General features: G+C 36.3%; 2 protein-coding genes and 2 long non-coding RNA genes across 6 annotated transcripts; 1 reads left to right on the forward strand and 3 right to left on the reverse strand.

The window, feature by feature from the left end:
- Positions 1-2420: 2420 nt before the first annotated feature.
- Positions 2421-6158, forward strand: LOC147486572 (protein NRT1/ PTR FAMILY 5.6-like). 2 transcript variants are annotated; one of them, XM_086572978.1, is made up of 5 exons: positions 2421-2704; positions 2848-3004; positions 3901-4118; positions 4281-4825; positions 5166-6158. In XM_086572978.1, the coding sequence occupies exons 2-5, from the start codon at positions 2857-2859 to the stop codon at positions 6046-6048; spliced, it is 1794 nt and encodes a 597-aa protein (XP_086429104.1). In that variant the 5' UTR covers positions 2421-2704; positions 2848-2856; the 3' UTR covers positions 6049-6158. The 2 variants fall into 2 exon arrangements, with proteins under 2 accessions (XP_086429104.1, XP_086429103.1); XM_086572977.1 differs by lacking the exon at positions 2421-2704 and having other exon boundaries at positions 2793-3004.
- Positions 6159-25293: 19135 nt separating this feature from the next.
- Positions 25294-28761, reverse strand: LOC147486573 (uncharacterized). 2 transcript variants are annotated; one of them, XR_015201755.1, is made up of 11 exons: positions 28612-28761; positions 28290-28445; positions 27762-28206; positions 27543-27670; positions 27390-27468; positions 27192-27309; positions 26944-27104; positions 26721-26841; positions 26490-26640; positions 26286-26395; positions 25294-26181 (listed from the first exon to the last, which is right to left on the reverse strand). It is a non-coding gene; the product is annotated as an uncharacterized LOC147486573 (long non-coding RNA). The 2 variants fall into 2 exon arrangements; XR_015201754.1 differs by having other exon boundaries at positions 26286-26640.
- A 14798-nt stretch (positions 28762-43559) lies between these two features.
- Positions 43560-43985, reverse strand: LOC147486574 (uncharacterized). Its single transcript, XM_086573776.1, has one exon. The coding sequence runs from the start codon at positions 43983-43985 to the stop codon at positions 43560-43562; it is 426 nt and encodes a 141-aa protein (XP_086429902.1).
- A 5461-nt stretch (positions 43986-49446) lies between these two features.
- LOC147486575 (uncharacterized) lies at positions 49447-50272 on the reverse strand. The gene is made up of 3 exons (XR_015202712.1): positions 50139-50272; positions 49705-49762; positions 49447-49597 (listed from the first exon to the last, which is right to left on the reverse strand). It is a non-coding gene; the product is annotated as an uncharacterized LOC147486575 (long non-coding RNA).
- Positions 50273-72089: the final 21817 nt, after the last annotated feature.

Below are 72089 nucleotides of genomic sequence, written 5' to 3' on the forward strand. Positions count from 1 at the left end.
TTTTCTTTTAAAGCCACTCTGGAGGGTCCCCACACATCCGTATGCACATAATCAAGGATGCCCGTTGTCTTATGCTTGCTCGAACTGAACTTGACTCTGCACTGCTTTCCACAGACACAATGCTCACAGAACCCCATATTTGGCTTATTCAAGTCCTTCAAGAACCCTCGCTTGCACAACTCAGACAAACCCTGTTCACTTATATGCCCTAAACACATATGCCACATCTTAGTGCACTCGAAATCATCACTACATGTAACAACTGCTACATTGTCTGTCACCGTACTACCCATCAAAGTATACAAAGTTTCATGTCTTTGGCCATTCATAACGACTAAAGAGTCACTAACAATCTTTAGGACTCCACCTTCTCCCACAAGCTTGTGGCCTTTGGAATCCAAGGTACCAAGAGAAATAAGGTTCTTCTTTAGCTCGGGAACATGTCTCACATCATTTAGAGTCTTTACAAAACCATCATGCATCTTGACCCGTATAGTTCTAATCCCAACTGTCTTACAAACAACGTCATTACCCATCAAAATGGAATCTCCACTCAAGTTCTTATAGGTAGCAAACCACTTCCTATTTGGACACATGTGGTAGGAACACCCGGAATCAAGAATCCACTTATCAGTCATGTGGTCTTCTTGTGTAGACACCGAAAGACTTACATCATCCCCATCGAAGCCGAAAGCAAGACTTGCTTTACTAACATCCTCATTCTCCAACTTACCGCTCATCTTGTTACTATTTTTCGGGCTAGGGCAATCACTTAGATAATGCCCCTTTTTCTTGCAATTGTAGTATCGTACATTTTTTAAAGGCTTCTTAAAACTACCCTTCCACTTGCTTATAGAAGTCTTCTCATACGACCTCACTCTTGCCGTTAATTCTCGTGCTTCTTTATCAAACTTTTCTTCTTCAAACCTTGTATTTAACATCTTGAGAGCCATTTCTATAAGTCACACAAAGTAACCCACAAGAAAACTCACTCGGAAATTTTATCGAACACCTTGTCTACACAAATTTCGAGCACTATGGTTCTTCACCAAAACTCAAAATTCTAGGTCGTAAACTTCACTCTGATACCAATTGTTGCGACTAACGTGGAAGCTATCAACAACAAACTAGTTTAACCCTTAAAGGTTTGAACTTTCTACCAACAAATTATTCAACAACTCTCCAAGCAACAACCTAACAACAATACAATATTAACATAAGCAAGCATAAATAGATTATATGTAAAGAACAAACATACACAAGACAATGATTCATCGTGGTTCGACAATATGCCTACATCCACACGGCAAGATCGATGATTCCACTAGATGAAGAAGAAAGTTACAAGAGAAGTTGTTTTGATTGTACACAACAATCAACTCTCAATCACTCACAAAGAATGCTCTCAACAAGTTTTCTCTCTTTCTCACTCTTTAGAAACACTAGAAAAAGTTCTCTCAACAATCCCACAAAGAAAAAGTTCTCCCTCAATAATCTCACCAAGAAATTGTTAGTTAGGTCAAAAACCCTAACTTTTTTTTTTTTTTATAGTGGGCCGAAATTTCAGTATAAAAAACAAAATCTCGATTTATTGGCGAAATCTCGGAACCTAGTGTCTAGAGGCTAGGGCACGTGTGCGCCTTGGGCTAGGCATATCTGAGCGCGCGCGCCCTCTTCTTGACCGACTTCCAGTACTGTTGTTTTGCGAAAATGGGAAAAAAAACTAACTTCTTTTCCACGGCATGGGCGCGTGCAGCTCTTGGGCTAGGTATATTTGAGCGCGCGCACGCACCCTCTTCTTTTCATACGAACAGTAATTTCACAGCCAAAACAACAGGTATAATGTGGGATGCCTGGGTATGGCGAAACAGAGAAAGATGACTACAGAAACAGAGACAGTTATGACATACAAACAGATATATATCTCTTTCATATTCACTACTTACATGGATACGTATTAGCTAAGTCTAGTTCTTTAAAACCGAGTTGTTAAAAAGAACTAACATGGAAGTTGTCTTTAAGAATCTCTGGCGTTGCCCACAATATTGTCAGAGGAGGAAAACAAAGAGGAGTAAAACAGAATCCTACCTAACTAGAAGGTTTAAGACAGAATATATTCACCAACTTTCATCGCAAAACGTTTCTAATGAACACGTGAATCCGCTAGCTTTATTACATTTAATGTATTTAGCAAAAAGGTGAAACTTGAGCAATATAATTATCCTGTATGAAGTAAGGTCACATGTTCCATGTGATTACTTACCTGGAAGATGAGAAGATCCTAATTACTTACGTAGAAGTTCATCGTTAATTTTATATACCATTGATGTATATCTGAAGAATGATATTATTGTTTTTGTGGTGACTCTCATTATCCCACTGATTGATAAAGATGACAGAATTGACATCACGCAACAAGAATGGCAATTTTAAGCATCAGTACCTATCTATCTGGATATCTAGCTTCTACTGATTACTTAGTCCAATACCAAGTACCAGTGACTCAAAGATATACATATCGATCAAAGATAATAAAAATACATTACTAGACGTCTAGACTAGAAATTTGAACTTTAGGTCGCTTTTTGACTTTGGTCGTGGAAGAAAGAACCTGTACGTTGACAAAGAATGCTATTCCATCTACGCTCAACAATGACAACTGAGTGGAACTAATGAATATTTTCGTTCATACAATCATAGCCAGGTCAGGATATGTTTCTTCAATCTAGACTAGAGTTCCATCCCAACAAAAAGTAGGTCTTATGTAACACAAGGAAGGTATACTCTCTATATAAGTAGTACGATAGCAAACATATCCTCAGTTAAGACTTTTTCCTCTCTTGTTAGTTTACGGAGATGAAGCCAGAACTGAACAAGAGAATGCCTAGAGAATCAGTAGAAATAAATGAGGAGAAGTGGGTGTATGATTCATCGATAGATCATCATGGAAGAATCCCTCTTCGAGCTTCAACTGGCGTTTGGAAAGCGTCCCTGTTCATTCTCGGTAAGGATCAGTAAAAAGGCACAAGTAAAAATAAAGAGACCTCGTTACTGTTATGAAATGTTTATCTAGTTATATTCTGTGCATATAATTGTAGTTAAGTTTACCAATTACCAAATTTCTTCACCAAGTTAGGATTGCTAAGTTGACGAAAAAACAAAGATTAAACCCCTGTAAATGCACAGTAACACCACTTGATAGCATTAAGTACAATTTTTTCGGTGTTCATCAAAACTAGTACTCTTCCTCCTCCCAATTATGAAGTGATTTTTCTTGAGCAAGGAATATCTGAAACTTTTAATACTTTCAGAGTCAAGTAAGATATATGTTCATATGTGTGCATTGGCCTGGATAATATTACTTGATAACTTTGAAAAAGTGAGTAACCCACCGACGAATCTTGCAATGGAGTAAGATAACACCATTAAGTATCTTAGAAGTGCAGTGTGCAGTGTGTGCCACACAGTAAGTGTGAAATGTGGCTTTGATTCTTGACTGGCTAGGAAGGTTATGGTAAGTACTCGACAAAGTGTGTACTGTCTAGTTTATTGTTTTTGGCTACTAAAAGCACTATAACATTGAAGCAGAGAAATAATGAATACTCATTGCGCTTTGCCAATGAGCTAGTTGAACTTTAGCTCTTCAACTTAAAGTATGACATAGAAACCTACCAGCTATGTGACATGGGAAGACTGAGGAGGACAATGAATGTAACTTGGAAATTGACTTATTGGCATGTCGACCTTGCGCAACTGATGGTTTGTGAAAATCTGGGATTCAAGTACCTAGACGGAATGAAGTCTAGCATTACGGAGTATCAAGACTTAACACTGGATAATGTTTATATTTACAATGTACCTAGATATATAGTTTTTTTCTAACATGTTTTTTTGTCACAGCGATTGAGTTCAGTGAAAGGTTGACTTATTTTGGGATTGCTACAAATCTTATTACCTACCTCACCAAAGTGATACATCAAGACCTCAAAACAGCAGCTAAAAGCGTAAATTATTGGTCAGGAGTGACAACCATGATGCCTCTTATTGGTGGTTTTCTTGCCGATGCCTACTTTGGGAGGTTCTTCATGGTCCTGATATCTTCGGTCATATATCTTTTGGTAATTCCTCTCTTAACTTATTCATTTCCTCAAATCTTTCCATGTGCTGCCTGATAATATTAGAATAAGGAATGTCACCCACTAACTTTCTTCGATCCACATGGAATGAAAAGTCTGTCTCTACTCAGCGTTATTGAGTCTTGTTTTCGGTTTTCTCCTCAGGGTTTGAGCCTCTTAGCAATGTCAGAGCTGATCCCAAGCTTGAAGCCATGTCACATATTCACTTGTGAGAAGCCCAAGAAGCTTCATGAAGTGTTCTTCTTCCTGGCTATCTATTTGATATCTGTAGGAACTGGAGGACACAAACCCTCTTTGGAAAGCTTTGGAGCTGATCAATTTGATGAAGATCACTCTGGAGAAAGGAAGAAAAAAATGTCATACTTCAACTGGTGGAACTTTGGACTTTGTTCCGGGCTGTTGCTTGGTGTAACTGTGGTTGTTTACGTTCAAGACGAAGTGGGTTGGGCTGCTGCAGATATCATTCTTACAGTGAGTATGGCAATGTCAGTCATAGTTTTCCTAGCAGGGAAGCGCTTTTACCGCTATAGGTTGCCTGCAGGGAGCCCCTTAACTCCAATGTTGCAAGTCCTGGTAGCAGCTATAATTAAGCGAAAACTTCCTCATCCCTCAAACCCAGCTCTACTGTATGAACTTCCCGAGTCACAAAAGGGCAATGGGAGGCTTCTATGCCACACAAATAAACTCAGGTAGTTATCCACTTGCTTGTGAATTCACTGATTGATAGATTGTATGGATAAACAACGAAATTTACATGAAAAATATGGGAATATGATTACTGTGGAATCAATGTCCAAAATTACGACATATGAGGTTGAGACAGTTAAATCCACTCAACTTGGTATGTTTCAGGTGGGGATCAACTAAAATGTGTGCCACACTCTGATATATAGACAATGTACATCACTAAACTATCTAAGATGTTTCTTATGATATAACGAGTACATCAGTGAATTTTGCTAACTGAAATATGAAGAAATAAACTTAGTGGAGTTAATTTTCTTATGTCCTTTTAAATATTATTTTCAGCTTTCTTGACAAAGCTGCAATCCTTGAGGACAAGGAGCCAGGATGTACAATGGAACAACAGCAAAGTCCTTGGAGACTAGCCACAGTGACCAGGGTTGAGGAATTGAAACTTCTTCTTAATATGCTCCCTATATGGTTCACCACATTGCCATTTGGGTTATGTGTAGCACAAGCCTCAACATTTTTCATCAAACAAGGTAGTACCATGAACCGAAAAATTGGTCATGGTTTAGAAATTCCCCCTGCCTCCATCTACTCCATTGCAGCAATTGGAATGATAATCACAGTGTGTATTTACGATAGGATTCTTGTACCCCTACTAAGAAAAACTACTGGTAATGAAAGAGGTATTAACATACTCCAAAGGATCGGTATTGGAATGGCCTTCTCGGTATTATCGATGGCTACTGCTGCCTTAGTTGAGAAAAGAAGACTAAGAGTTGTAGAAAAGGAGATTGTACAAGGTGGACACATTGGTCCTATCTCCATGAGTGTATTTTGGTTAGTTCCACAGTTCCTGATCATTGGTTTAGGAGATGGTTTTACACTGGTGGGCTTGCAAGAGTACTTCTATGATCAAGTACCTGATAAGATGAGAAGCTTGGGAATCGCATTTTATCTTAGTGTGATTGGTGCATCAAACTTCGCCAGTACTCTTTTAATAACAACCGTCGACCATTTGAGCTCGAAGGGTGGGAAGAATAGCTGGATTGGGAAAAACTTAAACCACAGCCGCATAGACAAGTTTTATTGGTTGCTAGCGGCTATTAATGGCGTGAATTTGGTTGCTTATGTTTTGATAGCTAGGAGATATTCCTACAAAAAAGTGCAGAAAAGGGTTGCAATTGCTGACTCTGATGACGGGGTCGAAGTGATGGCTTAAGTATCTAGTTCAAGCGTCTCAAGTCTCCTTTTATATACAACTTTTGCTAAGGGGTTCTTTATAAAACTGATTGTTACTAGACTGGTGTCTATAACCTCTTGTTTCTTTTATTGTTTTTTTTTTTTGAATAAGTTTTTGGGGTTGTCATTAAACTCTTATATAAACTTGACCTCTTTTATCCTCCTCCACAATATGTGGCATTTGTCTAGAGGAGGAACAAAAAGATAACCTCATTTACATTTGAAAGAAATGAGAAAGTCTGGCGCCTCTATTACATTCTCTATAGACATGTATGAACCTAATGAAAAGTTAGCGTAAACCGCCTTAATCTCTTTGACTAGATTGAGTTTATTTTCTCCTTACCCAAGAGAATCTTGATAGACCTAAGAGAGTCCGATGCTACCTCCACCTTTAATGTTAATACTTTGACAACCATAGAGACCTTGCAATATTGCCTTTAGTTCTTGAAATAAGACGGACTTCATCCCTCAGAAAAAGCACATTGTAATATTTCCCTCACAATCTCTTATTGTTCCTCCCTGTTCCACACCGATCATCGGATGAGATTCAATTTGAACATATCTTGTTACGGCTTTAACCATTTTGAGAACTTAAGGGGCATAGTTTCGTATCTCACCATTATACCAAGTCTGTCTAAGAACATTCTATCACTATAGATATTCTTGACTTCATCCAATTGACTTTGTACATACACTTTCATATCTTGAAGGAGCCTATTTGGTTGCCTTTTGTTTTGGAATCTTCTACGGTTTTCTCAATTGGAGTAGATCGTAGCCACGGATGTAGATTTTGGTGATCTCGCTTGTAAAGAATTAGTCTTACGATTACCTATAAGGTACCACCATTCTTCATTTGAGCTCAAAGCAGCGAGGTTGACATCCTAGTAGCAATTTTACTTCCTCCCAAATGGTTTTACTGTATACACATTCAAAGAACGGATGCTTTGAATTCTCCCTCGAATTGTTGCACAAACAACATGAAGAGTTATTCAACACCTTTTTCTTGACAAGTCTGCCTTGAGTCGGTAAATTACCAGCAAACAATTGCCATGCAAGAACGAAGTGCTTAGGCATAACCATTTTCCCCAAACCAGATTATACCATCTTACCCTCTCCCAGGGACTCTCAAAGCATTGTAGGCGGATATAGAATTTGTATGTACCTCTAGGAAGGCCCGGATAATTATATCGAAGTGAGGAATGTGTTGATCTCAATGTTTAAGATTCGTTTCTTTACCAGAATTTTGCAAATTATGCACAAGAGCATTCCATGTACCCGAAGTGATCAACTCACTTACCTTGGACTCCAAAGGCAGATGGATTTCATTCCCGGCATTTAGGTCTTCAATGAGAGGGCGTTGTAGAGCACCATAGGTCATATAGAGAAGTTTTTTACTGTTGAAATACTATACTTAATGAACTTTGAAGCCATGAGTAAGTTCCTCCACACCCAAGCCCTCCTTTGGGCACAAAGTTCTTACCCCTTAATGTGGTGACTCCAAGTCCATTTGACCCATAAACTTTCCTCTTTAGTAACTATCTTGAATATGAGCCCACAATAGACAGCTTTATTCCATAGTCCTAGATTCATGATTCCCAACCCACCTTCTTTCTTTGTTAGTGCCAAACATTCTTTTTACTTTGATGCATTTTTCTTTCCATATCCGGGCCACTCCAAAGAAACTTCAGACACATTTTTGAAACTTGAGATATAAGCGTCTCTGGCAAGAAAAAGTTCTTGCCCAATACACATGGAAAAGGAGACGAGTGAATCAATTGCAACCTTCCCGCATGAGATAAAGCTCTTGTTTTCCAACTTTTGATTCTTGTAGTTATTCTCTATAAAGAGGTCAGATCCTTAATCCCCAATCTTGAGGAAATGAGGGAGACCAAGATAAGTTATATGCTCTTGATGGCTGCACTCCCAAGTTTGATGACATGAATTGTTAAACCTATTTGATCAAGGAAGTCTTACGCAAGTTTACCATAAGGCGGTTCCTTACGAAAATTTCATGAGGATACCCTTTTACACGCCTAATGCAGATTCCATATCACCTTTAAAGAAAACTAACGGTCATCGCAAAACATAGGTTCCGACCTTGAGCTTTTACATTTGGGTGAGCTTTTATAGAAGAATTAGTTAATCCCTCCAATAAAAGTTTGCTCAATCCTTCCATGACTATAACAAACAAGTAAGGTGACAAGGGGTCTCGAAAAGGCCCCTCTTTCCTTTAAAGTAGCTCTCGGGCTTCCCATTAATGATGATAGAATAGAAAGGGGTGGAGTAGCATAACCTGTAGCCATAAAATGACTTGTTGGGGTATTCTCATCTTTTGAAGCATGACATGTAAAGCATCCCAATCGAGTCATATTTTACTAATATCCACCTTCAAAGCACATCTTGGTGATGTATATCTTCTCTTATAGTTTCTTAGCAACTCATGAGAGAGGAGGAGATTGTCTTGTATAGATCTTGAAGGTACAAAATCGACCGGGTTGAAACCAATAAGGTCGTAATATAGGCTTTTTTGACCGGGACCTTTGCCACACATTTATAGGTAACATTGCAACAGGCAATAGGCCTATAATCATTCACCTTTCCAGGGTTTGGTACTTTAGGAACCAGCGATATAAAAGTAGAGTTAAACCCACTCGGCATGGTGTGAGAGCTCAGTACAAACTTTACTGCATTCATAAGATCTGCCCCAACAATGGACCAACACTTCTTATAGAAGAAGGCATTATATCCATCTGGCCCTGGGGCCTTATAGTTGTCCATCGAGAAGAGTGCTTCTCTAATCTCTTCTTTTGTACTTCTAATTTATGGCTTGAGCTTCGATTCTTGTTGGCACATTTGTGATATCTTGAATAACTTCGAATATTGAGAAGTATCACCTAGTAGAGATTTATAGTGTTCGACTATTAAATCCACTACTTTATCATGTTTACGAGATCAATAGACCTTCACCATCGAAATTGTCCGGACTTTAAAGAATGTTATGAAACAAAGCGATTGCATCTGTCACCTTGAACCATCCACGCATAACCCGCTCTGTCTTAATTCCTCATACTCCATCTTCATGAGCTCTATATAAACCTCTCTTCTTCGCCCTTTCTTCTTGAATAAGAGAATTATTCGCTGGTGGGTTTGTAGTTTTTCTTGGACCGAACATCTTAATTCGGCTTCTTGATTTTCTTCCCCACATCTGAAAAGTTTTCTCTTGACCAACTCTTTAGGATCCCCTTGAGATTTTTTTGCTTTTGAGCTAAGATATAGGATGGATTACTGTCACTTGCATGTTCAGCCCTAAAAAGGTTTGCATAAAAGACTTGTGAAGCACCCAAGCATTGCGTAACCTAAAAGGGTAAATTTACCCAATTTAGTACCATTGAGTGATCGAAACTCCTTTGGGTAGAAAAAATTATTTGGGAAGGAGTTGTACCACTCTTGGTTTACTAGGCATCCGTCGATTTTGGAGCTCCTTCTTTCTCTTCCCTCTGAATTGTTAGTCCAGGTAAAGAAGCTTTCACGGTATCGCGTAGATCATGCACCTCAAGAGTGTTTACACATTCTAAGAAATCGTCGTCAACTTCTCTTGGGTGAACTAAATTTCCATATCTTTCGGATGAGGAAAGCACACTATTAAAATCACTTGATGATGCACCAAGGTTCATTAATAGTGTAACTACATGACTTGAGATGTTCCACAAAACATTTCTTTCTCTCCTTGAGTTGCTAGCATAACAATAGATAAAAAGAAACGTTGTTTTGATTGAAATTTGTTTTGCGGATGAACAACGGATACCAATGAGAACCATACTCTTCCGGTAAGATAAGCGATAGTTATCATAAAACGATAGTCATATCTGCCTTGCCTCACTTTGGTTTCTAGTAGTCCAAACATACATAATTTATTCTCTAATCTTACTTTATTCACTTCCTTAGCCTTATCACTACCCGTTTATCCCTCTTACATTCCATACTCCTAAACTACACATTTAAAGAACCAATGGAAGTTATATCTTACTTGAGCCTCTTGCTCTACCTCCCCTTCCGCCACCACCCCTTTCAGCGTGAGTTGGTACTTGTTGTTTATTTTTGTGGAATCGTGTGGCCTTTGCTTTGATCGGGGTATAAGTTCAAGACCGATTTCATCTTTTTACTCCTTGTTTTTGATTCTGAGGAGGTAGGAGCTGATTTTGCAATAGGAGTAATGACAAGTATCTCCTCATCTAGATGGTCCTCAAACACTTCCTTAGATGTGTCTTGTATAATGGCTCCTTTAACACCGAGTTAGTTAACAAGTCATGTTGCATTGCAAGGAAGTCCTGTTTCTCCGAGTTATTTTGGTATTATCAACACTAAAGTCTTGAGTGTCTACACCTTCAGAAAATTCTATATGTGGAAGGTTTTCTATATGCAGGGTGGCCACATCAGACAAGTTATATGTTATATATGTGGTTGAATTGAAAAAATTGCATCTAGCTTTTGTATTGACAATAAAGTATTTGGATTTAGCTTACATCAGTTCTCTACTTGGCAATGGACATATGCATCTCGAGTTTAAAAGGTGACACGACACAATGAACTAAGGGGGCTGACTTGCTCAGAAAATATCAGCTCTGTTACAAACACTAAACATATAGTCATATGCTCCTCAGTATTTATACAATTGCTTTTTGGATGATTGACCACGCGCACTATACGCCATTTAAGTTTTCAACTCTTCCTGAGAGGAGGAGGTTTGGAACTTTGGTGCATGGTTTACCATAGCAATGGACCAGAAAAGCTATATATATAAATAAGGACCTCACTAGGTGATACAAGTTTTTGAGGCCCATATGATGTTTCCATAATTTTTGTCTTTAATGGTGATGTTTTTTTATCGAGTAGACGAGTAGTAATGACAAAGAGCCGAAAGCAAACAAACATATAAACAAAATCCATTTCTGAAAGCAGAATATTAGAGCATAGTTAGTAAATTCGCGGATGGCAAAAATTCGATACATAAATTATTTGTCAAAAATTTGAAATTTTGAATAATAATACGTTTAAAAATTCGGCCAGAAAAACGAAAAAAGCTTCAAACATACAATTCGTCTGTTATACGGGTATAATATGGAAAAAATCGGATATATTTTGTTGCATTACAAATTTAAAATGTAATAATTTGTCAGAATTGCTCGTTAACTATACATATATAACTCAATTTTTCATTTATATTTACTTGCTAACACTTTAGTTCTTCGATATTCTTTAGGTATGGAATGTTCTAATTTAAGTGGATTTTCAAAACCTTCTATTTTGAAGTTGCATCATGCTTTTTATGGTACATTTTTTTTTTGTTTAAAAATACGGACCTTATTATTCGGCAATTATAAGCATGTATTATAGAATTCGTGTATTAATCCCTAGGTTTGAAACGTTCGCCTTATTATTCATATTATACGCAAAAATATATAAAACACGTATAAAACGAGTATTATACGCAAATTTACTAGCTATGTATTAGAGTATTAAACTAGCTTTCAAACCCGTCCTATGAACAGGTGCCGTTATATTAAATTATTCTAAAAAATATTAGTAACTATTTATAGCTATGAGATATGGAAATTATATTAATCACTTGTTCAAAATTTCTTGCACCACTCTCTATCAAAAGAAAGCACCAAACCTTGGTAAAACTCATCGATTTATTTTTGTTGTTATGTTTAATAATATAAATTTGATTGAAATTTTGTGAGAATGCCCAATGTGGCGAAGATGATATTGAAGCTACTTAAATAGCAATGCATTCCCAATTATAATAAAATAATTATAATAAACACTACTTAAAATGCAAAACTATACTTGTTGAGATATTATATTCTCCCTATATATAATACAACTATGTTTCGAGGTTAGTTTAATGTATTTGCATCAAGTTTCCGATTTTACGTTAATTATTTTTTGAGTCTAGTTCAATGTAGTTGGATCTAGTTTCCGATTTCCCATTAATTATTCTTTGAGGTTAATTCAATGTAGTTGTATCAAGTTTCTGATTTTCCGTTAATTATTATTTAAGGTTAGTTCAGTGCAGTTGCACCAAGTTTATGATTTTCCGTTAGTTATTCATTAAGGTTAATTCAGTATAGTTCCATCTAGTTTTAAATGTTTCGTTAATTACTCTTTGAGATTAGTTAATTGCATTTGCATTAAGGTTCTAATTTCCCGTTAATTATTCTTTGAGGTTAGTTTAATACATCTGCATCCAGTTCTTGATTTCCCGTTAATTATTTTTCGAAGTTAGTTCGCATCTAGCTTTAAATTTCCGGTTATTTATGCTTTGAGGGTAGTTCGATGTAGTTACATCTGGTTTCCGATTTCTAGTTAGCTATTCTTTGAGATTATTTCAATGCATTTGCATCCAGTTTCTGATTTTCCGTTAAATATTCATCAAGGATATTGCATCCAATTTCTGATTTCCCGGCTTGTTAGTTAATATATGATTTTAGTTTAATACAGTTGCATCCAGTTTCCGATTTTCCATTAATTATTCTTTGAGGTTAGTTCAATGCAGTTGCATCCAATTTTCGATTTCCGTTAATTGTTATTTGAGGTTAGTTGTTTAATGCATTTGCAGCAAGTTTTCAATTTTCCATTAATTTTTTTTTAGGTTTGTTCAATACAGTTGCATCAAATTTATAATATCCCGTTAATTATTCATTGAGGTTAGTTTAGTGCATTTGCATCCATTTTTTTGATGTTTATATATTTATTAATTAGTTTTTAGATTAGTTCATTGCATTTGCATCCAGCTTCCGATTTCTCATTAATAACTCTTTGAGGTTAGTTCGATGCAATTTCATCCGGTTTCTGATTTCCTATTAACTATTTTTGGAGATTATTTCAATGCATTTGCATATAGTTTCTGATTTCCCATCAATTATTCTATGAGGTTAGTTCAATGCAGTTGCATTTAGTTTTTTTATTTCCTGTTAATTATATTTTGAGGTTAGTTCAATGCATTTGCATTCAGTTTTTGATTCACCGTTAATTATTATTTGAGGTTTGTTTGATGTATTTTTGCATACCATTTCCGATTTCCCGTTAAATATTTTTCAAGAATTTGCATCCAATTTCTAATTTCCCATTAGTTATTCTTTAATGTTAGTTTAATGCAGTTGAATCAAATTTCCGATTTCTAATTAATTATTACTTTTTGAGTTTAGTTTATTGCATTTGTATAAAGTTTCTGATTTCCCATTAATTACTCTTTGAGCTCAGTTCAATGTATTTGAATCTAGTTTTCGATTTCCTTTTAATTATCCAATGTGGTGTGTAATACTAACTTTCTACCTATCTATCTGTAGTGTCCTTGCAAACATGACATAAAAATAAATCATGTTTGATATACTATATGGGATCATCAAAGATTATTCAGTTCCCAATTTCCCGTTAATTATTCTTTAAATTATATACCTAACTCACTATGTGGGATCTTCAAAGATTATCTACGAACGGGTCCTGTCATATTAATTATTCTGAAAAATATATGCATAACAATTATATACAAATATTATATTGATCACTCATCCAAATTTCTTATAACAAGAAAACCCCACGTACTCTCTATTAAAAAAAAACTCGCCATTGATAAAACCCTTCAACTTTATTTGTTGTTTAATAATAGAAGTTTGATTGAAGTTTTGTGAGATTATCTAATAAGACGAAGTTCATATTGAAGCTACTTGAATAGCAAGGTGTCCCCAATTATACGAAAAAAGATAAGATAAACACCGTTTTAAATACAAAACTATACTTATCGGGACATTCCCACAATATATAGCACAACTATATTTTGAGGTTAGTTCAATGCATTTGCATCCAATTTCTAATTTTCTGTTATTTATTTTTTAAGGTTAATTCAATGCAGTTGCATCCAGTTTCCGATTTCTTGTTAATTATTCTTTGCAATCAGTTTAATGCATTTGTATCTAATTTCCAATTTCCTGCTAATTATTCTTCGAGCTCATTTCAATGCATTTGCATCCAGTTTCCGATTTCCCGTTAATCATTTTATGAGATTAGTTTAATACATTTGCATCCAGTTTCTGATTTCTCGTTTATTATTCGATGAGGTTGCATTTGCATCTAGTTTCTGATTTCCCGTTAATTATTGTTTGAGGTTAGTTTAATGAATTTGTATCCAGTTTTCGATTTTTCGTTAATTATTTCTTGAGGTTAGTTCAGTGCATTTGCATCCAATTTATTTTTTGAAATTAGTTCAGTGTAGTTGCATCTAGTTTTCGATTTCCCATTAATTATTTTTAAAGATTAGTTTCACGCATTTGCATCATGTTTCCAATTTATAGTTATTTTTTTTAGGTTAGTTCAATACAGTTGCATCAAGTTTCCGATTTCCCGTTAATTTAATCTTTGAGGGTTAGTTCAATGTATTTGCATCCAATTTCTGATTTACCAACAATTATTTTTTTGTGTTAGTTTGATGTATTTGCATCCAAGTTTTGATTTTCCGTTAATTATTCTTTGAGGTTAGTTTAATGCTTGCATGTGCATCCAATTTCTGATTTCCCGTTAAATATTATTTGAAGTTAGTTCGATGCATTTGCATCTAGTTTTCTATTTCTCATCAATTGATCTTTGACATTAGTTTCAATATTATATATATTTTAAAATATTTGTCATTATTGGGTTTTTTTTTTTTTTTTTTTTCATTTGTTATTATATATTTTGTGATGTTATTTTTTGTATAATTTAATTTTCCACATGTAATTTGTTTTGTTTTGGTTTGATTTGGTTTAGTATATAATTTATTTAAGCCCAACGTCCACTTTAACTAAATCAATAGTTATATGATTTATTTAAGCCAACGTCCGTTTTAACTGAATCCGGTTATTCCGCTAAAATTGAAAATTATAAAATTCATAAATTTAATTAGAATATGTCGTAATTATTGTGGCCTATGGTTTTTGAAATCCTTAACTATGACTAAATGTTTAAATCCCACAGTGGATGACCTCAAATTGATCCAACTTTATTTGTTAGGGCAATATATATAGTGCATACAATACAATTTTATTGTTTTGGGTATACACTATTACTTATTTTGTGATTGTTTACTTTTTTTTTTTTTTTTTCCCAGTCACATGTGTGGTTAACAAATGCATAAAGTAAATGTTCAAGCAACTCAATTCATTTTTTCCTTTGTTCTTTCATAGTTTCATTATTATTTTCTAGAAAGAAACTTTGTTATGTTAAACTTCACCTGAGATTAGTGTGGAAACTATTCTTTTTGATGTAAGGATTTTAGAAAAATCATTTTTGGTTGAAAATAATGTTTTTTGCAATTTAGTATTTTTTTTCGTAATTAGCTATATTGTTTAGGAAAAGTTGGAGACTCTATGAAACTCTAGATAGGATTGTTTCTTTATTTATATCCTACTTTTTCATAATTAGTAATAGAGTTTAGAAAAAACTGGAGTCTCTGTGAGTGCTCCAAAAAATAGATTGATTGGTGAAGGTATAACTATAATATATATCTAAGGATTTTGAATTCCTTTTTTTTCGTAATTAGTATTAGAATTTACAAAAAGTTGGAGATTCTGTTAAGCCTTAAAAAATAGAGCTAAGAGGGTATAGCTATAATATATATCTAAGGATACTCCATACGACCATACCTTTCAACTTCGAAGCCCCACATTGGTAAAACCTTCAATATTTTAGATCTTTTACATATGCGACAGAGCCCACGCTTGGCCCAATATGGTACCTGTTTATTGCTCCAGACTCTCCAGAGTCAACCCCATCCTTCCTTGAAACCAACATAATCGAAAATCTAATAAGAAGTATTTCTTCGAAAAGAGAAGGACCTGGGCTGTGATGATAGAGCCTTCGTACATAAGTTCTCCTATAAGCCCATAAGTCCATAACAACTCCCGTGGTAAATAGTACTATTCTAAAAATTGGTCTAGGCGGCCGCCTATGTGCTAGGTAGTGCCCAACCGACTCGTCTAGGCCCAAGTCGTTTAAAAAATCGGTGGACCGACTAGGCGGGTCTAGGCGGACCGATTAGGTGGGGCTAGGTGGCCTCTAGGCGGTCCAGTCATTTTTTTTTTGAATGATTAAATGTCAAAAATTAAAGGCCCATGTAGGCTTAAAATTTGAATGAGTTTAAAAGCCTAAAGTATAATGTAAATTATATGTCACTATAACAAAGAGTATGTTTTTATATGAAGTCGATATTCTTCAACTATTACGCATTTTTGTAATAAGTATTTTTGTTTGTGTTTATTTTTTGAATTATAGTAAATGATTTTCTTCATTTCTTATAGTATAGGTGTGTATTACTATATATATTAGGAAAAAAAACCGCCTAGCGCCTAGCCCATCTAGGCACTGCCTAGAAGGTTTAGGCGCTAGGCGCTCTCCCACCGCACAACTACCGCCTAGCGTTTTTAGAACATTAGGTAAATAGCTTTGACAATCAAGGCTTGGACATTTTAACAGGCCGGTACTGTACTTTGTTATGGATTGGGCTCACTTGTGTACGAGGCCAAGAAATAAGAGCGTGAAAGAGCAAAAAGGCATGGAGAGAAGAACAAAGAACCTAGAGTGAAAAATACGTTATTATTATTACGATACAGTCATTCTCTAAAAAGTAATTATTTAAGTTAACTTAAAATAAGTATGTAAGTAAAACTTCACTTAAAAAATGAATTCAATCCTAATTTTTTGTGGATATGATATACTCAATATTAAGATCATCTTCACAAAAATTCAACTCATTTAGAAACCTCTAACATTGCCAAAAAAGGATTACAAAAACTTGATATTTCTGGACTGTTAGATTTTTTTTTAAAGATAATAACAATTTTTATTTATGTTAGAGGTTTTCAAATGAGTTAAAATTTTGTGGAAATGATCTTTATGGTGAGTGTTTCATAACCACAAAAAATTAGGTTTGAATTAATTTTTTAGGTGAAGTTTTATTTACGTACTTATTTTAAATTAACTTAAATAGCTACTTTTTAAAGAAGAACTGTATAATATGGAGGGATGGAACCATTCCATCGATTTACAAATTGAATTAAGACTCGATTTTTTGTGGATATGATCTTTTCACAATAGATAGCATGCCTACAAAAGTTCATCTTATTTGGATATGTCTAACCTTGCAAAAACTAGTGTACAATTTTGAACTTTTATCTAAAGGTCCATAATTTTCCGATTTCATAATAACATTTGATTGTGTTAGACATATTTGAATGAGTTGAAATTTGGTGAGTATATTATTCATGGTGGGGAGATTATATCTACAAAATATCGACCCTTAATTTAATTGGTGGAGGTTTCCATTTTAAAAACTTACACACCGGGTCTTTTAAAAGCTCCCAAAATGTACAAGGCCATATCTCATCCTACCAGTTGAATTAAGGCCTGATATTTTGTAGATATGATCTCCCCACCATGAATAATATGCCCACCAAATTTTGGCTCATTCAAATATGTCTAACCTAATCAAATATTATTATGAAATCGATAAATTATAGATCGTTAGATAAGTGTTCGCAAGGTTAGACATATCCAAATACGATGAAATTTTGTGGGCTTGCTATCTATTGTGAGAAGATCATATCCACAAAAAATTGGGTCTTAATTCAATTTATAAGTCAATGAAGTGGCTCGGGAGTGGCTCAAATAGGAGTGGTTCTATCCGTCCCCTATATATATGCTAGTTAATGCCCGTGCCAGTCGGCACTCTAGACACATTGCTTTTGAACAACACCCCAAGAGACCATCTCTATGGTAGCACTGGATCGATGATATAATCATTTCCAACAGTTTTATACTTTATAATCATTTCATGCGCATCCTCAAGTGAGCTTATTATTATAGCAATTCTATGTATTTCATTTCTCACAAACCAACTCATTACGCATACCCCTTACACATTCATTAATTCAACACATATCATAATGAGAATGAGAAAAATAAGGGGAGAGAGTCTTCAATTAAGAGCATCATCATTTTTTTTATAAAAAAATCAGTAGAATCTCTTTTGTATTTTCAACATTTCAAAAACCTAAATCCTGGCATAACCTGAAAATCAAAACAATACAATTCTCATAGAAACCATACCAAGATATATAACTTAATATTTATACATAATACAAATTACTTTTAAAAATAAAAGACAACTCATTAAACATTAAAGAAGACTCCGCATAATTTTTCTCCTGGGACTAATTCTAGTAACGAAAGGGAAAAATAAAATAAAATAAATGCTCCAAGCCCACTGATCGAGCTCCTCATTTCTCTTATTCTCCCCTCTATGCATACTACTCACACCAACTTGAAATTGATTAGGAGCTCGAACAACTTCAGATGGTTGCACACCATTCTGCTACCCTATAGATAAATGTGTCATGCATGGAGCAATGACTGCAAACATGTCACTGAAATTTTTGGCAATTTAACTTGATACCTGCAAGCAAACCACCTACACATGATTTTTTCAGACTTTATACATTTAGCATTTTGTTTACAAAAGAGATGGTTCTCAAAAGGAAATAATCTCTATTCTTACTTTCAAGCTAGTATCCACGCTATCATTACAAAAAAAAAAAAACTATCATAAAAACTTACATAACATATATGGATACAACGTATTCTTTAATTTCTAATCCAATAAAAGTACATAATTGGGTGAGTCTTGCATTACTTGGAGCATTTCTTTTGACGTCTCACAACTTCAAATCAGGTGACTAACCCAAATCCCCATAAGGAAACAGAAGAACATAATGCAAAGGCAAATAAGCGGGATGGCATTCGCTTATCCGTTCCAACTCATGCCCTCCTCTCAAAAGAAGTACAATATCACGCATGGCATCAGCCTTACTCCCATCTCTAGGCAATATTACTGCGATCTCATCAGCTGTCGAAAAATTGTACCTTCGTCTATCCGAATGCGGATCATAGTGTAGATGGACTGGTTTATTGTTATTCTCATAAGCATTTTTAGTTAAAACCTCAAATGCTTGCTTATAGATATCACAGATCTTGTTGGTTTGTAGAAGAGTTTATTGTACAGTTTTCAACACTTCCCTTGACAAATTCGGGTTGCGATTGTGGCGGTGATCCAAAGCAGCTAGGGGATCATAAATATAAAGTTGTGAAAACTTAGGTTCCATCCCTAGATCAGGCAACAATGAACCAATTTGGTGTCGTAACTCCCCATGAACAGTGAATGAGGTAGGACCATATCCATGTAACACACGATCATTAAATTTGTAACCAAGACTGGTAAAGGCATTACACATGTTGTATTGCTGAATCTGCTCACGGAATAATCTTGCACGTTTATTAGATCCTTCGAATAAAGATTTAAGTGCAGGAGGCAGTGGAGAAAGAAGCGGTAGCTTAATTTTTCTTTGATTTTGATAACTGTTCATCTTTCCAATTAAGGGCCTAACAAATTGGACAGAGAGAACATCCATCTTTCCCAGAGAGTGACGGTGATTTGGAACAGGAAACACATGGCCTCTATAAGGATTAAGAATTTCTTCTTTACTTTCATCAAATCCAGTCATATCATGATCATTGCAAAAATAGACCTATAATATATCACGCTTTACGGTATGTTAAAACCTAACATAAGAGTGAGAATTTAAGCACTTGACTTACACAGTATTATCTTCACAACTTCGCATTGTGATATCTTTTGTGGTAGAGGAAGAGGACCCAACTTCGTACGTTGACCTCGTCTTCTTAAAGGAATCAGACATAATGACTTTTTCTCTCCGTCTCTGATTTTGTTGTGCTATAGTCCTTTGATCGATATCTTTTTCTCTTCGAAGTCGTTGTACAACGCAATAGATCTTCGATTAGGAGGTGCAATAGATCTTTGACTGGGAGGCATAATAGATAAGATATTATGAGGCACAGTAGATATTCGATTATGAGAAATAACAGATAACACATTGGGAGCCGTGGGAGATCTTCGATTAGGAGGCACAATATATAACTTATTAAGAGTCACATTAGATCTTTGATTAGGAGGCACAACAAATAACCTATTCAAAGCTGCATTAGATCTTCAATTAGGAGACACAACAAATAAAATATTGGGAGTCGTAGTTGATCTTCGATTAGGAGGCCCATATACCAAATTAGGAAGCACAACATTTTTTCGATGTGGAGGCACATATACCAGATTGGGAAATTCAATAGGATGACGTGCTATGGAATTGACTGGGTGAACTAACGACTCCCTTCCTCTCTCTTCCATTCGCTTTTTCACCATATTACTTAGGAAGCGTCAATTCCATAAAAATTGGAAGCACGCAAAGTTAAAGAATCAAAACGGAGTTCTAATAAAAGAGCACGACGAAGACTCAAAGTAGTAAATAGTAGCACACCTAATTGAAAAAGCACAGATATATCTAGGAATTAACAAAGAAAAATTCTAATTCTAATTAAGTCTACTTTTTAGCTTCTGTCATTTTATTTACATTCTCCACTATCGATGGTTTCTAGTCTAAACTAAATAAGTCTACATTTTAGCTTCTGTCATTTTATTTACATTCTCCACCAAGCTATCGATGGTTTCTAGTATGAACTAAATAAGTCTACTTTTTAGCTTCTGTCATTTTATTAAAAAGAGGAAATAGTAATAAGAATTAAAAAGAGGAAGCAATGCCATTAAACGCTCTAGTAACAACAGCAACACAAAGTTAAGAAAAATGGTATACATTTATTTGATACCCATTTCTTAATTTGAAAAGAAAAAACAAATAAGTTGGGGGCCGGGGTTCAATAAAATTTGAAAAGAAAAAAACAAATAAGTTAGAGGGTTCAATAAATTTCATCTTAAACGGCTTTAGATCTCTCGGAACAACAAAATACTTATTTGAAATCTGAGGTGACTGCGGAACAGCAACGACGCCAGCTTCGATCTCTCGGAAGTTGTCTCTACCTCCAGCAACGACGCCAGCACGAAGCTAAAAAATGGTACACATTTCTTTGATACCAATTTCTTAATTCGAAAAGAAAAAACAAATAAGCTAGAGGGTTCAATAAAATTCACCTTAAACGGCTTTAGATCATCAAAGCAAACAATAGCAATAGATTGTGGAAGTAAAGAAAAACCTGTAAAGGTTTTCATTTTTTTTCTGTCCAGTCTACTCAGGTAGTGGAGACTCGGGAGTGGAGGGTAAGTAGTAGAGGCCAGTGTGTTTTTAAGAAGATTTGAATAAAAAAAACGCCCAAACTCGCATTTCTCTGGACTCGAACCCGCGACTTGGTGTGCGAAAAACCCAGAAAAACCAAGTGGGATCCGTTATTGTCAGTGTCCCGTTTCAAAATTCTAATTGGAACTCTTATCTTGAGGTTGATCGGTCACTTAGTAGTCATTAGATCATGCCATGCTATAAATGATCCAGACCGTCCTTTATTATAATTTTGTCTTGTAGTGTGAAAAAAAAACCCTATCTTATTAGATAGCTATATATATATTAAAATTGTCTCTTTTCCCCTTTTTAAAGCTCAATTAAAATGATTGTTAGAAAATTAAACTACAACGATTTTTTTTTCTCAATTCAAACGATTGTCATGAAATTTGTATATATTATTTAGCAAGTTTCAAAAGAGTGAGTCATAAATATTGTATAAACTAGCATTTCGCCCTGCCCATAGTCGAGATTATTTCATCCAAGAGGATAGGCTTGCTAAATGAATTGTATTAGAGTTAAGGTCCATGTTATGGTCCTTTATGAATTTGGACTTTAGGCCTTGGTCCAAAGGATTGGTTATATTACCAAGTGTTATGAGTATCTAACGTGTCCAAAAAGATTATCTGAAATAGAATAGAATAGAAACACGTGTATTCACACGCGAAAATGGAAGCGACCCCTTCAAAGGACTTAAGGATGGAATTTGCCGCTAGTTGTGTGGGATACTGTGGTGCAGATTTAAAAGCCTTATGCATTGAAGCTTGCTATTCGTGCTTTTCGTGAGAGATATCCTCAAGTTTACTCTAGTGATGACAAATTTTTGATAGATGTTGACTCAATAAGGGTAGCAAAATATCTTTCCTCGAGGCCATGTCAACAATTACTCCTGCTGCTCATAGAGGCTCAGTTGTGCACTCGGGGGGGCCATTATTTTCAGTTGTTGCACCATTTCTGCAAAGACATCTCCGGGCAGTCATGGTTCACATATCTGAAGTTTTTCCTATCCTTGCAGCGTCTTCAGATGTGAGCAAGTTTTCCATGTTATCCTATGGTTATGCAGTTCCTCTTGTGTATAGGCATCGACTTCTGATTTGTGGTGATGATAGCGTTGGCCTGGTTATTATCTTCCTTTTGATAATTAGAGAACTTCGTGTTATTGAGTAAACAAAACTAAGTTTACTTACTGATTTAGTTTATCAGGACCATGTTGGGCCTGCAGTTTTACATGAATTGGAGAAGTTTCATGTTCATTCTCTTGGACTTCCTTCTCTTCTTTCGGTTCCTAGTGCAAAGACACGGAAGAAGCGTTGGTACACATATTTGGCGAAGCGAGGATAACCATGCCTTCAATTCTCTATATATCTCAATTCCAACTTTGGCGGGAAACTGTGAGTCCATGCTGAATTTTATCTTCTTCCACCTATTTTGTTCCTGATTCTTGAAGTTTGTTTTTTTTTTCTTCTCACCTATTTAGTGAGGTATGATTCGGTCAAGCGAACGAACAGTTGAGCTGCATTCACTTGTTACTCGCGTATGAATTTCGTGATAATTCCATCACCAAAAGTTCCAATTGGTAAGATATAGGATGAATTAAAACTTGAATTATTTTAGCTTTGTATGCCGTTTTGCTGTGTCTCGCTGGATATCCCGCTATGTATTTTGTTGTTTCTATGCTTCAACAACGGATTAAAATGGTTAATTGGATAGTGGAAGTAATACTTGCTGATGCACTTCTTTAGAAAGGTAATAATGAACTTTTTCTTTTAATGTGACAAAGGTAGTAAAATAAACTGTAGTTATCATTCAAAATCAAGGCAATAAGTAGTCATATAGCTACTAATCAAAGGTTCTAAAACTTCTAAACAAATTAAAATGCATGAACATTTCTAATAAAACTTGGCATAATGATAACTCTTTAAATAATTGATAATTCCATGTAACTCTATTCTATTCATCATCAGTAATGTTGATTATGTCAAAATCTTCACCAGTTGTCGTGTTTATTTGTTTGTCTTCATCATCACTTATGTTGATTGTTTCAACATTAGCAATTGATGTTCGCAATTCTCTATTTTCCGTTTCAACATTAGCAAGTGTTGTTCGCAATTCTCTATTTTCTTGTCCAATGTGCATGATATCAACATGTAGGCCTTGATTTATTTCATGAAATTGTTCATTGGCTTCTTGAAGATGTTTGATTTCCTTTGTAGTTTCTTCATGAATCTAACGTAGATGATTGATTTCGCTACTTGCTTTTTTAAGTTCTGTGAAGTTGAAATCTTTGACTTCGAATTTGTACCATTGACATAGTGATGTGAGAGTGGCTTGTGCAACTTCATTCTCGGCTTTATTCTGTGTTTCTTCAAGAGTTCCATAGGATGTTTGCAGGGTTCAATCTTCATCTTCATCATATTCATCACAATCTTCTTTAAATATTCCTTTCAGAATAGGAACATCTATTGTTACGGTTGATCCAAATTTGTCACCCTTCACTTTTGTTGTGTAAACCGGTGGTTTATAAATATTGATTTCCATCAGTATTTGATTCAATATTGCTTTCCTTGAAATAGAAAAGATTGTATTATGATCCATATTGCTGCATATAAATTTTAAAAAAATTAGTATGTTATCTTATGAATAAGTTACAAATTTCAATGTAGCTAATGTGGTAAGATGATAAATCATGCTCACATATGATGATTGATACCAATCTATGTGATAGTAGTGTAGTTCAATTCAGATAAGTGATATATGTACTAAATAATCAAGAATTCATAGAACAATAAATTTATATGTAACTTTGAAAGTTTAATAGTTTACCTAGGTGTTGAAGATGGGAGATGGAAGTCTGCAGGTTGTTTGAATGTGTTATTGATTGATTCTCTAGTATTTATAAGTTAAACTCTTTTGTTTATTTAGAATACTACTACTTTGAGTGTTTTATACGATGTAAAGTTATTGTTTTAGTGTGATTCTTTATTGGTTATGGTTTATCCAAATAATAAATTTAGGTGGCTTGAACTTTTGGGCGTGGGTTATTGATGGTGATTTTTTTTTTGGTTTATCCATATGGAGTCACAATAGTCTCGAGTACAGCGCTTTCCTTGCCTATGAACCCAACATTTGTGCTCAATGACCGGAATGGCTCGACAGCAACTTGGTCCTAAGTATGTTTCACCATTCAGAAAGAACAGGACTACCTCACCAGTGCATGCTCGAAGCTCCATTAAAGATTTCCAACACTAGTTTTGTTCCTCGAGTTCTAGTCGAGCAGCTAGAGTTGAACCGGAGGCCAATGGTCATGCTTGCACAGTCATGGACACTACAATAGTCCATGTTAGTAACACTACTGCAAAGAAGAAATTCACTTACTTGGAAGAGAATGCCACTGACTTGTTTAATTAGATTGGTTTGGAGAGGAGCTAGTGTGACTATGTGAGTGAAATGAGTGGGGAAGCTTTTGCTTTATATAGAAGATGTTCAGGGAAGGTAAAGAGATAGAAATATTGTATTTTTGTGTTGTTGTTATGTAGTTTTGGAATTTCATGAGGCTTTCAATAGTTCATGCATGTAAAGCATCATAGTAACTCTAATCAGTAATCATACCATATAATCATGCGATGTAGTCCTCTAGCTTATCTCCCTTAATTAATCCTAAATAAGAATATGATTTTGCTAAAGTAAAATTAAAATGAGTAACCATAAGATGTTCCTGATCTGGTCGAAAAATTGGATCAAGATACAGTATCAAAGCTACAGCAGGTGTGCAAGATTGCTTGCACTGGTGCCTCCCTGGTGTTCCTGATACATGGAATGAGGTTCTCTTTGCACAAATATACGCCATAAAATTTCATACTGGAATGAGAAACGGAAAGATTGTTGTAATCAGCAAAGAACATTCTTATATCTGACATCGATTGTTTGGTGAAGCAACTGATACTGCTTCGACATCTACATCGTCACATGTAAAGCAGGTTGACAGAAGTTAATGCTATTGAGGTTGTTTTGAAGGATTTAAGATTTTGGAATCCGATATGTTCAAATTATGGCTTTAGAACTTCAGCCCTTTACATTCTATTCTTTAGTGTTGTCTCTTTCTCTATTTGTTGGAACTGCCGAAAGATTTGGATAGCCAAACTTGCATCTGTCAGTAATGAAAGCATGTGTGGGTCTACGGCGGTTGATTTCTTTATACTACTGCTTGTGGATTGAAAACTATCACATAGCATGGCACTCAGAAGTATTTTTACCTGTAAATGTTAAAGTTGATATGAAAAAAACAGGAGAGTTGAGTCCAAGTCACAAACACAGTGTATTGTGAGTAATACAGTGTTTGCACCAATATTGAAAAATATTAGTTTCATAATGAAAAGTTATAAGGGATTTTTTTGAGTGTGCGATATGTGTGTCAGTGTATGCAGTGTTTCTTGAGATATGGTATTAGTGTATTACTCATTCAGTAACTGCAACAGGTAATGAGTAAAACTCAATTTGTGAGACTTCAGAATGTAGTCTTGTTTGGTTGAAAATTTGTCTATTTAGTTAGCATGTTGAATGTCTTTAAAATGTGTTTTTCGCACTTCAGGTCTCCTGCAACCTCTTGGATCCGAGTGAAGATGTTGTACGCCACATCCAAGGACAGGTTCAGGTGAGTACTTGACAAAAAATATTAGCAAGTCCAATGCACATCGACTAATAAATTGTAGCATAACTTATTATCCATTCAAAATGAATTCCTATTTTTGTTCATCATGCATGAACAACACAAACACAATAATAAATTGTAGCTTATGATCCAATGATAACTAATTCTTAATGTCCACTCAGCTATTGAATTATACTCCTTTGAGTAGAAACTATCTTCATTCCAAGTGATTGCCCTGTTGAAAAATAATACAGAAAAAGTAATTAGATTTCCATTTGTTTTATTTTGAAAGATGAAATTTACTAAGACATTTTAATATATATATATATAAATGGTTACCTTGAGATCTAAAGTCTTGCAGACTTTTTTGGATAAAGGGGTTTCTTTTGGAGGTTCTGTCATAGATTTTTTTCGGTTTTCCATTGTTGGTTTTTCAATAGCAGCTATCTCTGAGTTTGTTTCTTGTATTAATAGAGAAATGTTCCAACTATGTATATAATCATACGTATAAATTCTGAAACGACATTTAATGTATATACATACCTCTTCATCATTGCTCACAGGACATGTGTACAAAAGAACAAACGATTTGGTGTTATAATTGTTGCTGTTATTGGATTCTTTCATGCGAAAATCGAATTTTTTTTCCAACAATGCTTTTCAATATCTTCTCAACCATTTCTTTTCCATTTTTCTAAAATAATTCAAAAAAGAAATTATTAGTGGTTTGTTTAAAGAATTGTAATATATTGTTTCAATTAAAGATGTTTTTACCTGTTTTTCAATTTTATAGAGTTCATCTTCTGAATGTTTGATCATGACTTTTCCTATATTTCCAAATGCAATTGTGGTTGTGTAACTTTCATCATCTGTGATCTCGAGTTTTAATTTGTACCTATTTTTCAAAAGTGAACAAATCAGAAAAATAAATAAAAAATAAAATAGCACCTAATTGATTAGAATAGACATGTTTTATAGTTTTCCTACATAGTCATACCTTCTGGAATGTTTTGGATATTTTTCACATCTATTACACCAAAGTCTGGAGTTGATTTCTTCAAGCTTACTGACGCAATTTTCGCAAGCTTTATAATACCATGGTAATATGTTGTCATTTAAAATCTTAGAAATCTTTGCTCTGCAAAGGAACGACTTTTCCTGTTTATGAAAAATCAAAATAAATTGTATTAACAATATTATATGATATAAATTGTTTAGCGAAGGATGATAAGTAGTTGTTGTTACCTTTACAGGGTTATCTTGATTTATGACGTCAGTTAAGCTTTGTATCTCGTCCCCTGTTTTTATTTGTTCTAAATCATTTTTTTCTTCTTCCTGTGCTTCTTCTTTTATTTGTTGCGCTCTGCATGTTTGGAAATTGTTATTACTTTTAGAAAAAGAAAATCAAATAAATTGAATACAATTAATATGAAATTTTGTTACCTTTCTATGATTGATTCAACTTCAGGTATTTGCAAGTTTGTATATATTTTTGTTCCAAATGTTGATTAGAGAAAATATCCTGTGATTTTGGTAAAGTTAACTATCATGAATGCAAAGAAATAGTATTTTGAAAACAAAGAAGAAGATGATTACTTTTCCAGGTCTGTACTGAAGTTGATGTTACTATTAACACATAATTTTTGTCCAGTGAATGAATGAAGTCAGTTGGAATCTGATCCATTGCACTACCCCACAATATATGTGATCTAAGTACAGTGTTTCTGCATTGAATAGTATGAAGAGTAAGAATCTGTGTAAATAAAAATAAAATTGAACTTGTGAAACATAATATATATAATATATTTGTTATACGTTGTATCTGCCATGATTATATCTCATTTTTTCCTTGTATTGCCTCCTCTTATGGTTGATGTTTCAATTGCCTTAACCTTCAGTAGTAGTCCTACGACATCTGCATTGTATACAAAGTCATTGTTGTAGTTGTTTTGGTTAAAAAAAATCTATAGGATTAATGTAACGTATTACCTGTAAGGACTATGTTGTCCTTGTTTGAGTCAATATCATTTAAAGAAGTGAATGAAAATAGGTTTTGAGGAATCTGCATATCGTGATTACTGACAACTTTGATTATAGTAGTGTCATTCAACTCGAGTTTGTAATCATGCGGTGCAACACAGTATTTAGGTGAATTGTCACCAATGTCAAAATTTTCAATAAGTAATAGTGCATCTGGTTGCATATGCTTTTCAAACTTCTTTGTTAATTTCACCCCATATTTAGCTTGAATTTGGTTGCCCTGCATAATACATACAATATAACTTTTTTTATAAACAACAATTAAACAATAAACAGTAAATCTAGTACTAATTAAGCACATACCTGTTCGTCAATAAGAAGGACTTCTCTGTGTTTGATAGCTAGGTTTTTAGAATAAAGATCATCCCACTTTCGCACGACCCTAACTTTTAATTTCCAAGCAGTTTTTGAACGGTTGATGGTGTTCAACATATGGTACTGAATTGCCATGTTTGTAACCTTGTCACAAATTGTATAGAAGATTAGAATATTGGAAACACATCAACAGTTATATTGAAGGTATAAATAAATTATTCTATACACATTTACATAGCCATTGCATATGTAGTTGAATCAATAAATTTTTTGTCTAAAAAATATATAATATATATGAATTGAATATTACCTTGATGGAGGCCGAGGTGTTGTATTGAGTTGAGATTTTTGTTTTCTTTGCTCGATTATGAAGATTGATAGATATATTTATAACTACTAATTTGAGTGTTTTATACGGTGTAAAGTTATTGTTTTAGTGTGCTTCTTTATTGGTTATAGGATTGGATCCTAATCATAAGTCTGTGTTTATTAATTTTTTGGCGTGGGTTATTTATGTTGATCTTTTTTTTAGTTTATCCAAATAATAAATTTAGGTGGCTGGGACTCTTTTGTTTTTATTTAGAATCCAGCCTTAGTTTTGGGCGTGGGTTATTGATAGTGATTTTTTTTTTTTTTTTTTTTTTTTTTGTTTATCCAAATAATAAATTTAGGTGGCTGGGACTATTTAGTGTTTTATACGGTGTATAGTCTTAGGTATACTCTTTGTTTAGCCAGGCCCATAGCTGGGATTGTTTCATGACTTTCATCCATGAGGATGAGTTTGGTAAATGAATTATATTAGAGTTAAGGTCATGTTAAGGTCCTTTATGAATTTGGGCTTTAGGCCTTCGTCCAAAGGATAGAGAACGTTTTTGAAGCTTTGGTTACTTTTCTTTTCTTTTTTTCTTCTTCTCTCCCAATGAAGTCTTATTTATCTTCGCCAGACCTCACTGATAAAGATCAAGGTCATATAGAAGATTATATAAAAGAAACCCATAGCATTGTTTGCTCAGAGGCTCGTCAAATTGACCAAGGAACAGAATCTCCTTTCCAGGACATAGTGCTTCCTCCAATCCAATCCTTCTCAGAGTTCATTAAGAAAGGAAGAGAGGGCGTATCAAACCCCTCATCAACATCTTCCAAGCGTTTAACTACATTGCAAAGGCATGCAATGAAGAGAAAGAAGTTGTAATACAATTAAATGGATTCATTTGCTTTTTGAGTTCCAATTGGTAAGATATAGGATGAATTAAAACTTCATTTAGATGGTTGTAAGAAGAATTTGGATGTTGTTGTGGAATTCTTCAAATTGCTGACTGAAAATATAGAGAGAGCTGATCGAGTTTCTCTAGACTGCAGCTACCTTATTGAACTTACTTAGAGCTAAGTAAGCATCACTACTATGGTTCTAACAAAATCAGCATGGGCATCGGAGGAGTTTCTTGATCAAGAGAATATACCTTGTGAATGGTGGGCACTACTTGTTGGTTGGGAATTGAGACAACTATGGTCACTTTGTGCAACTTATATCATTTTCTCTATACTGAATATGATGCTTAGTTTTTGTTGGACATATTGGAGATTCAGAGTTTGCTGGTGCATCCATGGCTACTCTTGAACTTCAAGGCCTTGCTTTCTTGATTATGGTAATTAAGTCTTGTAGCTAATGAATTTCATTATTGTATAGGTAACCTATCTCTGTGCTTGCTTATGTGCCTAAGAAGATTAATTCTTGTGTACAGTCTAGTATGGCTGTTGCGGTTACAATTAGTTGTGAGCAAAGAAGTTCGCATCACTCATTGTCATTTGCCAACATGGCATAATTTTGCACTTGGGAGCAGCAGTACTATTTTCCTTCCTATAGTAAATGTAAGTTTTATACACTTCTCAAATATACATTGCAAAAAGAATGAAAGAATATAGAAAAGAAAAATATAGGTGATATGGTTGTGTTTAATTTAAAAACAAATAAAATAAGAACTGTGCTTCCTATATTCTTGACGACCGCATGCTATAGGTAACATCTTCGTCCTGAAATCCATGAAGGCACCTGCATGTAGAATTTTTTTGTCATTTATATCCATGTACGTAGTTGTAAATATACTGTAAAAAACTTTTATGTTTGTATTGTTTACCTGTTTCTCTTTGTCATGGGAGATTGTTGAATACTTCTAAATAGACTATGTTTTTTGTATATTCGTACAAATCACCGTCTCTATTGTCCAATAATATCTTCAGTCCTTCATATGAAGTTACACGCAAAACAACCACATATAGTTGTCCGTGTGAGAATACCTGATTTCTTAGGTAAACTCCAACACTTGTCAGGATTTGTCCCTGGCTTTTGTTAATTGTCATGCAATAACAAAGCTTTATTGGGTACTGTACACGTCGCAATACAAAAGGCCATTTTTTTTATCAGACTTCATCACAATTCGAGGGATGGTGTGTCGATCTCCTATGTTACTTCCAGTAATGATCATAGCTTCAAGCACAATATCTGACAATGTAGTGATAATAAGTCTTGTTCCGTTGCATAGTCCCTTGCTTTGGTTTATGTTTCTGAGAAGCATTATAGGAGCACCTTCTTTTAGTTGTAAAGAATGATTGGCCATACCGCCGGTTGTAAAGTGTTTAGGAATTCAGTCCGGATACAAAATGTGTTGATTTCCAATCCCAAAGATCCGCTACACATAACGGGTTCCGACTTAAGAACTCATGTGTTTCGCCTGGAACAGAAGAGAGAACATATGAATTTATTTCGTCAGCTGATTCATTTGTAGGAGTTAGAATGCACCTATCTCTCAAGTAGCAAGCTTCAGAATATTTTTTGGAAAAATCTGTGTAGATAGTTTCCACAATTTCATTTATACCGTCTCCTGCTGAATGAATTATAAGGTCTTTTAGGATTTTCACCCAGCTAGGTTCTTCTCCTTCACACAATGATCGACTTGGAAGTTTCTTGATAAGTACCCAAAAGTGTATTATGAAACCCCATTGAGACATATAAATTTGGTTAATTATGTGTTTAATAATCATGAAATAAATATGTTTTCATACTTTTGTAGGTATTTGCAGTAAACATGGAAATATTGGTTAAACCTGTGATAAAACACGAGGAACGGCGTATATATGAATTCTTCCAAATCCGCACAGAAGCATCAAACTTCCAAAGCTCTTACCTCTCGAACCAGGACTCCGAATGCGACAAGAGAGGCTTTCGCCAAGATACAAGCTAAGCTAAGCATAAGTGAATAGCAAGTACAAAGAAGAGGAGCTGACCTGTTTGACGCCGGTCGTAAGAATATGGCCCAGAAATGGACCATACTGAAAGTGTTCTTCCTCTCCGTAGGATCCACGGCAGGTGCAAGAAAGTCTTGTTCACGCCGGGCGTCTTTGAAGTTCCAATGGCGTTATGCGCCGACCATTGAGTGACGGCAAATTGGTTTTCGTGCGGCGAATCCGGTACACGCAGCGATTCGAGCGGTGTTGTACTCTCTCCCTCGAGAAGTGTGTCAAACATCAAATCCCTCATGGTCGGATACTCGACAACAATAATGGTCGGACTATCGAGTTTATCGGAATCAGGCGGTATTCAAATCAACTCCGGTGTGAGTTCACGTTCCAACCCATCGCCCGTAATCCAAAATTCGTCACCCGGAAACCTCCATTGTTGTAAAATTCGTCACATTCGTCACATTCGTCTTGAGGATCTGACGTAAAAAGACTCAACATGTATATACTCGCTTTTTTATTAGCACCCAAAGATGGTGCCCAAAGAGAGTGATATGCACCATCGGACATTTCCTAGTTCGTGACGGGCAATGGATTCCACCAGGCCAACCCCGATCAGTTTTCTATGTGACTGTTTCGGGGTGGTTTGAGGCTATACCATATGTACTAAGGGTAATATTATTATTAGACCATTGCACATTGGTCAAGGATGGTACCGTCCTGAACCCTAGGCCCCCAAAACATAAAGGATAAGCCCCACCGGGCTGGATTGGGTTCGCCGAGCCGACATGAAAGTTGCCTGAGTTAAGCTGTTTTGATGTGTTGTTTTATTTGGACTTCCGGTGTTGTTGACACGTTCTTCTCGACTTGTACATTTGTATATAAAAGTGTAAATAAATAAAAACCAAAGTTAGTAAAAAAAAAAAATTGTTTGAATGTGATTTTTTCATATTCTAGTGTATGGCATTTTTAATGCCGATCGTTTTGATATCTCATCCATTCAATTTGGAGTTGAAACGAATCGAATTTTCACGTTTGAAATTTCGGAACATTTCGGGACATAAAGGGAATTTCTGATATTCATTTGGGCTTGGGCCAAAATTTTGACCCGACCCAAAAATAAAAAATCCGGGTACAAAGCCCACGCGTGAGGCACACACGCGTCCACCTCTCTCATTTCTTCTCCCACAAAAATCAGATCTTGGTCCCCCATCACATCGGCTAGCTGACTAGGGCAGGTGAGGTGAATTCGACGATACGCGACGCTGGCCAAAGTCCACCAAACTCAATCCCCTTCCTCCAGCACCATCTCCTTCACCTCCTCTTGCTATTTGCACCCTCAAAATATCCTCTACACCGCTATGGCAGCACGGCTTAATTACGGTTGAGAGGAATTTTGCAAATCTCTACAATTCGGGATGTTTCACCCATTTTTCGATGAAGAAATTGCTAGTAGAGTGGGAATATCTATTGCAACGAATTCCAGCTCAAGATTACTCGAATATTTAGTGTTGAAATTTTACAACAATGGAGGTTTCCGGGTGACGAATTTTGATTACGGGCGGATGGGTTGGAACGTGAACTCACATCGAGTTGATTTGAATACCGCACATTTATTCCGATAAACTCGATAGTCCGACCCTGTTATTGTCGAGTATCCGACCATGAGGGATTTGATGTTTGACACACTTCTCGAGGGAGAGTACAACACCGCTCGAATCTGCGGTACCAAGATTCGCCGGACGAAACCAATTTGCCGTCACTAATGGTCGGGCGATAACGCCATTGAACTTCAAAGACGCCCCGACGTGGAACAAGACTTTCTTGCACCTGCTGTGGATCCTACAGGAGAGGAAGAACACTTTTCGTATGGTCCATTTCCTGGGCCATATTCTTACGATCGGCCAAACAGTCGGCTCCTCTTGTCAGTGACTTAGCTTAAACAAGGTCTTTCTAGAATTTTGGAATTTTTGAGACTTGTGTTTTAGACCATTTGGGACCCCAAAAGAGCTAGAGATGACATTGAGCATGATAACGCATACCTCCTCCTCCTCTTTCACCACCCGACTGTTTTAATGAAGATACCATGCTACCGAATCAATACTCCTATGGATGCCTTGAGGCACATGAATACTAGTATATCGAGGATGTTTCTTCGCCAGAAGAGATGCTTACTTCCTGAACGACTTCAAAGAAGAAATGAGAAATAGCCAAGGCCAAGCCGTTTCAGAGAATGATGATGGCAACTCAAGAGCAATTCCAAGATCGGTTGCTAGCTGATCTATAGGCCACATTCCGCATCATTTCAAACCAAGTTCGCCGTAAGGTAAGACGAGAAACCCGGTTCATCTTCTCGCTAACCCGAGGATTCCCAATAGTCGTTTATTTCCTTGGTTTAGAAATGACTATGTCATTTATTTCCCTTATGCATTGCATTTTTACTTTTTTAGTGCTAAATTATTATATATCGGTTGATTTCTCATAATTTTGTATCTCCAGACGGTTTGAATGAGAAATTATTTATGTCATGCGAATATAGTACTTTCAAAAATATGAGTTTGCTCCTTGATTCATTGGGCTTACTCTCAAAGCCCAACGGTTAGAACCCAACGGACTGATCCAAACGGTCAGATGCCCAACGGTCAGAAATCAAGTTATAAATACAACTCTCCTTTCGACTTTCAATCATTCCCTTCTCTCACTCTTCACAAATTTTCAATTCCTTGAACATAATGAATCAAATAGACCGATGGGAAAAGGAGCAACGCGAATGGGCTATCACATTAATCGTGATAACAGTGTTTATCATTATTCTCTTGTCACTCATGCATAACATGATCAAGAACATCTAGATCTATGTAACCGGTTTTTTTTTTTTTTTTTTTTTTTTTTTTTTTTTATATTAGTATGGTGTGTTAAATAATTCTCACACATTTGTACATGTTACGTATTAAATAGAGAAGTTCCGTATTAAATATTTGTGTATATTAGTTGTTTTTTCCTCTCTAAAAAAATAATAGTAATAAAAAAATAAAAAATAATAAAAATAAAAATAATAAAAAATAAAAATATATAAAAAATAAAAATAATAACAAAAATAAAAATAATTAAATAAATAAACAAACAATAACAAAGAAAGACCATCCAAAACTCACCAAAATAATTAATGGATACACATGGTGTTCAGAGAAAATCGCACACGCTACAAGGTACACAGAACACTTGTCACACATGCAGCTCGATTATTCTATCCATATTCTATTACTGAGTTATGATCATCATTTCTGAAATTACGTGTAAGTCTAACTACCCTGTGAAACTTTTCTCCGTATTTTCTAACATTAAACACTCTCATTAATTGTATTTGGATATCTGACATGACAAAGAGTTACTGTGGATCCCCTATGATGTTGTTCATAATCACATAGGTCATTAACTACACTTGGACTCCAGATTGGTATAGAATCATAGATTGGCTATAAATCCCTTATTTTTCAGCCATTCTTATTCAAACAATTTTCACCATCCTTCCCTCAGTAATGGCTCAACCAAGAAAAATAACGGCAGAGAAAGACTACCTAAAAACTTTCGAAGAGGGCCGATTTTCTCCTTATTTTGACACCGAAATCATACGTCACGGATGGATTTCTTCTATATCATTCAAAGAAATTTGGTTATTCCCGAGAATTAGTTTTGATGTTCTACCAATTTAGCGGATATGAAGATGGAAAATTCTACTTCAATGCCTATGGACAACGATTGGATTTGAATAAGGAAATGATCTCCGACATACTTCAAATCCCAATACATACCTGTGAATCCCTTTATTCAAGAGTCATCATTTGATTCCGCAAAAACTTTATCATGAGCTACCAGATCTCATGGCGACGTTGAAAATACACATCACATTGTTCTTCAATGCTCTTTGAAACAAAATCAACGCGGTTGTACTCCAATCGTTGGGGGACATAATGTGGTAGGTACATCACACCAATCAAGTCACAAAGCCTCAACTTCACCTACTTTGGATTTTGCAAACTCAAAGAGATGATTTTTGTCTAATCCAACACCTCTGGAACGTAATCACCAAGAAAACAAGAAGGTCAGCACCCCTACCCACTTTAGTAACGCAGATTATGATGCGTTGGGGTTATCCAATAATTTCTCCAGAGACACCCCTTCAAAGAGCATATATAAAAGTACTCCAAACAGACAACTCCGTTGGTTTTTGGACCCCTGATACTCTGATAGATGAGCAGAACAACCCAAGCTCAAATTCTGACCATTTATTTGATGAAAATGCCATGCTGAATATTGTTAATCCCATGGAAGGCATTAAACTTCTTCATCAAGGTTTGAGGGAACTACACGCATTTAATATCATCATCACAACTCTTCAGATTTCCAAGATCGTCAAGCAACGATGATGTTGAACAGAGGAGATCTTGGAAAATCATTCTCAATCCTTGCAAAATCACGCCTCCTAATGGAAAATCAAATTGTACTATCTGCCAGCCAAGGGGACATTCAGATGCAACTCGGCCAACAAATAGAAGACCTAAAAAACCAGTGCAAAATATGCATCTCCAAGATCAATATAAGAATCCATGATATTACTAAGTCAATAAGTATATAATCATATATGTTATTACGCTTTTTCCGTCGCGTCTATGTATCTTGTCTTATCTTTTTGTCTTCTTTTGTATACAATGCTTAGTAGGATTGTCATCATTTCCATTGTGACTAATATCAATTTTAACATGTGCTACAGGAAGGTCTATTTTCTTACATACTCATTTTTCCATACAGCTTGTCGGTATCGTTACACATTTCTTTACTTCACCCACCATGGCATCTTCATCAAACATTGCATCTTCATCATCCATGGTACCTCCCAAACTCATTCCCGAAAGCAATCCTTTCAGTCTATGATGGATTCCAATGCCTATGGCCATCTCTTCCATGATTACATCACAAACATTGGGTGGTCTTCCCTAATTCTTCAACCCCGACCAAACTTATTCTCCGAAGTTTGGTCGCGATACTTTTATGCTAATATGGAAGACACACCAGCATTCAACCATGCGCATGGTTTCTACTTAGACGGGTTCACAATCCGAAGTTGGTGACACACCTCATATCTTTTCTCGAACAACAATTTGCCCTAACTTTGGACCTTCCATACCACTTAACCTCGGCTTGATCTTGGCATTACATCTATCATAATTCTTACCGTTCTTTCAAAGGTGTGCGTTTTTTGACTCTTTGGTGGTGATGGTCTTGAGATCAAACGAGAAGGCAATGGCCATGTACCATGGCTTAACATCACCATTCCATTAGCAAGCATGACCATGAACATGGGGACTGCAATGTTATTTGTACTCCTCGAACATTATGGGAGATTGGCATTTTTCACCGCCAATGAGGCCGCTAAGCGCGATTCAGTGAACTAGCTCGTGGTCATGCATTATTTAACATTTTAGGTTGTGTTGTCCAACCTGAAACGAGCTCGCGACTTTTCAGGATCAAGATATACTTTTACCACCACCGCTTGCGGATCATGAAGACACATTTCCCACAGTTTGCGTACTACTTTTCATAACGGGTCAAGGTGGATTCCATGTGCCCAAAGAAACGTAATCATTCGCCATTGAGGTTTTGTCAATGGAAGGCCCCGCCGACACCGAGGCATGTTCGATGTTACCCAAAGGACTAAAAAGATGAAGACCAATTTGAGGGAATCGGAGACAAAGAATGGGCAGAAATTGGCGCACTATTATCTATCAGCGATGCTAAGGAAATGCATTTCCTTAAAGAGGACGCCAGACCTTCACATCCTAATCGATGGTAAACTAGAGTTTGCCATTGTACATATATCTAGCTAAACCTTATGCTTGGTGTGCTATTGTTTTTCATGTTTCAGATGCTATTGTTTTTATTTCGTTGTGCTATGTTTAGTGTGCTATTGAACATTTTTTTTGTTTTTCTGAATAATATATTATGCTCTCCAACCTTTCTGTTCAAAAGAATCTAGCCCTAATTTTGCTCACGGTTCTCGTGTACTTTCTCTCTTTAATTATTGATCCTTCAAAGACTAAGCATCATTCTCGTTTGGGGGTGCTTTAAACCCAGAGTAAAAAAATTAGGCATCTTGTAGCCTGTATATAGTTTTTATTTTCATATTAATAATTGTACTTAGTGACAAAGTCTTGTTTCCTTTTCAATGATGAAAATTGTCTAGAAATCTCACATTAGTATCCGAATTAGGATTTGATTTTAAGAAACTTTAGATAATATGTATGCAATAGTTTATACATCTTGTCATGAATATTCATGTACTGAGTATCATCAATTGTACATAGCAGTAAGTTTCTGGAACCAACGGTTAGTTACTTAAACTATAAATCCCGCGGAGAATCTAACCAAAAGCCTTGACATGAGTGATTTGTGTATGATGACACAGAGGAGTAGTTTTTCCGATTAGAAGAAATCACGATCTACTTACTTGATCACCACCAAACCCAAGCGAGAACTTAGGCCTTCTTTGGATCGACATAGCTAAAAATTCTTACCTGTTACAAATATTACCGCTTAGTCACTTAATTGAACCTTTCATCAAACCTTTCACTTTCACCACAAAAATTCCTTACCCATCTATTAAAACCAAATAAAAGAACTTACCAAGTGATGAGTATGAGAAATAGGATGAAATGTGGAAAAATAAAGAGAAAGACTTGTCCTAAATATAAGTTAGTTACTTGCTTCAGAAAGAAAAAATAGAATCAAGTTCTTAAGCCATATATATATATATATATATATATATATATATATATATATATATATATATATATATATATATATATATATATAAATCATCAAGATCCGGAGGCTTAAGAACAAGGTTGGAAAAACTTAGTTAGAAGAAGGAAAGGAAACAAGGATTTCTCTAGTGTAAATATATGAAGACCCTAGTCTCTCATACTGTGAATTTTGATTATCCATTTCCATTTTCTTGTACACTATCACCTAAGCCCCACAATACCTAATAAAGACCTCTAGCTCAATTAGGAGTAGGGTGGTGTGATAATAAGTAGTAGACGGATTGATCGACATCGGCTCCTCTCGACCGTCATTGAGATGTGAGGAAACGCGTGCCCACCGCATTAATCGGAGTTAACAAAACCCGAGTGATAAAATTTTGAGTGGAAATGTGTTTCGACACATACCGTGAGAACCCATTTAGGTGCGCTCTCCAAAGGATCCGTAAAACAACCCCGCTAGTATATTTCAATGAAAAGTTCATCGCATGAATAATCATATGTAGATGTTTTAATTATTGAATACATATTAACTTGAGTTTCAAAGAAATCAATCCTCGTTCCCTGCTAAGGAGATGTATGGATATCCGAGATTAATTTAGGAAACGAAGCCACATCGAAGTCGCCAGAGTATAAATGAAGTTTATGAGTATCTTTTCTTGAAAACTCTCACGAGGTTATAACTCGTCCACTAGGGAATTCCTAGTGGTTTAAGGCCTTGTTGCATATGGTCAATGCAACGCATTCTGCTAAACGAGAATTAGTTTAGGACTACACATTTTTGCCACTTATCTATTTTAGTGTCTCTTCTTTGCTTCGAGGACAAGCAAAGTGTCGTTTGGGGTAGTGTGATAAGCACCCAAAAGTGTATTATGAAACCCCATTGAGACATATAAATTTGGTTAATTATGTGTTTAATAATCATGAAATAAATATGTTTTCATACTTTTTGTATTTGCAAGAAACATGGAAATATTGGTTAAACTCGCGATAAAGCATGAGGAACGGCAGATATATGAATTCTTCCAACCGCACGTAAGCATCAAACTTCCAAAGCTCCTACCTCTCAAACTAGGACTCGAATGCGACATAAGAGAGCTACTCGTGATAATCAGACGATGAACTCTACGATAGGCGGGAAGTTGTAAAAGCGCCTAAAAATATCGGACCGCCATCGATCTGCATTATGGACCCTATCATGGGGGCCACAAGATTGGATGAGTCATCAATCATGGAGCATGTCAAGACAAAAATAACAAATTATTGGTGCAAAGTTGACACCTTGCATGTAATTAATTAGATTAGGTGTTAATAGTGAAAAAAAGGCAAGGTGTCACTTTGTTTAAATGTGGTGGATAAAAATAAATTAATGTGGTTTGATGATTCACGTGGGAGGAAATGAGAATTCTCTCAAATGGAGAAGAAATTAGATAAGGGTGGGGGACACTCCATTTACTCCCTTGACTTATTTTCCTTACATGGCATTATTTTAGTTCCTTAGTGAAAAAAAATGAGAGGTTAGTTTTTAGTTTTTATAAGAAAAGCTTGTAATAGTTTTAATGGAGGAAACACTTGTTTTCTTCTAGAAAATAAATAGAAGTGAGTTTGATTGTTTAGCTTTCTCCTCTCTCTCTTTTTTGTTTTTTTTAGTTTATAAATCCTTGTCCCAAGGATCATGAGCTAACTTCCCTTTTGGGGAGTTAATCCAACTCATGTGAGGGTAAATCATTTTTGTTGGTTTGGTAGGTTGTTAAGAAGAACAACTAGCTCTACACCCTATCCCAAAATGATAGTTGGTGTAGTGTCTAGTTAGGAATCAAAGCAATGAGCTTAGAGATAAGTCATTGCTTAGTTCCACTTGCTAGCATGTGTGAGCTCTTAAGTGAGTCACATACATGCTAGGGATCAAATCTTTTCTTCTATTAGGGGCTTGTCTATGAGTCTAGGAATGATCAAATAACCTTTTTCAAATTTACAACTAATGATAGTTTCACATGAGTAGGATTAACTCTCCACCTTTTCTTTCAAATCTTTATTTTGGTATTAAGTGCATGTTTTCAAACTTTAATGTCTTTCTTAATGTTTGTGTAGGAAGGAAAACCTAGCATCAATATTATAACCTTACTCCTTAGTTCCCTTTATTGTAACATCCAATTTGTAGTTGTTCTAAAACTTTAGGTTAGATCGAATCCTTATTCCTACTCTACGAAACGAAGATCGTGAGTAAGGAACTTTGAGTGCTTTTGCATCAATTTAGAGAGTTCACACCTCTAAGTAGTAGTAAACAAGCATATATCATTTCCCATCACCAATATCCAAGATCCATTTGTTGAATTCAAGATCCTGATTTGCTAGAGTCTTTGTTACTAAACGATATATTTATGGTAAGTCGAAAAATTCTGAAGTGAAGCCATAAATACGACTGCTAATGAAGTAGACACAATTGTTTCTCTTGATCCTTTCTCTACAATAGGCAATGTTTGTCCTGAAGTCACCTCCAAAACCATTGTTTTCCCTCCAAATGGTTTGTCCTTTAATCTTATATCAGTCTCTGACATTATGTCTCTGAAAGTGGCATCAACAGCTTCAAAGTCATTTTTTTTACTCATTGGTGCTTCATCCCATATGATTAGATCAGTTTTGTGAATCAAATATGCCAAGTGGGTGTTTCTACTAATATTGCAAGTGCTGAAGTGATCTTGTTCAATTGGAATTTTGAACCTTGAGTGAGTAGTCTATCCTTGGTAAAAGAAGTCTTTGCTACACTGATGAAGGCACAACAAGTACTATCTTCCTCTGACCAGGATCAAGAAATTTTGTTAGCTTGTGTTCCATAGATAAGTCTTTCCCCTGTACCACCACTTCCATATACAAAGTAAAGACCTCCAGTATTTTCCTAAACTGCATTCATGACAACATTAAAAACTTCACTTTGTTCAACATTCAATCCAAGATGAAGCTGCTCAAATTGTGCGGAGAGAGTAGCACAATCATAATTTAACTCCTCTTGTATCAGTCTGTTATCAAGTGCATTTGGTTTTGGAATATCAAAACTAAATTCTTTTAGAGTTCGACCGTTTTCATTCATTAGAATCTTAACTTCACAAAGTGTAAATTTTTTTCAGCTCTTCTTGAGATAAGGTTAGGTTATCGTTACCTTGCTTTACTTTGTCAGAATCCAAGTATATCGCCCGAAAGTAGCTCCCAATTTTATTCCACAATTCAACCTAATCTGATACCTCACGAATAATAAGAAGCGTCACAAACAATTGTCGCGAATGAGTTACTATTAGACCACTTTTCTCAAGATCTTGAATTGCTTTTATGCCATTCACCGTCATCTTGTAGTAGGCCTAGTGCACTACATCCGATTTGTAACTGGATGAGTTATGCCATTCATTGTTCTAATGTCTTCAAAACTTTTGGCACCCTTTGACTATATTTAGAAGCATATGATATAAAAATCTTTCACCTTGTGTTGGATGTACATAGTATATTCTACCAATCTTTAGTCCCCGTTCTCTTTTCGTCTGCACTGTAGAAAGTGCATTGTAATAAATCAGACCTAAAATATAGTTCAAAATATAAAAAAAAAAACTATTTTAGAAGCTAAAAACTATTTTGTACAAACCTTATCATCTTTGTGCCACACAAATAATAATGTAAAGTTAACATCGTCAAATGTCTTCCTTTCTCATTAACTTGATTAAAAGATCCACTCTGTGAACATAGTCCTCTTTGATTTGTCTCTTTCAACAATTTCAAAGGTATCTTCATTATCATGAAATATAATATTTTGATCATTCTCAAGATGGAAACTCATCCTTTCAACAAATGGATATCGGAATTGAATGTCAAATTCAAGATTCTCCAACTTCCTTCCGAACTGCATTACACAACGACATTAGCCTAGATAGTGCTTGATCTCATCAACTTCATGAATAGTTTTTCTTTTATTCTCATCATATTTCAAATTTTCTTCAATGATGCATGTAGCCCTATCTTGTCCTTTTGCTACATACTTAAACAGATATTTAACCATTCGGTGTAGTTGCAATACTTAACGTTGATGTGGCATTGAAATTTTCTACTAAATGTTGGGTTGTAAGGAACAACCCATCCATTGTCGATTTAACCGGGTTTTTATCACCTACCATGGTACCGCTTGTTGTTTCTCCTTCGATACACAACAAAACCTTTTTCATCAAATGTTGTTTCACTTTGCAAAACCCCTTTGGATAATGTCTTGAACATTTTTTTCTTATCATTCATGCACGAAGAACCACTTTTCTTGTTTCCACACGGTCCATGAATCATTTAATACGGACTATAGTTTTATATAGCAAGGGTTCCCGCTTTCTTTGTCCGCAATTCTGCTGATATTAGTTTGTCTATATCCGTTCCATTTTTTGGCTTGTCATCTCGATGTAGAAAAAGCAAAATGTGGGCATGTGGCAATCCTCTCTTTTGAAATTCTATGACATACAATACTAACAAAAGAATAAAACATAGGATTTGTTAGTAAACAATGGTTATGTAGCAAAAACAAAAACATGGAATTTGTTATGCAATATTTATAAGTTATATAGTAATAAACATAGAATTTTTTTTATAAATATATCATTCATGATTACTTTTTTGTTCAGGACTACGCCGACTTTCAAAATAAGTTATACAGAATCTATCCAAGTAATATGAGCTGATCTAAACAGGTACACTTTCTTAGACATTACTATGGTTACATTGTCTGATTACATACCTGCAATTACTCTGCCAAAATGTTCTCCTTTGTTAATTTTTTTTCATTATACATTCCAATTTTAACTTGAATGCTCTACAACCAACGCCCTGAACGCCATGCGGATTTAGGCCAGGGTTTAGTTCTAGAAAGCTTTTAATTTCATCCCAATTTGGATTGCAAGTGACTGTTATAAAAAGATCAGGTGGCCCAACCCATCTACAAATGGCAATGGCATCCTGATATGTCTGCACCATGTATCTGGGACCCCCTGTAAACGATGATGGAAGGATCAAACGCTTCCCAATTGATGCTGCCGACGTATTACCTGCAATTCGAAGTGAAGTTAGGTAAAATTTTATTATGTTTTAAATTAAGTTAAATGCTATTTATTTGTTCTTACTATAATACCTGCTGTTACTGCATCCATCAAATTGATGTACAATTCAGATTTGATTGTTGCTTGGTTCACACAGTACCAATGTAGACGCTGATCTTCCATACTTGTATAACCGCTCTACAATGAAGGATAGAGGAAGACGCCCACCAATCCACAATGTAGGACCTTCTTTTAATTCTTTTTTGTAGTATGAATGCATAATATTCCCTCATGGTAACCATATTCCTTGTTTTCAGATCCATATTCCTTGTATTCCCTTCGGCCACTGTCTTTTTACTCCTATATAGGATCCCTAGTCTATAGCCATCTTCACCAAGTGGGAATAATATATGATACTGCAAGGCCATAAATTTGGGATGTAACTCATTTATTCTTTCAAGTCCACCACCTTGTGTTTCAACAATTATATCTCTATAATCAAGAACATCAAATCCATCTCCCATAATCAAAGCCGCTACTTCAGCTTGAAGTATGCAAATTATATTATCTGCCATCACTTTGTCGATTATTAATAAGTCTTAGACTTAATTGATACCATATCATCCTCTTTAAATCTGTCTCTTGCCATTCTAAATGACTGCATAACTTTATTGTATTTATCAAACATCAGATCAACCCGTCAACAATTGTTGGATCTCAAGACTTTCCTCGTCTAGAGGTATAGCTTTCATTCTATTGCATCTTTCATTCTCAGTGTCATAGATATATAATTGAGCAAACTTAGGTGGGTGGTTTTCAATTGGTAGAAGTGAACCAATTTTATGATGATTCCCGCCGCTAATTCAAGGCATAAGACCCCCCACCATTGTTTAATGTTTTGTCTATTTCTCCACCTGTAGAAGTAAATTGGAATATGCAGGTTGTATCGTTCATATACACCTTTGAAAATGTGAAGATCTTCTTCCTCCTTGTAAGTCCATAAGCTGTCTTAAAAATGTAGGCATCGTCTCCAAAAGTGGTATTTGAACTTTTCCATTTCGACAACAAATGGAAAATGTTGGAAAAGCTTGATTTTCCTTATTGTTTCTTTCACCCTCCCACATAATTGCTCCACAAGAAGAACACTCTCTAGTAGGTGGTCCAAAGTTATGCACACCTAAAAACAAATAGCAAACTTAGCATAGAAACATTGATAAAGAGCTAAATGCACATATCAATAGTAGAGTTAACAATATTATAAGCTAATTGTGAAACCTTTTCTATATTGGTATATATCTGTTAAAATTTTAATATTTAATATTAAAAGTTTAACAGATATATACCAATATAGAAAAGGTTTCACAATTAGCTTATAATATTGTTAACTCTACTATTGATATGTGCATTTAGCTCTTTATCAATGTTTCTATGCTTTCGCATATCTTCTTGTCTACGCGCAGTAGCGGTTCTACTTTTAGACGTAGAGATCCTTTTATAACACATTGAATCAACTAATAGAAAATGATTTAGATTAGTTTTTATTGGAAACACATAATAATTTAACAATAATGGTTACGTAAAAAAAATCTACCGTTATTTCTTTTTCGTGCCAAAATTCTCCATCTGTTATAGCGAGCAATCCTAGCATTTTCTATCTTATTATTCTCTCTAGGGACTGTATAGAAAAAAATACGTCAGATATGTGGAAAAAAGAAAGTGTCGTCAGATATGTGAAAAAAAAAATGTTGAAAGAAAAAACCATAGAAAGTTAAAACTTGATCTTACCTCCACAATAAATATTTTTTATTAGCTTTTGTAGAATGTCATCGCTTTTATGTTCCGCCGGTTTGTATCAGTTCCTCATGACCATACATTGTGCTACCATCACAAAAATAGTATATGTTGGTGAGAAATAGGTTTCAAGATAATAAAAAGTATTTACATTGTTTGCATTTTATGGTAATAATCATTGTAAGCAAAGAAGCATGATTAGGAAGAGTGTCGCTCATAGCAAGGGGCCCCTCTTGAATGACATCACAATTAGCTTTCCTGTGCCTTTTTTTTGCGCAGAGAACACACCCTTTGATGAGTTCCCAAAAATTATATCTGAATAATTCAAATGAAAAGGGTACACTGCAGTTCCATTCAGATACAACATGCCTTGATTCTTCTTAGATACTGGCCCGGCCGAATATCTTCATTGAACAACTCATAAATGTAAGTCTTGTGTAATCGATTGATCTGGCTAGGGGCCACTGAATTATTGAGCAGCCCTTTCTTACTCTGTATTTAGTTAAGACTTGGAAAGCTGGGTAAGAGTAGAACCCTATGTAGTATATACCTTGTCTTTTGGTAACATTGTTGTTCCCATACGAGGTGAATATACATGTGTTTTTGCAGAAGCGGCTTAATTGCTACTACTGCAAATGGTTCAAACAATACCACCAACAAAAAGGTCGAGGTGAGGGTGGTGGATAGAACCAACTTGTAAATAGGGCGTTTCAAAGGTTTGTCTCGAGGTGGAAGAAGCACAGCGGAGGCGGGGGCATGGGGTGGACGGGGAAGAGGAAGGGCTTTCATTAGTTCCACGTAACTTTTGAACCTCATGGACGGTACAAAAACCTTTCTATGTATTGAAGCCCCCATCCAGATTTGGATTTCTATAACAACTAATGAGAGGTCACATCCATACCCGACCAAGAGATACCTAGTTAAAAATTTTCTAAAGCTTGTCTATCTAGGGCGGTAGATAAGGGATTAGCTTTCTTGAATCCCCTATCCGGTTATGAAAGATGCAAAGAACTTTTTGTAATAGTTGATATCGATAATTTTTTCCTCCCCTCTTGTATCGAATCATTTATTCAAAACTTTTTATGAGTTATTATTAGCTACTTACTCTAATTCTCAAAGCGTTATGCTTTCATAGCTAATAATATGAGCATGGTATTCTTTTGCGCAGAAAACGCCCCTAATAGAATCTATGTTGTAAATATTAGTTCTTTTTATCCTTCCTCTACTATGTAGCCCTCACGGGTGAAAGTACATCGCCATTTCGGGGTCCATGGGTGAAATTTTTGTCTTGTTTTAAGATAGTAATTGAAAATTTTGGGGTACTTGGTACATTTATCTCGGATCAAATGGTTAACTTCATTTGAGCTAGTGATGTGTGCAGCTAATTTCTTGTTTGTGATGCCCGTGTCTTTACATCTTATGTGTATTGGATAAATTCCTTTGTGCATGTAATTTATGTGTGCTGAGTAGGTGCTCTAGATAACTCTCAAACTCAATTTTGTCATAATTTCTTTTAAATTTTTGTATATTGAGGCTAATCATCCTTTCGTTTATTAAATGACTAAAGGAGAATATTAATGAGCACGCTCGGAAGGATGCTAATGTGTTAAGATGATAAATCATGCTGCATATGATGATTGATACCAATCTATGTGATAGTGGTGTAGTTCAATTCAGATGAGTGATATATGTACTATATATAACAATAAATTTATAATAGAGTAATAATCAAGAATTCATAGAACAATAAATTTATATGTAATTTTTGAAAGTGTAGTAGTTTACCTAGGTGTTGAAGATGGAGATGGAAGTCCAGTGTTATCTTTGTTTGTAGCTCGAAATGGAGGGCGGTGATGAAATTGATGCGATCTTTGGGCCCCGGGGGTGCTCGGCGGTATAATAATAGCATGATGAAAGCTGTAAAATTTGGTAGGAAAAGGTCAGGTGATGATAAGTCTTTAAGTCCATTATTTTCGGTTTTGTCAAAGATTATCTTTCGTGTAAATTACCAAAGAAAAGGGTTAAGACATTTGTAACTTCGATACCTCCATATGGTTTTATGTTCTTGATCAATATGTAAAAATATGATAATCCAGCTTTTACTTCAGTTTTGTGGACTCATATGTTTTACTTTGAAATAATGGAAGTACAATTCTTCCTTCTGTTTGTAATCCAATCGATTCGATGGTCTTATAACTGAATTATTTCTACGTGGATGTATGTTTCCATATATGCTTTACGCCCACAATCTACGGGTGATTAAAGTGAAAGTGATTGACTGATGTATAGGGATTCTGGGGCATTATCAACCTTGTTCATGTGATGAATTCATTAATAAGATTGGCAAGGAATAAGAGTAAGACCTTGATAGCATAACAGTCACCATCTTGAAATTATGATCTGGAAAGCTTGGCATTCTCACTCCAGGCTTATTTAGTATATTCACTCCAGGCTTATTTAGTATACATTGCTTGATCGGTTGAAATGCTTACAGCAATGTAGTAATCTAGCAATTGAACTTGCGTCATGGCGTGTCGTGTCTGTTTGGACTTCGAACTTGCATTAGAAAACGGCATGGCGTGTCTGTTTGGACTTCGAACTTGCGTCAAAAATGGCGTGTCTGTTTGGACTTTGTCCCAAACGGCATGGCCAGACCGTTTGGACTTTGTACAAAACGGCATGGCCACACCGTTTGGCCTTAGTTCCAAACGGTGTGGCCAGGCCGTTTTGGACAAAGTCCAAACGGTCTGGCCATGCCGTTTGGGACAAAGTCCAAACAGACATACCATTTTTTTTGCAAGTTCAAAGTCCAAACGGCATGGCCACACCGTTTGTCCTTAGTACCAAACGGTGTGGCCATGCCGTTTGAGACTAAGGCCAAACGGTGTGGCCATGCCGTTTAGACTTTGAACTTGCAAAAAAGGCGGTCTGTTTGGACTTTTGTCCCTAAGCGGCATGGCCACACCGTTGGACTTTGTCCCAAAGCGGCATGGCCACACCGTTTGGTACTAAGGACAAACGGTGTGGCCATGCCGTTTGGGACAAAGTCCAAACGGTCCGCCATGTCGTTGGACTTTGAACTTGCAAAAAAATGAGGTGTCTGTTTGGACTTTGTCAAAACGGCATGACCGCATCGTTTGGACTTTGTCCCCGGCATGGCGTAACACCGTTTGGTACTAAGGACAAGCGTGTGGCCATGCCGTTTGGGACAAAGTCCAAACGGTGTGGCCATGCCGTTGGACTTTGAACTTGCAAAAAAAAATGGTTTGTCTGTTTGGACTTTGTCCCAAACGGCATGGCGAAACCGTTTGGACTTTGTCCCCAAGCGATGGGCCAATACCGTTTGTCCTTAGTACCAAGCGGTGTGGCCATATGCCGTTGGGACAAAGTCCAAACGGTGTAACCATGCCGTTTAAGGACAAAGTCAAACACGCTTTTTGCAAGTTCAAAGTCTAAACGGCATGGCCACCGTTTGGCCTTAGTCTCAACGGCATGGGCTACACCGTTTGGTACTAAGGACAAACGATTGTGGCCATGCCGTTTGGACTTTTGAACTTGCAAAAAATGGTGTGTCTGTTTGGACTTTGTCCCCAACGCGGGCCACACCGTTTGGACTTTGTCCCAAAGCGGCATGGCCCACCGTTTGGTACTAAGGACAACGGTGTGGCCATGCCGTTTTGGGACAAAGTCCAAACGGTGCCGCCATGTCGTTTGGACTTTGAATCCTGCAAAAAATAGATGTCGGTTTGGACTTTGTCCCAAACGGCATGGCCACACCGTTTGGTACTAAGGCCAAACGGTGTGGCCATGCCGTTTGGGACAAAGTCCAAACAGACACGCCATTTTTTTTATCCAAATTCAAATCCAAACGATATCGCCGTACTAAGTCCATATCGTTGATGTTGATGTTTTGGCAATTTATCAGTTTGGTTTGTTTGTGTTGATGTTCATTGATGATCATATGAGTTGAGGTAAATTTGTTGTTGACAAACGTTGGCATTATACTGGTGGTATAGTATCTGCATCAATACATCATATCAACTTACGGAACAAAATTGCAAGTGGGCACGCCAGGTAACAACAAGAACATTTATAATAAGCACATCAAAATGCTTTATGCAATCCCAAATATTATTGTTCTCAGATTACAACATTTAAGCACATCGTAATGAATTAGCAACAAGTATAGCCCCGCTCGCACCTAGTTTTGGCTTGTTCAAGCCTTTCACTCAAGTTTCAGCTCTCTTCAACTTCTCCACCTTCTTCAACACTACTGCTTTTTCTCTCGCTCTTTTCACGACAATTTCTCCCGTTATAGCTAATAACTCAATTTTGGCGCACTTTCTTCGAATGGTGCATAGTCAAGGTGGCAGTGATACTGTGGCATCTTGTGGAACTGTAGCAGTAAGAAACATAACCGCAGAGAATGATGAAAAGACTGAAGATCGATTGATGCAAAGTCGAGGGGCTGGAAACGAACAGATGAGTAGGCAGTATTTTTACCTAAAGCAAAGCTTTGCCTCCAGATTCTCCATTTCTCCTTGAGCCATACTTCTCTTTTCTACAATATCAATGAGATTAGAACTCAGTCTAATTAAACTCCCCAAATGTAACCTAAACCAGCAATATTAAAATTTGAAAATAAAAAGGGAGAAAGAAGTTATCAAAAAAAGCACCGGTCTATCATTATGATGTTTCCTATCTAGAGCCTAGCTAGCAGACAACATTAGATACTATCCAATGGAATGATGCAATGGAACACAACCCCGACCGCAGTCAACTTAACAACACTTGATAAAACTCTAACAAGGAACGCCATATCTAAACCACTCTTAACAAGTCCGGACATCAATGAAGTCCATGACGCTTGAGATAAAAATATCATTAGAACTAGTGAACATTTAGAATCAAAGAGTTTTGAATAAATCTATACTTACAATCGACAGATTACGTATTATTTTTCTCCGGACAATTTCTCGAGTCATGGTTAGCAATCTGTCCACATCTGTGACACTTTCTTCCTGAATTGTTTAGGGCTATCTCTTTGGGGATTTCCATCTATCCGCTTTCTTCTTCCCCTCCCTTTTGTTTGAGAAATGTTGGGATTCAAAATCAATAGCTGAAATAAAGACGAATTAAAATAAATATTTATATCAAATTAAACACTAAATTTATATCAAATTAAACATTCAAATAAAAAAACCTGTGATGTATTAACCGAAGGTATCAAGGCTCTCGAACTGGAGGCTCAAGAATCGGAGGCTTTTGCAACCGGAGGCTCAAGAATGGAGGCTCTGCAACTCTGGGCGTCTCCTTTGTAGGAAGTCTCATTAAACTTTGAAATTTCAATAGCCATTTCACCAATCTTTTCAATAAAATATGAATAACCCTCAAAAGTATGCGACGATCGTAGCCACTTGAGAAGCAACCTTGATAGAATGAGCCACTCAAAGGTTCATTTGAGACATTCCGACCACAAATCCCGATTATCAAACTCCGCTCTATAAGTGTTAGACTTTTTCATCCACCGCGTCAATCTAAAATGGTTTGGAATCTCTTCAATCTCAGATCGCATAAAAACCTTTAAGATATATGACCACAAAGCAAACCCATAAACTGAAAGTACTTGCATTCGCATCTCCTCTAAGGTTCCTCTATCGAAACTCACTCTCCAAACTGAATTCTTTGGGTCTCTCCATTTCACCATGTAGCTTCGGGTTCCATACCCGTCAATTTGTTCCCATCAATTTTGTACTCCATCTTTGCCTTTTCTAGTTGCTCTTTAAATTTATTGAATATTGAGATCATTATGAACCTTCGCGGCATGCATAGGGATGAAAGCATCGTTAGGCACAATCCGTGAACTATGCTCGGTCGCGTAATCGAATCTCTTTCTTTCCTAGCAAGCAAAGTCAAAGACTTCTCATTACCATGTACAAACTGCATAAAGCGTGAAATTCGAATTGACAAACCGGTCATAATGAGCATTCATCGATTCACTTCGACTACCGTGGTGCATACCAAAAAAAAAAAGGTGCCATCGAGATAACAAGGAACCCATTTCTCCCCGATTGAATATATCTCTCACAACCAAGGATTTTCGGGACAACTCATACTTCCAATGATTGTACACCATCTTCTCTCAAAATCAACAATCCTATATCTAAAAAAGAAATAGTGTTCTTCAACTCGTTACCAATGTCTCAAATTTGGTAAATGACATCTTCTCTTGAATTTCTGCATAATATGCCAAAGACGATAACGATGACCCAGTATTAGGAAACACTTTGGCAATGGGCTGCCGTCCATCGCTCTATCCCGGTGGGTGATGATTGCGGTTGGCGCCGACGACCACCCATGGCTGCAAGCCGCCTTAAATAGCCATATGAATGTATCTTACGCCTCATCACAACAATGCTAAACCAAACTGAATCGACCCGATAATGATGGTTGACTCAAAGTAAAAGGGGCAAAAGGCATGGAATATGCATTGGTACGATATGTGGTATCAAAAGACACAACATCTCGAAATATTCATATCGGCATCGAGACCTCCCATGAACCCGAGGAAAAAGTTCACCGCAGTCCCATTTTCATCTAAATCAATAAGCGTAATAGAACCGGGATCCTCCGACTCTTCCGCAGATAAAATATTGCGAAAGACGGCAGGTTGTTCATCACCTTCTTTAGGCATCTTTCCGGTCAAACCATAATAATGGTTCCAACAATCTTTCGTGTAAACCCAACTTCCTCTCCATGGAAAACAGATGCCACTTTCCCAACAGCGGATAAACTGTTATCACTAAATATCTCGGTCAAGCACTTATTTGCCTCGGGCATATGTTTGTTAGTTTTCATGCAAATTCTCTTGATGGGGTCACGGGGACGTGACTATGGTCATTATGAGCAACGCCGACCTCATATATCTCTTCATGCATTCTTTTCTTAATCTTTAATTCTAGCTTGGCAACCACACCGATAGTTGATGTATTTCTTGATCGGACTTCATCTCTTAGGAGTCTTAACCCCTTCACGTGAGCAAAACCAGTAAACAACCACTAACCAAATCCACCTGATTTTGTTGCTTAGAAGTCGTCCGAAACAACAGTCTCAAATCCCTCTTGTTGACCATACTCTTTTGTAATAAGTCTTTGCCCTCGTCAATACTTGTAAAAGTCATTCCTATATAAGGAGCGACTAATGTTTCGTGCCTTGAAGGGGGCTTTAGTAGGCGAAGACCCAACCACGCCTTCTTCGATATTGATTGATGTCTCTGTCTCCATTTCTATAAATCGAAAAATTAAAAATATAAATAACTTAAACAGTCAAAATCCCAATGTACATAAACGGTGTAAATAACTTAAACATGAAACTCCTCGACGAGTTAACCAAATATGCTACTTCACCGAACTCTGTCAGAGTTCAAAACTCTGACAGAGTTCACCGAATATGCTAGTTCACCGAACTCTGATAGAGTTCAAAACTCTGACAAAGTTCACCGAATATGTTAGTTCACCGAACTCTGACAGAATACGGCATGAAGAATATGACAGAGTTCAAAACTCTGACAGCGTCAAAGTTCACCGAATATGATACTTCACCGAACTCTGACAGAGTTCAAAACTCTGACAGAATACGGCATGAAGAATACGACAGAGTTAACCGAACTCTGACAGAATACGACAGAGTTCAAAACTTTGACAGAGTTCACCGAACTCTGAACTTGACAGAGTTTACCGAATATGCTACTTCAACGAACTCTGACAGAGTTCAAAACTCTGAAAGAGTTCAAAACTCTGATAGAGTTCACCGAACTCGGCGAGTTCAAAAACTCCGACGAATCACGGCATGAAGAATACTGATTGAGTTCACGAACTCACGAAAGAGTTTTGAACTCCGGCGTATCACGACGAGTTCAAAACTCGACGTAGTTCACGAATATGTTACTTCAGCGAACTCGACAGAGTTCAAAACTCGAAAGAGTTCAAAACTGAAAAGAGTTCAAAATTTCGATAGAGTTCATCGAACTCCGGCGAGTTCAAAACTTCGACGAATACGGCATGAAGAATACGGCGAGTTCACCGAACTCGAAAGAGTTTTGAACTCGACGAGAATCGACGAGTTCAAAACTTCGACGAGTTCACCGAATATGCTACTTCAACGAACTCGTGAGTTCAAAACTTCGAAAGAGTTCAAAACTCGATAGAGTTCACGAACTTCGGCGAGTTCAAAACTCGACGAGAATATGGCATGAAGAATACGGCCGAGTTCACCGAACTCGAAAGAGTTTTGAACTCGACGAGAATCTGACGAGTTCAAAACTTCGGCGAGTTCACCGAATATGCTACTTCAACGAACTTCGATGAGTTCAAAACTCGAAAGAGTTCAAAACTCGATAGAGTTCATCGAACTCGGCGAGTTCAAAACTCTGACGTAATCGGCATGAAGAATAACGACAGAGTTCACCGAACTCGAAAGAGTTTTGAACTCGACGTAGAATCGGCAGAGTTCAAAACTCGGACGCAGTTCACCGAATATGCTACTCAACGAACTCGACAGAGTTCAAAACTCGAAAAGAGTTCAAAACTCGATAGAGTTCACCGAACTTCGACGAGTTCAAAACTCGGACGAGAATACGGCATGAAGAATACGACGAGTTCACCGAACTTCCACGTATCACGGCATGAAGAATCGACGAGTTCGAACTTCCCGAGTTCAAAACTCGACGAATCACGGCATGATGAAGAATACGGCGAGTTCACCGAACTCGGCATGTAATCTGACGAGTTCACGAACTTCGGCGGAGTTCAAAAACTCGGACGAATACGGCATGAAGAATACGACGAGTTAACCGAACTCGTGAGAATCACAACGAGTTCAAAACTTTGTGAGTTCACGAACTCCACGGCGAGTTACGAATATGCTACTTCAACGAACCTCGCGAGTTCAAAACTGAAAAGAGTTCAAAACTCGATAGAGTTCACGAACTCGGCGAATCTGGCATGATGAAGAATACGGACGAGTTCACCGAACTCGACGAGAATCTGACGGAGTCCACCGAAATTGTCGCGTAGATCTTTAAAGCGAGGGTATTAATCATAACTATAATCATAGCAACCTAAATTAAATCAAAATTCAAGGTTTTATGGTATAATGACAATCCAAGTGTCAATTAAAGCATTATTAATAGGCAAGCACCATAACCAAATGTGGACTATAGTTGAAGTGCCAAATGATACCTGTCAGAGAAGAAGAAACCAAGTGAAGAAACCTAATTGCCAAATGATGAAGAAGAAGAAAGAGAGCCGAAGCCGAGAGAGAGAGAAATTGAATTTCGTTTTTTTTGTTAGAGATCGGTTTGAACTCTTTGGTGAAGATCGGTTTTTTTTTTTTTAAGAGAAGATGATGAAATATCGAAATATCGGTAAATATCAGTAAATTGGGTGAATTAGATCTGAAGATCTAGAGGGCTCGATCGGACGGCTCAAATGAAGAGTGAGATAAGGGTGGCACTCTAAGAGTGGCACCCTAGACAAACCGTATATATATATATATATATATATATATATATATATATATATATATTAGTTTGTGTGATAACTATGTGATTGTGTTAGAAATTACTGTTGTTTTGAGACTACATAAATATATATGTGTGAGATAGAAGTTGTATATGAATATAGACTTTAGTATATGTGGATATGTTTTGGACATTAGTGTGTGTGGACTTGAATTTGAGCTAATAAATTATTTGTTTATGATATTTTATATATGAGTGTGGTTAGATAAATTGTATTTGTTTGATTATAAGTCTGTTTACATTCAATGATATTTAAGTGCTTGATTTGCCTTGACGCGCGAAAATGACTCTTTGCATGTGTGGTCTATTTTGACATGAGTAATGCTAGTATAATTATAAATGATAATAATGTTTTAATGTGTCGCCCACATCTTTAGAACTCTCCATGCCTCAGGATTTGGTAATGAGATATTATGACTTGTGATGTCATGTGATAGATGGGTATTCATTGAATGTGCCATGAATGACCCGGGTATTCATTGAATGTGCCATGAATGACCCAATAGTTTGGACTACCCTAGAGAGGAACTAAGGTATTTGCATTGCAGGTTGGTCGTATTCCTTGAATGTACGGGAATATAGGTTTGGGTATTCCTTGAATGTGGCGGGAATGACTCAGGGCATTCATTGAATGTGTCATGAATGGCCCGTTAGTGTTATGATGGGTATTCATTGAATGTGGCGGGAATGACCCAAGGTATTCATTGAATGTGCCATGAATGACCTGATATTTTGTTATGCCCAAAGGAAGCTTTGTGATTATGTGTATGGAAAGCCCAGAGATGGCTGTGACTCACAAGTTACGAGTTTACAAGATGAAAGTATGTTTTCTGGAGGCGATATCCGCTTGGGACATATGTCTTGTAGTGGTATTTTCGGTGTGAGTGAGGCACATGGATATGTGTGATTTGGCAAATGTGTGTAATGCAAATCGTGGAGTAGGAACTAAAAGGTTGGGATGTGTCTTTGAAAAAAATGAGTCAACAAGATAATTAATAAGCAAAGTAAAAATATTGATTTTTCATGTGATGGAGTTATTGCATATGATGTATATGTTTTCTTATGAGAAATATATCGTGGTTTGTATGAGTTGATACTCACACGGGATGAATGTACTCCTTGGGTGTGATATTTTCCCCATTCTCATAAGTAGGCAGTGGTTTTTAAGTAAAAATATATAAAGTGTGTGATATTATGGATGTGAAGTGGTATTTGTGAATAATATTAGTAAATGATTGTGATTTCTATGTAACTGCAAAATGACTATAGCATTGATATATTATTCGAAAATATTAATGAATTGTGATAGTCCGAGATCTATGGTTATACACGAAACTTTATGATGTAATGATGTCATATGAATGACTACCCTTGATATAGGTATTATGATAAGTGGTATTCCTCGAATATCGCGGGACTAACTAGGTTATATCAATTAGACTTAAATGTCTTAAATGAGGTTTGGTTATGAATGGAAATTTGACTGGTTGAGATAAAGCATTTTATTGTGATGTCTAACTCTGTTTTGCAGGAGGGTAGGACCGATTAATCTTTTCTGTAGGGACGTAAATATCCTACCCTAAGACGACGTGTTGGCTTAAAGGTAAGGTATACCAAACTCATATTTAATTAGGTTATCATATGTGCATTTAATAAGTGGAATGTAAATGGTATTTATGTTGTGAGTTATTTTGGAAAGTGGGAATGATGAGTACTGTTATATGAGATTCTTGGAATTTGTATATTGGGGTGAAATCTTACTTGGGAAGAAACTACACGCCGTTTTGGAAAACGGAACTATATTGTCTTCCAAGTTGAAATGGTTGGTAATGTTATATTTATTAATTTGAAAGACTTTTATATATATTTTGTTGTTAGTCTACTCATACCAGCAAATTCAATTTGCTGACCCATATTTGCTTTGTTTTGCAACGTGGGTGTGTTCTTGGGAACATAGATGGTGGAGTGCAATGGATAAGGACATGTGGTTTGAAGTTGCTCTTGGAGTCTTCTGGTTTAAGATTTTTTGATGGGTACGGTTTTGTTTTGAGACAGATGTAATAGAGTTGGTTAGTTTCTTTGTAGTTTAATAATGTGATTTAAAGATTGTTCCTTTTAGGTTTCTTTTGATTTCAGTTTTGTATATATCGTGTTTGATAACAGGGTTTTGGGTTTTGTTTCACTCCGGGTTTCCAGATAATTGAATATAATTGTTTTAAATATTGTCTGAAAATTTGGGGTGTGACAAGATCATATGGCGAAAACCTAGGAAATTGTATAGTATTCAAATCGATTTTGGACACAATGTCAAGTGAAGAAAAATAGCAGGTACATTTTCTAGTTTCACACAATAACATTTAAGATGAATTTTTTTTATCTGTTTGTGAATAACTGAATATTTCTATCTTTGTTTCCTTATGTCCCTTTTAATATCCTTGCATGTTTCTCCAAATGTTTCCTTCTTTGATTTGCATATTTTTCTATATTGATGATGTAGAATTTCAAGTACGATAGCATTGTCTTCCTTAACAACCAATCGATGTGCGTTGTACATCACCTTTCAGTCTTTCACTGTCCAACTTATTGAGCCAAAGCTAGTCATCAAACAGGGTCAAGCAAATTTACAATGAATTGAACGTGTTGAATTAGGGACAACAATTGGACATTCATTCTTATCCTTCCTTATTGTTCCAGAGGCACACCGACACCGCCCGAGGGGGTGTTGATCTGTCACTCCATTTACCATTGAAAGTGGGCTTCTCTTCAAACTAGTTAGTGCTCTAGCCACACTAGCTACATTTCTTAGAATGGTTGGTGCATCATTAATTATGGGATTACAATTTTTCACGCCACTTTTTCACACTTCTAAAATAATGTAATGTTATGATTTAGGACTAAAATATTCTTATCTTTTCCATACACTATTTCTATACCTTAATATTTTTATTGTCTAGATATTTTGGTCACAAATCATAATATTTGCTTAGAAGTATTGTAGGAAAAAGAAGCGTGGAAAATTATATTGCATTCCCTATTTCCCTTAATTATAAGTCATATAAATACATCTTACATAACTGCGTGACACATAACTTCCTATGAACTTAGTTATGCCAGGTCAACAACTTTTATATAGAATGTTCTTGAAGTTACACCATAAAAGATCCTAGGCAATGCCTTGGTATGATTTCGACACAAGGAAACAACAGTTACTTAGAATTAGTGATATAGATTTGGAAGTTGACAAGCAATATAATGTGGAATAATATGTTGGGGGTTAAACACCGATATCAATCGATTCCCTACTACACAGATAATTTGTATTTGAACAATAACAACTCCAATCAACAATCTAAATATTATTCTCTACAACCAAACTAACATACCCAACTTGCTAAACAACTATTAACAACATATAATAATGTAAAGCAGTAAAAACATACCACAACACAAAGATATACCGTGGTTCAGCTAATGGTGTCTACTTCCACAAGAGCTAATCCTTTTATAAAGTGGGAAGGAATATTACAATCACTCCTTGCAGTCTCTCACCTTACTAGATCACTCCTCTATCTTTACAGGCTTGTCTCTCTATAAAGGTTATCTCTCAATCTTGATTTCTTTCAAGATTGGGTTTTTCTCTTTGTTGTTGTGTATTTTCGTGTCTATTCTGTGTGTAAGGTTTTGCCAAAAACCCAACCTATATTGCAAACTCGCAGTTCACAAAAAATAGAATCCTGCCGAAAATAATAGGCGAAGGGCGCCAAGGGCAAAGAAAGCAAGGCAAGTCGGCGGCCCTCAAGTGCACGGAGGTCAACAAAGCAAGAGCTGGTGGTCGCCGAAAGAAGAACAAATTTGGTGGCGCTCGGCCCTTCTTCATGCATACTAAACTTCAGTTTCTCCTCATGTGAGGGATTACTCCAACAATCTCCTCCTCCCGAATAGTGAGGGGGGATACCTCCATGCAATTTCTAAATCAACAGGAGGAGTCTGCTACCATTCCGGCGGTAGCACAACAAACATCAAACTTACCTTTCGGTAAGACTTTGGTCATCATATCCGACCCGTTCTTGTCGGTATGGATCTTCTCGATACACAAATGCTTGTCTTCGAGTACTTCTCTAATCCAACGATAACGCACATGTATGTGCTTGGATTTAGAATAAAAACTCGGATTCTTGCTCAAATGGATGGCGCTCTGACTGTCACATAGAACTACAAACTGTTTCTGCTTTAGCCCTAGTTTATCGAAGAACCTCTTCATCCATAGCATCTCTTTGCAACACTCAGTGGCTGCAATATACTCGGCTTCTGTAGTGGAGAGGGCAACATACTTTTGCAACTTTGATTATCAAAAAACTGCTCCCCATGCAAAAGTAACCAGATAACCAAAGGTGGACTTCATCGAGTCAACATCACATGCCATGTCTGCATCAGTGTAGCCTTCAAGTAAGGGCTTACTTCCACCAAAACACAAACACGATTTGGAAGTGCTCTTGAGATATCTCAATATCCACTTAACACCTTCCCAATGCTCTTTCCCCGGATTTGACAGAAATCGACTTACAATACCAACGGCGAAAGTAATATCTGGTATTGTACACACTATTGCATACATTAAGCTACCCACTGTGGATGCATAAGGAATCTTTTCCATTTGACTCTGCTCATGCTCACCTTTTGGACATATCTCTCTAGTCATGCGGAACTGGCCACCAAGCGGACAACTGACTGGCTTCGCTTGATCCATGTTGAATATCTTCAACACCTTCTCAATGTAGCTTTCTTGAGAAAGCCACAACTTCTCATTCATTCTGTCATGAGTGATCCGCATTCCAAGTATCTATTTTACTTTACCTAAATCTTTCATCTCAAAAGACTTACTCAAGTCTTTCTTCAGCTTGGATATCTTGTTGATGTTTGTGCCAACTATCAACATATCATCCACATACAACAAGAGCACTATAAAATCTCCATCTGGAAATCTCTGAACAAACACACAATGATTGGAAGCAGACTTCTTGTATCCTTGCTTCACCATAAAGGAATCAAACTTTATGTACCACTGTCTCAGTGCTTACTTTAACCCATACAAGCTCTTTATCAGCTTGCATACTAGGTGATCATTGCCGTTGACCTCAAACCCCTCTTGCTGGTCCATATAGACATCTTCTTCAAGGTCTCCATGAAGAAAAGATGTCTTAACATCTAGTTTCTCAACCTCTAGGTTCATACTTACGGTCATGCCCAATACCACCTGGATAGAAGTCATCTTCACTACAAGAGAGAAAATCTCATCAAAATCAATCCCTTTCCTTTGACTGAATCCCTTCACAATAAGGCGAGCTTTGTGTCTTGGGTGTGGATTGTTCTCCTCATGCTTGACTTTGTAAATCCACTTATTCTTGAAAAAATTTCTTCTTGTCAGTTTCTCAACTAACTCATAAGTGTGATTCTTATGCAAAGAATCCATCTCATCATGCATAGCCTTCAACCACTTCTCTTTGTCTGTACCTTTAAGTGCCTCTTGATAGTACATATGTTCTCCACCATCAGATAGTAAAACATACGTATGTGGTGGATACTTGGTTGAAGCTAGTCTCTCTCTGTCTGACCTCTTTGCCCCATCTGCTGGTGCCTCCAGAGGATGCACTTCTGCTTGCTCTGGTGGTGGTTCATGCACTTCATCTGCATCATTTATACCAATAGGTTTTATCCCATCATGAGCAATAGGATTCTCATCATAAGCTTCAAACTCATGGTTCTCTGCATTCTCAATGCCTTCTACACATTCCACAGTAGGAATTTCTGGTTCTGAATCAACAAGATCATTGGTGAAAGCCTGTAGCTTCTCACCCTTCTCCAAGTCTGCTATGGTTTGGTCTTCGAAGAACACAATATCTCGACTTTGGATTACCTTATTGTTAATCGGATCATAGAGTTTGTAACCAAACTTTTAATCTCCATAACCCAGAAAATGCACTACTTGGCTTTGTCATCAAGCTTGGATCTTTTATCCTTCGGAATATGCACAAATGCCATGCACCCAAATACGCTCAAGTATCCATAATCAACATCTCTGCCTGACCATACTCTCTCTAGATAATCACTATTTAGAGGCTTTGACAGCGATAGGTTGATCACATGCATGGTTGTACGTATTGCTTCTACCCAGTAGGTTCTAGGTAGTTTAGACTAAGATAGCATGCATCTCATCCTCTCTACAATGGTACGGTTCATTCTCTCTGCTATTCCATTCTGTTGTAGTGTCTTGAGAACGGTCTGCTCATGACGAATCCCATAACTCTGGCAATATTCTTCAAATGGCCCAATGTACACACCCCCATTATTTGAGTGAATACACTTTAACAACTTCCCTGTCTCTTTTTCTACCATGCTATGGAATTTCTCAAACACGCCAAGTACTTCATCTTTGGTCTTCAAACTATATGCCTATACCTTTCTTGACGCATTATCAATGAAAGTCACGAAGTATAAAGCTCCCCCGTGGGACTTCACTTTTATAGGACCACCACTAGTTCAAGGACATTATCCTTTCTGTGAGACGGGAATCTTTGGAAAGACACATTGTGTTGCTTTCCTACCAAACAGTGAGTACATGTATTTAAATGTGTACCTTTAATGTCTGGCAAGGCCTTTTGCTTAGCAAGAACTTCCATCCCTTTTATGCCCATATGACACAGTCTCTTGTGCCATAGTTCAGAGGAAGCTTCTACTTCTGCCGCATTCACTTCTGCTTTACACAAACTAGCCTGTGTTTTGTAAAGAGAGCAAGTTTTCTTCCCTCTGGCTGTTATAATGGAACCTCTGCTCAGTTTCCATACCCCGTTACCAAACGAGTTTACAAAGCTATCGTCATCTAACTTCCCAACCAAAATTAGGCTTAGCCGATTGTCAGGGACATGTCTTACATCCTTGAGTGTCAAGGTGTAGCCGACATTAGTTTCTACATGAACATCACCAATGCCTATAATCTTTGAGACTCCACTGTTACCCATCTTCACTTCACCATATTCACCATAGCTGTAGGTAGTGAAGAATTCCCTGTGCGTTGTGACATGATAGGATGCTCCTGTATCTATCACCCACTCTGTATCCTGGCCTAAGGTACTAAGACATCACACACCACAATCTGACACAATTCCCATTAGATCATCGACTAGTGCGGTAGTATTTCTGCCTGCGTACAATAGTAACATTGCCTCTCTGCCTTAGGAGTTCTAGCTTTACCCCTAGATTTACTTCTGTCATTACCTCTAGAATGAGATGCTTTTCTGTTTCTACCTCTCCCCCGTTTCTCTGTGACAAGGATCTCTAAGTGAGAGGAGCTATTTTTTGAACTCCTTCTAGTCTCCTCATTCAACAAAAATGCGGTAGCCATCTCCATGGTAACGATTCCATCCTTGGCTGCTCTGTGTAGAGAGACTGCTAACGTCTCCCAACTTTCGGGTAGAGAGCCTAATAGAAACAAAGCCTCAACTTTGTTTCCCAAATTAATCTTCATCAAATGCATCTGATTGATGGTATTCTGTACTTCGTTAAGATGCTCAGACATTGAAGAACCTTCTTGGTACTTCGTGTTGGCAAACTTCTTAACGACCAGCACTTTGTTTCCGCTCGACTTTCTCTCATAGAGGTCTTCGAGTTTCTTCCACAAGCCAAAAGCTGTAGTCTCTTGGGATACATGGTGAAAGACACTGTTGTCAATCCACTATCAAATGTACCCAATTGCTTTTCTGTCAAGCTTGCTCCACTCAGCCGCAGCAACCATTTCCGATCTTTCTCCTCCATTCTCAATGGGTTGTGCCAAGTCTTTACAATAAAGCAAGTCTTCTATCTTGGCTTTTCAAATGGTGTAGTTCCTCCTATTCAGACTTGTCATGTGAGTGTTCACAGAATTGTCCATCTCTACAAGTGATTTAAACTCAAATCTTCTCTAAGGAGTTTTGTTAAACACCTTCCGACCAAGATTTGGATAACACCCTAGGCTAATCCAACCAAGGCTCTGATGCCACTTGTTGGGGTTAAACACCGATATCAATCGATTCCCCACTATGTAGATGACTTGTATTTGAACAATAACAACTTTAATTAACAATCTAAATATTCCCTACAACCAAACTAATATGCCTAACTCGCTAAACAACTATTAACAACATATAATAATGTATAGCAGTAAAAGCATACCACAATACAAAGATATACCGTGGTTCGGCCAATTGTGCCTACTTCCACAAGAGCTAATCCTTTTATAAAGTGGGAAGAAAGATTACAATCACTCCTTGCAGTCTCTCACCTTATTAGATCACTTCTCTCTCTTTACAGGTTTGTCTCTATGTAAAGGTTATCTCTCAATCTTGATTTCTTTCAAGATTGGGTTTCTCTCTTTGTTCTTGTGTATTTTCGTGTCTTTTATGTGTGTTAGGTTTTGCCAAAAACCCCAACCTATATTGCAAACTCGCACTTCACAAAAGATAGAATCCTGCCGAAAATAGACATGGGCGCGGGGCGCGCCTTGGGCAAGGCCAAGTCGAGCGTGTGGCGTCCACAAGTGCCTAGAGGTCGACCAAGGCAAAAGCGCGGGTCGCGCAAGAACAAACTGAGCACGCGTGCTCAGCCTTCTTCATGCATACTAAACTTCAGTTTCTCCTCATGTGAGGGATAACTCCAACACAATAAAGTTTGTTTTATCTTTGTGATTGTCATAGGCCACTATCAATTAAAAAACTCAAATCTATTTGGATCAAAATATAATTCATAAACATATTTAAACATGGCTATATTAGCTGATTTACCAAACGACCATATCACTTTATAATTCTAAGCATCTACTTTTCTTTAGACTTTTGTTAAGCAAACATCTGACAATTCAAGCTAAGGAGTCATGAGCCATGTTTGTCCATAATGGTCAGCTGTCCTTGAATAGTTGAATTCAAGTGGGAAGTTGAAGGAATTTCAACAATAACGAATGAGTGCTATCCTGCTACATTGACACAAAAAATTAACACATTTATCTGACACAATGATGTATCATCGTGTTACACGTCGTGTATCATCGTGATACATGTCGTGGGTGTCAGTACCCTCCACTCTCAACCACTCGTGGCAGACCATGTGTCTAGACTAAAAATAGGTCGTGCATACGACCTAAGGTCAGGTCGTCCAAACGACCTAGGAAATGTAACCGCTGCAAGCTAGTCAACAACATCATTAACTAGAGATCATTACTTCGTAACGGAAGTAGTAAAAGTAATCATCAAAACAGCACAAAAGGGGGATCTATGCCTATAAAAAGAGACGTCTTCTCTATTCTCAGAGGAGGCCAATTCTCCATCTTCTCGATCATCTATATCCACCTCCCCTCCAATCAACCAATCAAAAGCTCGAACTACGTTCGACTTGATTTGAGTTCACTAAAGAACTCGATACGTAGGCAACTCGACATAACCGAGTTCAGTCAAACAAATACTACCTCTACATTGGTGTCATCTGATGGTTTGTCTTCTTGAGAAAAAACATTCAAACCATTTTCTCAAGCCCACAAAACTTGGTAAAACCACCACGGAAGAACAGCTCAAAGTTTAGTGTGGATTATCAATGGCAGCAAGCAAAAAGTCAGCGTTCTAAGAGATAAGTCTACATTCAACTACCCTTCATTTATACTAATTTTTAATCTTTGGATAAGTATGGATAATCTATGCACACTTCTATGTTGCAAGATATACTTCATACTTACAAATCACTTGCAGTCGATCCAGTACTGACCCGAGGGCTGCAACTACCACCATGTCACACGTTCATTTACGGCGAATCGGTGACAATACAGATCCAAGAATCCAGCTTATAGGTCACTCCTTACCAGGTTAACCAAGGTGTTGGTTCAACCAATCTTAAACAGAAATTTCAGAGCATGCTAATCTATGGACCTATATCAATGAGGATAAGCGCACACCAGCACAACTCATCACATAGTTATATTAAAATCTCAGCCATATCCCATGCAAAGACCTCCGCCAGGTCGTCCATCAGATTAGCGCATCATCAGTTTAGGTCGGACAAAAATAGAAAAAGGTGAATTTACAAGAGAAAAATAGTGGATTTTGACCTCGAAAATGGCCACCACATAGCAAAGCTGGATGGTGAAAGTATGCGCGCCACCGAGATCTTTCCGAGTTAGGATCACATGCGTGATTCTGACAACTGTAGTCAAAGTTATGGCCAAAATACCAAAACGCGTCCAAACTTACTCCAATTAGCTAAAGATCACGATTACTTAGGCTGTGTTTGATTACCTTATTTGCCATGGCAAATCGTGGGGAATGCAAAAAATCATCAATTTGTCATTGTTTGATAGGATTTTAACCCGGTGGCAAATATTTAGAAAATTTGCCACACTCTTGGATTTGCCACAATTTTTGTGACAAAATTTATATTGGGGGGAGCAAAGCAAATTTTGCACCGCCAAAATAACATGTGAATTTGCCACAAAACAAAAAGATTTGCCACAACAAAAAAAGAAAAAAGCCCGATAACATCTCTCCAACCCACCTTCGTCTCTCCTTCAAAAAACCCCAGAGAGCTGCGATTTTCCGAGGAAGAGGAAATAACTTTATCTCCTCAATAGGTTCGTTTATCTCTTCTTCTCTCTTTCATCTCTCCTTTTATTTGTCTCTATTAGGTTCAGGGTTAGGTGTCAAAACAAATTGTAACTTTTTTTTATGTTTTTTTTGTCAAATTCCATTTATTCACAACTCAAATAAAGATTTGACATCGACCCATTCCAGATTTCATATTTTTAAGGTTAGCGTTTATTAAATTGTTGAAATTTGGGTTTAACATGTGTTATGGAATTTTTAATTGGGTCATCTTAAGCAACAATATTTTGTATACTTTCTTTAAGAATCATTTCTTGGATTATTCAGTAGTTAATAACTTGTAAGGATTATTGAAAGAATTATTGTTCATGATTGGTATTGATAGTTGAGGTTTTATATTAGATGGACTTGGTTGAATTGATCACCTTAACTGATGAGTTCGTTTGATGCTAACCTAGGTCTTGTGTATTTAATTTCTCTTTGCTTACAATGGTTTAGTTGATTCTAAAAAAATATGCAATCCTCCCACATTATAGACCTTGCTCAATGTATGCTGCAACTTGTAACTTGTAACATTTTTGATAATTAATTCATGTACAAAGTCAATTATTGAATGCCCAAATAATGTTTTCTACCTTTTTGTTTAATTTGATAAGTAATTGGATAATTTATCAAATTTGGATTCATTGTAGTTGCATTTGGTATAAAGTTATTTTTTTTTGTCGCTTGTGTTAGTAATCTAGTTGACATGCTTTTGATTGGGTTATGAATTTGGTTTCTTTACTGGTAAATTAAATTGTTGTCATTCTTTGCTCATTTCATGTTTTTGCTTTGTCTTATTTCATCTCATGCATGATTGTCCATTTAATTAGGTAGAATGCCGACTGATGAAGAGCGTAAATTAGTTGCAGTTACCATGATGCTAATAATCATGTAGGCTATGATGTGGTATCAATGGTATAGGAGAAATAAGCGAAGGGTTATAGTTCCTAGGGCCCTCATTAGAAATTGGGATGCTTAGATAAACATTGTTTTCACGCGAATGTTTAGGTGTAGTGACCGTATATGCTATGAACAGTTGAGAATGAGGATATTTACATTTGAACGTCTATGCACTCGATTGCAGGGTTATGGGTTAGTTGATAGTTGGTCCATTAAGGTTGAAGAACAACTAGCCATTTTCTTACACACAGTTGGGCACGATTTAAGGAATTGGACTTTTGAGATTCAGTTTTTTGGATCAACAGAAACAATTAACCGATACTTCCACCGAGTCTTAAATGCACTACTTAGGCTACATAGAGACGAAGTACGACCTACCACCATGGAAAACTCTCTAGCCGACTGTGGTGGAACACCTAAACCTTGGCACCATTTTTTCCAGGTTTGTTAGCTATATATCTAATGTACATACTGTTAATTAGTAATTCTTTTACTGATGATGCTATATTAATTAGGATGTTGTGGGTGCAATTGATGGCACCCACTTTGAAGCTTACATACCACCTCAAGATCAAGATAGGTATCATAATCGAAAGGGCCAGCAGGTTACTTAGAATGTCTTAGTGGCATGTACATTTAGTATGAGATTCACCTACGTACTTACTGGTTGGGAGGGTTCTGATAACCCGTAAAACCTCAACTAGATTACTCTAACTTTATTCTTACGGTATCAATTATTTATTTTCTACTCTCACATATATATTCATTCAATATATAGAGTACGGAATCGTTCCACTCTTAATCTATCAAGACTAAATAGAATTCAATTAATCAAACACAAAGAACAATTGTGAGAGTAATGTGTGATGTGAAATTTCTATTCTACGATTATACGATGGATTCAAATAAATCTAAATTAACTAAACTAATAAAAATAGAGTTTTGGTGGAAGAGAAAGTTATAAAGAAGAGTAATCAATCCACCTAATATCATTATACTATCATTCCCAACACAAAAACAATAATAACAAGTCATAATTTAATAACTAATTTAAACTTTATAAATCTAATTTTAATAATAGTCTAAGAATCAAAATGAAGATAACCTAATTTATGAATTTAAAACAACTAAAACTAAATAAGAATTTAATCAATAACTAAATTGAAAAGAAAACTAATACTTTATTATAAAACTAATAGTGATTCTAAATAATAATCTACTTTTTTCTAACACTAATTAATTGAAGGTACAAACTAGATCTAAAACAAGCTATTCTAACTAATTAATGAAGTCTAACCTAATTTTCTAATCTAGATCTAGGTATCCTTAAGAGCTAAGTCTTCTCCATACAAATAGAAAAGACCAGATCCATTTTTTCGTGCATGGGCTAAGGAGCTAAGTTTTGGGCCGGAAAATCGAGCCCAAAACCCAATTTCTTCAGTCCACAGAGGCCTTTTCAGCTAGATTTGACTTCCATGGACTTTTTTCCACTTTTACTCCTCTGATTAGGTTAAGGCTTGGACCATTGGAAAGCTCTTTCCGAGCCGGTCGTTTTGACATAAGGTAGGCTCAATTCCGAGGTCTGAGTCCAAAGATACGACCTTTGGAAGTTCTGTTGACTTTTGTGCGCTGTTTAAGCCCGCGTTGACTTTAACTTTTCAGCTTTGATCGGGATTTAAAAAGGTTTTTTATCCTTGAATCTTGGTATTTAATCACAGAACTTCTTAGCAACCAACCCTTGCTTCTTTATCTCGCAAAAGGGGTGCATTTATCCAATGCCTGAAATATATAAGAACACGATAGCAGTACTAACTCTTACTTATTAATCACATAATTGGTCAAAAGCGATATTGTTTAAGGGGTTAAAACTGCAGTTTTGGGATCTTATCAAACCACCCCCAAACAGCATTTTTCTTGTCCTCAAGGAAATATGAGAAATTAGAATAAGTGACCAAAAATGGAGTTCTAACTAATCTCGTTTCGCCGAGTGCGATTGCATTGACCATATGCAACAAGGACTTAAACCACTAGGAATTCCCTAGTGGACAAGTTATAACCTCGTGAGAGTTTTCCAGTGAAGGTACTCACAAACTTCATCTATACTACAATGACTAAGAAATAAAACTATTGTTTCCTTATTTATGTCTTAATGATCTATACATCTCACTAGTATTTAAACAAGAATGATCATTCTAAAACTTAAACTAATACATGCATAACAATAAAATCATCTTAAGAAAACACCTATATAATGAACTATGATATGAAATGCAATGGCAGGTCCGTTTCTGAAACTTTTGGGTAGCGTACCTAAGTAGGTTCTCACAAGGAATGTGTCAAAACACATAACACTCTGATTTTTCCACTCAATTTTGCTAACTCCAGTGTGCAGTAGGCACACGTTTCTTCACAATCTCAATGACAATCCAAGGAAGCCGAGGTCGACCAAACACATCTACCACTTACTATCACACCAACCTATTCCTAATTGAGCTAGAGGTCTTTATTAGGTGATACGGGGCGTAGGTGTTGGTTAAAGAAGGAAGGGAATGAATATTCAAAAAGACAAGTCTGAGAAAGTAAGGTCTTCATATTATGTAACTAGAGAAAACCTTATTCTTTTGCTTCTACACTTTGTTTTCATCCTTAGCCTTTTATTTTGGCTTTTTTACTCCTTTTATTCTATTTTTGGAGTTTTTATTTTCTTTTCTTTGGATGAGAACTTCTTTTCTTTTTTTTTTCTTTTCTGAAGCAACTAACTAATTTTTGTTTACATTTCTCTTCTCTTTTCTTCACTCATCCCATTTCTTAGACTTATCCAGATAGGTAGGCTAATTTTATTTTTTCTTTTGTTTTATTGGGTAAAGGATTTGTGGTTTGTGAAAAGGCTAATGAAAAGCTCAGTGGGGCGACTAGCGAATAATAAATTTCATATAGGTGTGAATTTCTGGCTATATCAATCCAAAGAGGGCATAAATTCTCGCTTAGGATATGGTGTGGTGATCAAGCAAGTGGATGTATGATTTCTTTACTCGAAATTTACTTCTCTCTTGTGTCATCACTCAGATATTTCACTCTTATGAGGCTTTTAGGCTAGATGCTCACAGGATATGTATTAAGTACTCTAACTTAGGTCTTAGAAAAATACTGCCAAGTACAATCAAAGATGCTCATGCAAGATGTTCGTGAAAAGATGCAATGACTATTACCTACGTATTAATCTATGTTTCAAAAATTAAATCCTAATTCAAGTACTACGTGAGATTTCTAGACTAATATCATCATGGAGAAGGGTACAATACCATTATTACTAAGTGCCTAGTATAAACAATATTTATAATTTTTTAATTTTTTTTATATAAAGAAAAGTGAGTAATTTACATCCTAAAAGTGCCTAATTTTTGCAAATGTTTCTATCCCACCCCCAAACAATCGAATGCTTTGTCCTCAAAGTGTAAAGAGATAAGGAAAGAATTTATCATAGAAACGTAGCAAAAATTGGCAGTACTTGTAACAGAAATATTGTAAAAATGATATGATAACATGAAGCACAATTAAACTGTTACGTACGAACTAATAAAAACTCTACTAGGGTAAACATGACAAGCAAAGGGTGGCAAAAAGATTTGAAATGAAATACCAAAATACGCCACCCCCAAACAAAATTAGAAAACTCTTTTTAAGTTTGAAAATTTTTGTTTGGCCTATACTCCAAAAAGTTGGTATTGTACAAAAACTTAGGTCTTTTAAAGTCAGATTCCCTAGACTTAATGTGATATATATGTATTAACATGCAGTTTCTCATATATCAATAATCTAAATAATTGTGGATCTTTCCATAAATAGTTAACACGGGATACACCATTAAACAAAATTAAGCACCAAGATTTCCTATGGCATGGCTTAGTAGAATGGGAGTAAATTCTGATGGATCTAGAACCTAATCGAGCGTAAAGTTTTTCTTTTTCTTTGAACGAAAAGATGTTCAAGTGAATGATTGTGAGAAAATGGATGGTTGTGGAAGATACTTGGAATGTGGATAAGTGTTAGAAGAAAAGGGTGGGAAAAATGATTGGATTCTGTGAGGGATTAGCTCAAGTAGTTGGTGGTAGGGTGGTGCTCTAGGAAGTGCTTGAGAGGGTGGATCATCACAGGCTCTTAGAAACTCGTTGAATTCCTCATCTAGGTTGTTTGCATCCATATAATTATGGTATTCATCTCCATCTTTGAGGAATTCATCTATCTCATCTATTGTGAGGTTTACTCTATCTCTTGTAGTGTCGGAAGGCAGGGTGGAAAATTCTTTCTCTAGTTCAGTTATGTTTAAGGAGTCAAAATTGTGATCTTTGTCTTCTTCCATAAGAGGGTATCTACTAGTGTAGGGACGAGATCGTCGGAAGCACCAATGTGATATACCAAACTCTCAATAGACTTAACTTCACCTTCTACAGGAAAACCTAGTTGTCTATGCTTTTGTCTAAACATGTTAACTTCCATAGAAAGATTTCCAAAAGAAAGAGACATTGAGCCATCCCGGCAACTGATTTGGGCATTGGCAGTTGCCAAGAAATGATGCCCTAAGATGATGGGAATAGAATCATGAGCAACTTCTGTGTCAAGAATAACAAAGTCGGCTGGATAGTAAAAATCCTGCACTTTAATGAGAATATTTTCAACTACACCCTTGGATACTTAATAGAATGATCGGCTAACTGTAAAGTCATTTTGGTTGGTTAAAGTTTTGTTAGACCCAATTGTTTATATAAATAAAAAGGGAGTAAGTTAACACTCGCTCCCAGGTCTAATAAAGTAGTTGTTATGAAGGTATCACCTAAGGTGCATTGTACAGTAGGACGACCAAGGTCTTTGTACTTAACAATTCCGTTATGTTCAGATAAAGAGGGATATTGTTCAGTTAAGAATGCTTCGTGGGGTATGTTGGTTTTCCTCTTCTTGGTGCATAACTATTTTAGAAACTTAGCGTGTCCAAGTAGACTTTTTATAGCATCTAGAAAAGGTAGGTTTATAGTCAAATTTTTAAACACTTCCCTAATCTCATAAAAAATTTTGTCTTTTTTAGACATGACTAGTCTCTGGGGATATGGTGGTTTATCTATTTATTTAGCAATATTATTAGTCTTTGCTTTATCTCTAGCCCTTTTCCATCTAGGTGTCTATATTGGAACCTCTACAGGTGTAGGATCATCAATTTCTATGACAGTACTCGATATGGTTTAATTTTCAGTTTCTATTTGTGGATGGTCTTTAGGCACAGCTACTTTGTTATCAACTACTCTCCTTGAAGGAAGGGTAGTGGCTGCATGTAGGTCCCTTGGGGTTATATTCCCATTACACTGAATACTTTTTATTTCAAAAGCGGTGTTTGTTGACTTAGGATTAGGCACTGCTTGACCTGGAAACACGCCTGTTTGGTTATTATTTTGGTTAGGAGACATGTCAATAACCTTTTGGCACAAAGACTGCATCATTTGCATCTTTTGTTTCATCATATTAGAGTTTTGATCATGCTGATCTTTCATCAAGTTGGACTTGTGTTGCATAATTTGATTTTGTTTCTCTAACAAGGTCACTACTATTTCATTTGTAGATGGTTGAACTGGAATTAAGGCTTGTTGAACGTTCATGTCTTGATGTTGATAGATCTGGGTCATGGGCACTAAACTTCTATTCTGGTCCTCTAAGTTTCCTTGTCCTTGAGGTTGAGTTAACTGGTGGAAGTTTGATGGTTGTGG

Source organism: Coptis chinensis, chromosome 7 (genome assembly GCF_015680905.1).
Source record: "Coptis chinensis isolate HL-2020 chromosome 7, ASM1568090v1, whole genome shotgun sequence".
In the NCBI taxonomy this organism is placed as follows: domain Eukaryota; kingdom Viridiplantae; phylum Streptophyta; class Magnoliopsida; order Ranunculales; family Ranunculaceae; genus Coptis; species Coptis chinensis.

Bases quoted from the DNA above. Each gene is read 5' to 3' on its own strand.
- LOC147486574 (XM_086573776.1), bottom strand. From the start codon at position 43,985: ATGGCAGATAATATAATTTGCATACTTCAAGCTGAAGTAGCGGCTTTG.
- LOC147486572 (XM_086572978.1), top strand. From the start codon at position 2,857: ATGAAGCCAGAACTGAACAAGAGAATGCCTAGAGAATCAGTAGAAATA. The intron at 4,119-4,280 runs GTAATTCCTCTC...TTTTCTCCTCAG, and splicing joins CTTCGGTCATATATCTTTTG to GGTTTGAGCCTCTTAGCAAT. The intron at 4,826-5,165 runs GTAGTTATCCAC...TATTATTTTCAG, and splicing joins TGCCACACAAATAAACTCAG to CTTTCTTGACAAAGCTGCAA.